This window comes from Rattus rattus, chromosome 1 (genome assembly GCF_011064425.1).
Source record: "Rattus rattus isolate New Zealand chromosome 1, Rrattus_CSIRO_v1, whole genome shotgun sequence".
In the NCBI taxonomy this organism is placed as follows: domain Eukaryota; kingdom Metazoa; phylum Chordata; class Mammalia; order Rodentia; family Muridae; genus Rattus; species Rattus rattus.
This window is the reverse complement of record NC_046154.1, coordinates 88733274-88805362: the sequence shown is the minus strand read 5'-3', so window position 1 is coordinate 88805362 and position 72089 is coordinate 88733274.

Here is a 72089-nt window from a genome sequence, read left to right as displayed (position 1 = left end):
AGCCCAATAGTGCTGGGAGTCTTCCATGAACAACAAGTGCTCTTAACCATTGGACTATTTCTTCAGCCCAGATGAAATACTTCTTGTTACAGAGCACCTAATGCATGATATGGGGCAGATTAATATTAGAAGATTAATAATGTAGGGGCAGAATTCCAGGTAGAGTTTAATATTCAATATATATTCATTCCTAGAAAAATAATCCAAATATGGTCAAACCTCTCCTCAGAAGTTTTGTTCTCCAACATCATGCATTTTATGGGAAGAATGCAGAGACACTGCGCACTGAATGAGAAAGAAGCCAATGGTAGAACTGTGAAGCTCCACTAGTCTCCATTCTACTGCCAGCCTTCCTATTATCTGCTGACCCTCAGCTCCTCTTATGAAACCTAGCCCTCTTCTTGGGTGTTCTAAGTCTTCTGGTTTATCTGTTTTTCTTGTTGGGCCCTCCACCTTGGCTTGCTACCAAGTGCATCCTGCAAATGTTTATTTTTATAAATGTTGCATATCCAGGGCAGGAGAGAGGGAATAGGATGAGCCAGCCTCATTTACCAAAGCACTTTGGCACTGTGCTCTCCAAGTCATTTCCGCAGGAGGCTGCCCTGGACCGAGTGCACTTACTCCCAGACCTCCCATTCCCACTTCCAAGCAGAAATCTTTGCAGTTACAGTCAGAAGCACTACAGAGTTCTGAGTCAAAGCCTCCTTTCCTGAAAAGCTGGTGGTGGCCTTCAACATCCTGCCATCACCTTAATAGCGACACTTATCTATTCTCCAAGGAAATAACCAAAACCCCGAGTGAATTGGAGAAGTACAAGACTTCATTAAAGAAAATGTAAACATTTAATAGGAATTAGTCTGTCCCAGCTACTGGGGGTCCCAATGTCCTGATGGAAGAATCAAGGAGGCACTATCTTTCTAAAGATTTCATCATAGAGTTCTTTAGCTTAAGCATATGACATCACAAAATCCCAAATGATCTAGAAATTGATACCACTTTAAAGAATGTAAGACGAAAGGCATAAATGAGAGATAGAGTGTGGGTAGGAGAAATGGAAAGAAAGATGCTTTCATAATTTCTGTCAAGCTGTTGCTGAAAAGCCTCAGGTCCATTTCATTCTAATTTCCCTTCTATCTAGCTTTTACCTCCACTTTTCCACAAAAACGATGGTTAACAAGGTGATCATTGTCAGTCACATGCCTGAACCTCAGAAATTCTTCGAAATCACCATACTTCATCCGTGAATTGTTGGGTTGTTCTTCAAAACTTCTCTTCATTTGACATCAAGACACCTTACCAGCTAGTGGTGAGTGTGAACCGTAGTGCTTCTGGTCCTGAAGTTGTGTTGCTGGGCTATTCCAAACCTCAACCTTGGGCATCTTCTCTACCTCAACTCACTCCCTCAGTGATCCCATTTTCTCTCTTTGCTTCAAAGGATACCTGTATAGCCCTTCCTCCTCAGCCCAGTATATTTTTCAACAGTCCAGGTTCCTCTCTTCTTGCATGGCTCTTGCTTTGCCATTTTCAAATTAAGCTTTTCATCTTTTCTTAAGCATTTAACCCCCTTTGTGGATCTTCTGATCTCAGCTATACCTATTTTCATATTTCTTGATATAAAATTCCCCTCTGTCTCATAACCCAGTCATGGCAGACAGGTCTGGGTTAATTCCAGAATATATTCTGCAATCAGCGTCACTTGTCCCCTCACTGTCATCAGCTTGTCATCAGTACTACACTTTCTTCAGCCTTCTTGGTCTCCTTGCCTTTAGGTTTGCCCAAATGCAACATGGCTGCAACTCACTGGCTTGATATTTCTAATAAACAGATCAGATCACGCTGCTGCTCAGTTCAGAATTCTCCTAAGGTCTCATTCAGAGAAAATTGAAAATCTTTAAAACAACTGATAAGGTCCTAATCAATCTGGCCAAGAGTCCCCTCCCTGATCTCTTTGATAATCACCTGTGCCACCTCTGTTCCTCTGCTCCAGTCGTCACACTAATTTGCCTGAAAATCTAACCTCTATGAATCTAATAGCTGATTTTCCCATTCTCTAGGTCACTGAACAAGGCCTGGTGGAACTTTCTACTTAAGAACGTCATTATACTTTGAACTATAACTCTAGCATTCATTTTCATTTTCTCTCCTTTTGTGCTCTTTATTCTTCTCAATAACACTCATTGACATCATTTACTGTATACATCTGATTTATTTTCCTTATTTTTTCTCTGTCTCTTCATACCAAAAACAAAATCATAGAGGGCAATGCTCTTTGTCATTTTTCCCACTATATCTCTCTACCAATCATCTATCTGTCTGTCTACATATCTACTACATATCTATTGCCTATTTATCTATCCTGGAGACTACATAATAATATTTAAGTTATAAATATTAATTGCTGGTTAATTATTACAATAATTATAGCATTTTCAAGAAGTATATACTATGTATTAGATTTAAAACAAATATTTATCAATTAAATGATTTTGCATTAAGTAAATAAATACAAACAGGAGAGAGAAAGGGCAGTTCCATAAAGATTTGGCAAAGCCAAGAAAGTCTTCACAAAAAATAAAATGAAAGTATTTACTGTGTTTTAGGTTCTATGCATGTCAAGTGTCCTCTAAACATCAGCTCATTAAACCTTAATGACACTGTGAAGTAAGTTTATAAAGTTACTGTATCTGATTGATAGCTTAGAAAACTGCTATGCCAAAGCCTTTAACTTACTTTCTCATAATCAATGCAATGACTTTTAAAATAGCCCCAAAGCCAGCTGTTTTCTGTCTTGTTCCTGATTATGGAATGACACTCCAGAAAATCTCTTCGTGGGAAGGACTATTCCACTACAAATTAGATGAAGCAGTAAATCAGATAAAGATACATCCAATAAGCATGATCACTTGTTTATAAATGTATTAGTTTAATTATTTATTAACTATTATAAGTTCATAATATTTCTATTATAAGATATACCATACCCATAAGAGAAAAATAGTAGTGAAACTTTCCGTACAGCTAATTTTGTTCTAAATCTTTAATATCTTTTTTTTCTTTAGGAGCACAGAGAAGGGAGGAAATTATTTTATTAGGGGCAGGCAATCTTAGACAAGGAAGTTCTAAGAGGTGTCTGATGTTCACAGTCCTACAGGATGGCTCAAGACCACACGGAGGAAGTCCATTCCAGGAAGAAGAAGCAGCAGGAGCTAAGGATAGAATTAGGGCATGGTAGGATCCATTCAATGGAAAGAGCTTTGCAGGTGTTATAATTAGATGAATGAAGGTTAAGTTAGAACTTTAAGGGCAGTAAGAAACCATGCTGTGGCCTGATTAGATCTGTTTTATTGAAATCATTTTAAGAGCCACCAGGGAGGATAGATGGTCAGAGATAGTAAAGGGGACAGGATGTTGGGTTAAGCATCTTGCAATACCTGGGGAAAGATTATGAAACTAGCTCTTGGGCAAAGGTAGTATGGATGATGTCTCAGGTAGACACTGAGAGGATTTATCAGTCCTTCTCAAATACATTAAATTCATTAAATTTCTGGGAAACTTCAAAACACTCTAATACACAGAATGTAGCTTGGACAAAATAAATTTGGAATTTCTGAAGAACAAAACAAGATAGTTCATAAAGTTCCATAGGTGATTGCAATGTATAGTCAGCTTTGAGAACTACTGGTTTGTGAGCCAATTAGAGAATTAAGTCATCTGAATGATTAAAGTTTTTATGAAATGAATAAATTGGACATAGAGCAAATTTTCAGTTGATGTGATTAAGAGACCTGGTATTATTTTAGTGTTTTATTCCCCAATCAGAATTGCTACAACAGGATTTCTTGAATTGCTTGAGACAAATGGTGTATTGCTCAGCTAGATACTGTGGTAATGATTGTCGAGGTCAAGCAAGATAATGCACGAACACAAGTGGTAAGAACCACAATGAATACACAAGTTGACCAATGAAGCATATTCAGTGTGATAATTATTTACTGTCTTTTAAGTAAGCCTACAACTTAAAGTTTCTGGAAATATCCAGGAACCTGGAGATAAACTCCTAGGTATCTAAGAGATAGCTCAGATAGCTGATGATGAAAATTTAGTCATGTTCTCTGCCATTGTGTTTGCTTAAATTATAACAAAGCAAATCATTAGGGAGAGTTTATAGGGTAAGATCTGGAAGAAAGACTAGGATGTTTTTGTTCATTGCCACAGTTTTCTTTGTTGTAAAGAAAACATAAGAGTAAGCCATAATTTAGAACATATGTGGCAGGGTTAAATGCCATGATTGTGCAAGAAGACACATGTAGTGTGACTATAGGAAGCATTCAGAGTGTAAGAAACTGGAAAGAAAGAAATAGAAAGAACTGGCAGAAACACAGTAAGGAACAGAGAGGTCAGAGCTAAAGAGTGCGTTAGTGCAGGTTGCACTGAATCTGTTAGGACCTCATTGTTCTCGGTTTAATAAGCTTTAGAGTTAAAGAATATTTACATAAGTGCTAATTAACTTCCATCATTCAAGTTTTACTTTTCCAGCACTGTCAATAAACAAAATATAGACAATCACAGCATTTTTCATAAAGAAACATCTCACTGCTGGTTTCAAGACTATAAATTTTTATTTTCTAGACCCTAACTGAAAGAACAGCAAGTCACATAATATGACAAGAGGTACTTTGCTTAGGAATCACAAACCACACTTTAAAATTACTTTTATGAGGCCAGTCCTCATAAAAATCCCTTTATACTACTTCATAAATGCATATTTACTAGAGACCAGATGACAATAATCTCTGATATTGCCATAATCATGGGAACAGCCATCATTGACATACATGTATATTTCAATCTCTACACAAAGTGCTTTATTTATGATTTTCCTGCATCCCAAGAATGAATGAAAGGTACATTTTATTACTCATACTTTCCATATTGAAAAATATGAATCTAAAACACTACTGACAGCTCAAGATCAGACTATCAATATGTAGTATGACCCACAATTTACATGACTCTAGTCACCTCCATGGTCCATTGTTTTTATTTAATGCTTTTGAGTTTATCCTACTATTTTATGAACATGGTGACCAGTGGGGCTGATTAATAAAATTATCAATTGACGTTATCAATAAGAAAAAGAAAATTGAATCTTAATGTCATTTTTTCATATCGTCAATTCTTTCAAGATAGAATTCAGTTGGGTTCTGTCCTGCCAGATATACTACCAGTTAATGACAATATATCACAAAGGCTCTTAGGTTTGTGGTCACTTATACAAAGTAGATACTTTCAGATTAGTAAAGGAAGAATCAGTCAGATCAGTTGAGTTATATCCACTACTCTCTAAACATTATAAACAAATTAATTATTGGCAAAAATTCTGCATGAAATTGGGCCAGTTAAGAATCCCAGCATGTGTTTTTGTTATATGTTGGAGCATCTTTCAGGTATTGGATATTATCGAAAAAGCTTGGATTAGCTAAGATATAATCCACAGACCAAATGAAGCTCAAGAAAAAGGACAACTAAAGGGCAGATGCTTCAGTCACTCTTAGAAGGGGGAACAAAAATATTCACAGGAGGAGATACAGAGACGAAGTTCAGAGCAGAGACTGAAGGAATAGCATTCAGATCCTGCCCTATAGATACAGCCACCAACCCCAGACAATATTGCTGATGCCAAGAAGTGCATGCTGACAGGAGTCTGATATAGCTGTCTCCTGAGAGGCTCTGCCAGAGGATGAAAAATACAGAGGCATATGTTCAAAGCCAACCATTGAACTGAGAACTGGATCCCTATTGGAGGAGTTAGAGAAAGGATTGAAGGAGGCAAAAGGGTTGGCAACCACATAAGAACAACAATACCAAGCAACCAGAGATCCCAGGGACTAAACCACCATCCAAAGAGTACACCTGGTTAGAATCATAGCTCCAACTGCATAGTTAGCAGAGGACGGCCTTGTTGGGCACCAGTGGGAGGAGAAGCCCTTGGTCCTGCCAAGGCTGGATCCTCAGTGTAGGGGAATGTCAGGGTAGAGAGGTGGGAAGGTGTGGGTGAATGGGTGGGGCAACACCCTTATAGAAGTAGGGGGAGAGTGGATGGGATAGGGAGGTTATGGGTAGGAAACTAGGAAAGGGGATAATATTTGAAATGTAAATATTTTACATTTAGTTTACATTTATCCATTATTTTATTGGATTTTAAAAATCCAATAAAAAATGTTAAAACAAAAAGAACCTAGCATGGTGGCAGGAAGGAGTTTAAAGACACCACACATAGCTGAGGTATATTGGCAAGTGACAGCTTCTTCTGAGGAGATACCATTGGCAGGTTGCCTATGTCCCAGTGGATGATGCCAAATACATCTGTATATCATATGCTGATTTATTTCAATTGATTATGTAAAGAAAAAGATGGTGATGATTTGAAGCTATGAAGAGATCCATTGGGAAGGGCAGCTAAGCGTAGGTTATTAGAAGGAGGCATGAACATGATTAAGATGTATTGTCCATGCCTATGAAGTTTTAAAAGATAATAATAAAAAATATGCTCATATCCCCCAAAACGGTGTTTATTTAAAAATTTTATAGTTATTAAAGATGAACCATTATACATTATTTTTCTAATTTATATTTAATATTTTTCTTAATAAATTTCTAAAATTTGGCTATAGGGTAGCGTCCCTGAAAATCACCGTCCTGGATTACTGTCTCCTCACGCTCACAGTTTATACTCCATCTTCCATTCAGTCAGGACGAAAATTCTGCCTACATTTCAGAGAGCAGAGCCATCATTATCAATCTCCATTTAGCTGACAGTAGCATTTCCCCATAGATAAGGACAATAAATTCATAAATCATGATAGTTACAGATATCCTTGTTAATGAATGCAGAGAATGACCATCTAAGAGGAAGCAATACACTCCAGCTGATTGTTTAGGCTTATGGGACCTGATTTTAAAATCAGTACCAGCCTCAACATCTAGCTCAAGTCCTTTGCTTATTATTCTGCTTTATCTTCTCTAAGAATAGACATTATTTGTGCTGTTTTATATAGAATTTTAAAGTACTTTTGTGGGAAATGTTCACATTTTCGTGTTTAGAGTCGTGTTTTTAGTTTCCTTTCCTGTTGCTTTGATAAATAATCTGGCAAGAGCAATTTAAGAGAAAAAGCTCCTTCTCTTGATTCATTGCCCCAGAGTGCGGCCCATCTTGGTGTAGAAGTCACGAGGTCAAGAACATCAGGCAGCAGGTCATATGACTCCTGCAATCAGTAAAGAGAGAGCTAGATTAATTTATGTTACTACTCAGTTCCCTTTCTCCATTTATAAAGGTTTCCAGTCAGAGAATGGTTCTAACCACAGTTGGCAAGGCTTTACACCTCAAAGAATTCAATCAAGATAATCCCTCACAGATATGCCTAGGAGGGTTTCCACTCCCACTCCGGTTCTAGATTCTTTCAAGCTGCCAAAGAACATGATCCCAGCTGAATATATCAAAACACTGTTTGTTTTTCCATACCTCGGTCATCCAGTTGGGGCAGGAAACTGGACACTCATACCTCAGTATTATCTTTCCTTCATTGAAGTTATCTTTGAGAACATGTACTCTGGTGGGACTTCTATGCTGAAATTCAGGCAGCAAAATTTCTTCTAGTAACAGAGATCTTGGGCTACATTCCTGGATGGTAGCTACACCTCTTTCAGTAATAAAGCCAGCATTTGAATTTCTTTCTACTTATCTTACTTGTACAACTTGATTTAAAAGCCTTCCAAACGATCACAGTATTTAAATAAAAACAACTAGGGATCAAATGATTGGCACTGTGCTTCTACTTCTGTCTAGAGGGATGTCTTCAGGTGTTTTTTCTTCTGATGCACATTTATGTGTATATTTACTTGTATCTAGAAGTAAAAATATGGCAAGGGTTTCCTTCCCAAGTTTTCTTGTTAAAAAAAATGAAGGGAAGACGGATGGAAAAAAGGTATCTGTGTGGGGGACTATGATGGACAGCATTTGATATAAATAAATAAATACATTTTAATAATCAAAAAGAAAAAAAGGTTCTTTCTCCGAAAGGAAGATTATTTATTTTCTAATTTTTTATTGTGTAATTTTTATTTACATTTCAAATGTTATCTTATGGGGTTGCAAACCCCTTCAGTGCCTAAGGAAGATTTTTAAGATTTACCTTCTTATCTCTATTAGACCAACATCACCCTGGTCCCTGGGCACCACTGCCTTCATGCCTCTACTCCTGGTTTCATTCTTTAGCATTGCCCTGGCCTAGGTATTTCCCTCCCATTTTACCGAATACTGTGATGATTTCTCATACCAATGAATCCTCCATCACCTTCAACACCAGCAACAGGTCTAACTCTTATTTTATCTCTTTAGTGGTCTCACTGAGCATGTCAAGTAGTTACAAGGTAAAACAAGTCTTTCACATACTTGGTTTGAGTAATCCTCATGTTTTTTCTCATTAATGCTGTTAATAATATAATTTTCTCATAATGCTGTTTAGTTTGTTTTCTACTCATGGTAATACTCTGCTGCCTCCAAGAAGAGACATCTCCTCAGTTTCATTAGATCTCCTCTCCATTGCTCCCAAATAACTCCTCTTTATGCTTCAATAGCTTAGACATTGTCACAGATGCCACGTCTTTAGCATGTCACTTTTAACCACTCTTTATCTAGGTTAGCTGCCCTTCCTATGTGTCCTCACTCTCTGCTGCTCAGACATTAGTCATATTGCATCTCTGAAGCCCATATTTTATTTCTTTGTGTGCTTCAGCAAATTTGCTCCCCCGTTGGAACAAAGACTCTGCCTTATTTATCATTGTGCTTTATCTATTACATTTGTCTAGATCTATTACATGTGTTGCATAAATAAAGTAATAAAAGAACGGATAAAAGACATTTTGGTTAGAAATCAGGGGAACTGGAATCTCATGCCTTTGTTTCCCTTGTTCAAAATAGACTCTTGGAAACTTGAAATTCAAAAGTGAATAATGAAGAGAGAGCTATGGCAGCATTAAAGTCACTAACAGTGCAAGTGACTTTCTTTGTGTCAGATTTTTGCAACCTGAAAGCAGAAGAGTTGCATGCTCAGCAGATGTGCACTACACATTTTGCACATCTGTCTGGAAGAACAACAGCTGGGGGAATTAATGCTTCATTAACCTTTCCACTGGAAGATACTGCATTTTAGATCACTGAAAAGAAGTTTGTTTGTCTTTGAATGCCTTTGATGTACACAGAGGCAAGAGAGTCTAGAAAAAGTGAGGGGGAAGGGGGAGTCTTCAAAGTTTCTTATACTAGGAAGATGAATGTTAAAACTTCACTTCGCTAAGGACACCATAAAGCTTTGTGTCCCCCTGAAAACCCTGCATAATTATTAATTGGATTGAATAAGGTCAGCTGAAGAGTGGCTCTCTTTTATTGCTATTGCTTTCTTGTGGAAGAATTTAAGTTGATCTAAGAGATTTCCACTATCATGAGATGGTGGAAATTTCTAGATATTGACTATCTGTGAGGAGGAGGGGGAGTGAGAAAAGAGAAAAAATTCAAATCAAATGTGCTTTAGCCCAAATCCTAATATTGCTATTCAATCCATAAGCAAGTTACTCAGAGAAGCCTTTATCCTTTAATCTATAAATAGGAGATACTGATTTCTATATTGAAGGTATTGTGAGTTTATTATAAAAAAAACCTATATTTACCTCAATTTTAATTTATTATCTAACCTTCCCATCCAAATTGCATCACCACGTTCAGCTTATTCACTTCCAAATAACCTTATGTTCACTGTAGAAAGCTCAGCACTGTCTGTCTTCCTTTTCCTTGCATATTTTATCTGTCATGGATGATTTTCTCTTCTTTGAATTGCCATTGTGGGATGATACCATAAAATGAAATTTTCAATACCAGTTTGATAATGGTTTTCACTTCCAAACTATTCAGATTTCCAAGAGAACTGCTCAGTTGCTCAAAAGATAAAAAATCCATGGTTGTTTTGAGATTCTTGGATCAAAAATTTTCAGGTTTAGTATTAACAAGGTATGAAGAAGAAGAAGGTGGAGGAGGAGGAGGAGGAGGAGGAGGAGGAGGAGAAGAGGAGGAGGAGAAGGAGAAGGAGGAGAAGGAGAAGAGGCAGAAGGAGGAGCAGGAGCAGGAGCAGGAGAAGGAGAAGGAGAAGGAGAAGGAGAAGGAGAAGGAGAAGGAGAAGGAGAAGGAGAAGGAGGAGAAGCAGCAGCCCAGGGTAGATTTGTAGACTTGCTTACTTCACTTTCTAGTTTATCCCAATTTAAAATAAAAATAGATTTTAAGAATGACATTGGGAGTCATCTGCTTCCTCAATTAGAATGTGTGATAAGATGACATCCAAGTAAAGCATGCATAGCCCTAAGATAGCTCACAGATAGCAGGTTAGTTGTAAAGTGAAGGGCTCTTTAATCCAAATGAAAACAGTGAACACTAACACCTATATAATCCAGTGGGGGAGCAGGAATTCATATGGATGTTAGGTATTTGCACTTTTATCAGTCAAAGATAAAAGAGTTGTGTTTCTAAGTCCTTCTATAGATCTGTTAAAAACCATGACTGAGGTTATACAGTCAAGACTTCACAGTTTTCCAAGTATCAGATTGATATTATACAATATACAGAGGCAATAAAGTTTAAGAATTAGTTCATATTTGAGACCCTACAAGAATTGCCTTTCCCAGGTAAGGAGATGTGTAATCTGTACAGATAATTCGCTTTCTAGGAGCTTTGGTGATCCAGTGTCTGAGAGATCAGAGGGATTCAGGTTAATTGAGACTGCTGGTCCTCCTACAGGGTTGCCCTCCTCCTTAGCTTCCTCCAGCTTTTCCCTAATTCAACCAGAGGGATCAGCAGCTTCTGTTCATTGGTTGGATGCAAATATCTGCATCTGACTCTTTCAGCTGCTTGTTCGGTCTTTTGGAGAGCAGTCATGGAAGGTCCTTTTTTGTGAATGCCCCAAAGCCTCAGTAATGGTGTCAGGTCTTGGGGTCTCCCCTTGAGCTGGATCCTACTTTGAGTGGGTCACTGAACCTTCTTTTCCTCAGGCTCTTCTCCATTTCCATCCCTGCATTTCTTTCAGGCAGGCAGAATTATGGGTCAGAGCTTTGCCTGCTTTTGAAACACTTTTTGTCCTATTGGGTTGCCTCACCCAGCCTTGATATAAGGTTGGGAGGTCTGATCTTTTCTGAGGGGAAACAGAGGAGTGGTGGATTCAGAGGAGAGGAGACATGGGAAGGTGGGCCTGGGAGGAGATGATGGAGAGGAAACTGCAGTGAGATGTAATATATGAAAGAAAAATAAATTAATTAAATTTTAAAAGTTCAATAGCAGCAAATCCTATTAACATAGTAAAAGGATAAACTAAAAATTAGGAGGAAACATTTACACACGATGCATCTGAAAAGGGATTAAAGCAGCACAAAAGCAAAATTTTATGTTTTGTAATTTATTGGATATTTTATGTATTTACATTTCAAATGTTAAGCCCTTTCCTGGTTTCCTTCTCTCTCATCCCCCTCCCCTGCTTCTATGAGGGGCTTCCCCTCCCACCCGCCCACTCCCATCTCACATTCCTAGCATTCCCCTACACTGGGGAAATCAAGCCTTCATAGGAACAAGGACTTTCTTCTACTGATGCCAGACAATGCCATCCTCTGCTACATACGCTGCTAGAGCCAAGGGTGCCTCCATATACTCTTTGGTTAGTGGTTTAGTCCCTTGGAGCTCTGGGCAGGGGGAGGGTTCTGGTTGGTTGATGTTGTTGTTGTTGTTCTTATGGGGTCTCAACCCCCTTAAGCTCCTTCAGTCCTTGTTCTTACTTCTCCATTGGGGTCCCATTGCTCAGTCCAATGGTTGGCTATGAGCGCCCCACTCTGTATTTGTCAGGCTCTAGCAGAGCCTCTCAGGAGACAGCTATATCAGGCTCAACAAATACTTCTTGCCATCCACAATAGTGTATAGGTTCGGTGTTTGTATATGGAATAGAACCCCAGGTGGAGTAATCTCTGGATGGTCTTTCCTTCAGTCTTGGCTCCAAACTTTGTTCCAGTATTTCCTTAGAAAGGAGCCCTTCTGGAAGGCAAAGTTTAGAACAGAGACTGAAGGAACACCCATTCAGAGCCTGCCCCACATGTGGCCCATACATATACAGCCACCAAACTAGATAAAATGGATGAATCAAAGACGTGCAGGCTGACAAGAACTGGATGTAGATCTCTCCTGAGAGACACAGCCAGAATATGTCAAATACACAGGCGAATGCCAGTAGCAAACCACTGAACTGAGAATGGGACCCCCATTGAAAGATTCAGAGAAAGGACTGAAAGAGCTTGAAGGGGCTTGAGACCCCATATGAACAACAATGCCAACAACCAGAGCTTCCAGGGACTAAGCCACTACCCAAAGACTATACATGCACTGACCCTGTGCTCCAACTCCATAGGTAGCAATGAATAGCCTAGTAAGGGCACCGGTGGAAGGGGAAGCCCTTAGTCCTGCCAAGACTGAACCCCCAGTGAATGGGATTGTTGGGGGGAGGGTGGTAATTGGGGGAGGATGGGGAGGGTAACACCCATATCGGAAGGGAGGGGAAGGGGTTAGGGGGATGTTGACCTGGAAACCAGGAAAGGGAAAAACAATTGAAATGTAAAAAAGAAATACCCAATTTAATAAAGATGGAGGAAAAAAATCAGAAATCCACAAAAAAAAAAAAAAAAAAGAATTTGGAAATGAGTGGGTGGTCCCATTCCCCAACCTGTTGCCTTGCCTAAGCTCTGAATATGATCTCTACAGGTTGGGTATTTCAGTAATCTCATCCTTGTTGGGTGTTGGGAGCCTATTGCTTTACCAGCATCTGTGACTTGCTGGTGGGTACCCCTAGTTCCCCATCCCCCATTGCTACTCTCCTCTGTTCAAATTCTTGACATTCTGTACATTATCTACTTCTCCTCCCATACCTGATCCTCCCCCTCCTTTTTCCTTCTCCCTCTCCTCTATTCCTCCCAAGTACCTCCCTCTACCTTCTACCTCCTGTGAATATTTTGATCCCCCTTCTTATTTTCCCCTTTTCTTTTTTTATTAGATATTTTTATTTACATTTCGAATGTTATCCCTTTCCAGGTTTTCTGTCTATAAGCACCCTATCCTATCCCCTCTCCCCCTGCTGATATGAAGATGTTTCCTCTCCCCAACCACCGCCCCTTTCTACCTCCCTGCACTGACTTTTCTCTACACTGGGGGAGTCTAGCCTTGGCAGAACCAAGGGTTTTGCCTCCCACTGGTGCCCAAAATGACCATCCTTTGCTACATATTCAGCTGCAGCCATGGGTCTGTCCATGTGTACTCTTTGGGTAGTGCTTTAAACACTGGGAGCTCTGGTTGGCTAGTATTGTTCTAATGTGGTTGCAAACCCTTTTAGCTCTTTCAATTCTTTCTCTAACTCCTCCATTGGGGACCCTGTTCTCAGGTTAATGGTTGGCTGCGAGCATACACCTCTGTATTTTTCAGACTCTGGCAGAGCCTCTCAGGAGACAGCTATGTCAGGCTCCTGTCAGCATGCACTGTTCCCCCTTCTAAGAAGGATGGAAACATCCACATTTTGATCTTTCTTCTTCTTGAGCTTCATATGATCTGTGAATTGTATCTTGGGAATTCTGAGCTTTGGGGCTAATATCCACTTATCAGTGAGTGCATACCATATGTGTTCTTTTGTGGCTGGGTTACCTCACTTAGGATGATATTTTGTAGTTCATTCCATTTGCTTATGAATTTTATGCAGTCATTTATTAATAGCTGAATAGTACTCCATTATACAAATATACCACATTTTCTGTACCCTTTCCTGTGCTGAAGGACATCTGGGTTCGTTCCAGCTTCAGGCTATTATAAATAAAGCTGCTATGACCATAGTGGAGTATGTGTCCTTGTTATGTGTTGGTACATCTTTTGGGTATATGCCCAGGAGTGGTATAGCTGGGTCCTCAGTTAGTACTATGTCCAATTTCCTGAGTAACTGTCAGACTGATTTCCAGAGTAGTTTTACAAGTTTGCAGTCCCACCAGCATTGGAGGAGTATTCCTCTTTCTCCACATCCTCCCCAGAATCTGCTGTTACCTGAGTTTTTGATCACAGACATTCTGACTGGTATAAGGTGGAATATACGGATTGTTTTGAATTGCATTTCCCTGATGACTGAGGATGTTGAACATGTCTTTAGGTGCTTCTTGTCCATTAGACATTCCTCAGTTGAGAACTCTTTGTTTGGACCTGTTGCCCATTTTTAATAGGGTTATTTGGTTCTCTGGAGTCTAACTTCTTGAGTTTTTTGTATATATTGAATATTAGTCTCTATAGGATTGGTAAAGATCTTTTCCTCATCTCTTGGTTGCCATTTTGTCCTATTGTCAGTGTCATAGCCTTACACAAGCTTTGCAATTTTATAAGGTCCCATTTGTTGATTCTTGATTTTAGAGCATAAACCATTGGTGTTCTGTTCAGGAAATTTCTCCCTGTTTCCATGTGTTTGAGGCTCTTTCCCACTTTTTCTTCTATTAGTTTCAATGTATCTGTTTTTATGTGGAGGTCCTTGATCCACTTGGACTTGAGCTTTGTATAAATGGATGTGCATTCTTCTACATGCTGACCTCCAGTTGAGCCAACACAATTTGTTTAAAATACTGTCTTTTTTCCACTGTATGGTCTCAGTTCCTTTGTGAAAGATCAAGTTACTGTAGGTATATGGGTTCATTTCTGGGTCTTCAATTCTATTCCACTGATCTATCTGCTTGTCCCTGTACTAATACCATACAGTTTTTATCACTACTGCTCTGTAATACTGCTTGAGGTCAGGGACGATGATTTCCCAAGACTTTCTTTTATTGTTGAGAATAGTTTTCACTATCCTAGGTTTTTTGTTATTCCAAATGAATTTACAATTTGCTCTTTCTAATTCTATGAAGAATTGAGTGGAAATTTTGATGGGGATTACATTGAATCTGTAGGTTGCTTCTGGCAAAAATACCATTTTTCCTATATTAATCCTACCAATCCATGAGCATGAGAGATTTTATCCATCTTCTGAAATCTCCAATTTCTTTCTTCAGGGACTTGAAGTTTTCAACATACACTTGAAGGGGATAACATTTAAAATGTAAATAAAATAACCAATAAAAAAGAAAAAAGTTTCATCACTAAAATAAAAAAGCATGATTTTAAAGTGAGTAAATGGTCTGCAGTTTCAGTTTCCAAAAAAAAAAGACTATAAATAATCATCAGACCATGTCACTAGCCACATATGTAGCAGAGGATGGCATTGTCTGGCAATAGGAGGAGAAGCTCTAGGTCCTGTGAAGGCTTGTTTCCCCAGTGCAGTGGAATGCCAGGGTGTTGAAGTGGGAGTGGGTGGGTGGGAGGGAGAGCATCCTCATAGAAGCACAGGAAGGGTTATGAGAGGGGAGAATTGGGAAAGGGAATAACATTTGAAATGTAAATACATAAATTATCCAATAAAAAAAATGAAAATTCTTACCACTAACCGTGAAGGAGCTGGAATCAGTATACTAAGAGATATCACTGTGTGCTTGCTAGAATTGATATTGTCAAATAATGAGAGAGCATGAATGTTGGTGAGGTTGTGCAACAAATGAAAGATTTGTACAGAGTTGGTGGGGATATAAGCAGACACGGCCATTGTGAAACAGCGATTTCCTCAAAAAAGTTAGCACTCCCATGTGAATACACATATTTCTTTTGGGGGTGTTTGCAAAGGAAATGACATCATTGTGTGAATGTTACACTCATACTTCCATATGCATTACAGCATTATCATAGCCAAGGTATGGCATTGACCAGTGTCCATCAATGAAAGCCAAGATAAAATATAAACATACAAGAAGATGTTGTCAATCCCCAAAATAAGATGTTCTATCATTTACATTTATGATGCTGTCTATAATCCTGCTTTCTTTGGATTCATCCTTTCTGGGGGGGGTAGGGATGGAAATATAATAATTATTAGAGTTAGTGTTTTGTTCAAAAGAATATATACCAGAAGGAATAAAGTGTATGGCTAGAAACTCTAATCGGTACAGTGAAAGCTAGCATTGATAGCCACTTGTACAAAAAGTTAATTTTTAAACATTTCAGCTAAATCAATTAGTATGTAATAGATAATGACAGTGGGTTTGGGAGTATGCAAATGACAATATTTTTTTAAACCACGGAAATTTGTATGTATTCTGTATATGCAATTTTGCGGCGGAAAAGTTTGTTGATTTTTTAATTACCAGAAGGAACAGATGTTCAAATGAATTTTTGAGGAAAATATGTCATCTTATGAAACTTAATTAAATAGCTAATATAAATAATTAACTCCTTCTAATGTAACATATGTTGCATATACAAATATGTACACATGTTCAAATACTTTTTATATTCCCCCAAGGTAGATTTTTAAGTCCCCAGAAGACAGTAACTCTATATACTGTTTAGTATAATACCTAACATACAAATTAAAGAAAATACTTGGAGATGAGGGGAGTGGTAGTAAATAAATGTGTTGTAAAGATAGACAAGAGATTGCAATAATAGAATAATAATTATCTTGAAAATTATAATGAGGGACTAGAAAGATGGTTCAATGATCAAGAGTGTTTTTTACTCTTTCAAAAGTCAAGCATTTGGTTCCCAACCCCCACTTCTAATGGTTCACAATGACTTATAGCTTTAGCAACAGGGGTTCTGACTGCACCCTCTTCACTCACAGCATGTATGCACACAACCATACAGACATACATACTTACAGACAAGAAGGAAATAAATGTTTAAAATAAAATGTGTAATGGATTATGCTTTCAGTGTGTTTTCTATGATTAACATCGTCTTTCCAAATATATCTTATACTTTTTTTAATTGTATCTAGTGTATATCCCCATATAAAAATATATTGTTTACCAGCATAAAAGGGCAGGGGGTGAACCAAATAAATCTAATCTCAGGGTTGTACTTTATACTTGAAGGCTCTTCATAAACCACTTGAGATCTCATTGTCATGTGCTCTGGTATACTGGAATATATTTTCTCACTGTTTTGTTGTAGAATATTTGAGGTAAAAAGGAGAGGAGTGCTTTTACAAATATTGAACCACAGGTATCTTGAGTACCCCAAACCATAACTCTCCCCCCAGTACCATCTAGTCAAAATTTTCTAAGAATTGGTAAATCCATCCATTGTTAATAAAATATTTTAATAATTTTTTCTATAGGGAAGAGGCAGATAAACAAAATGACAGGGAGGAGAAATGGGTAGAAAAGTGATCAGGATGGGGAAAAATCACTTCCAAATCTTTGACATTCCAGTGTATTCATATCAGTCATTCTCATACTTCCTTCCCAGACCATAAATTCTAGGATGTAGGGATAATCTTTTCATGTACTATGTAAAGGTTGGCTTTGTATTATTCAAATGCTGATTTTTATACTGGCAAAGAAATGAGATTGATACTGTGATTTTTATGAAAATCACCTGTCTCAGTGTTTTGTATACATTCTTCTCCATCTTCTTTGAGTGGTCAATAGCGAGCTGATCAGTCAACTAGCTGGGAAGAACTGAATAGGGTGGGGCTTCTGATCCCAGCCAGGGGTCCTTGAGAAAGCAGAAAGGGAGAGAACTAGGAGGAGGACTACCAGGAGGGAAGAGAAAAGGTAGCCATGGGGCAGAGAGTTCAGGAAGAGTCATGATGAACTGGTTACTAAGAGTTTTTCCAGAAGATCACATGGAGCATAGCAAGTCAGGCAAGACTTTACCAAGGTATTATTGTTCTGAGATAAAGAGCTTAGAGGGTTACGAGAGCTTCAAACCTGTCCAGTTCAGTTCTGCAACATGTTAATACAAATTCTAGGTCTCTGTGTCTATTATTTGGAAGCTATAATCGGCTAAAGATGGTATAGAAATGCCCAGAAATAATTTGCAAACAAATGGGGTGTAGCAACTCCTCTGAAAATTCTACTATGCTAGGTGACCAAATTAGAAACTTGGGGTATGGTGGCATATACTAATAGTCCCAGGGTAGGCTAATGAGATGATTACTTTAATGCTTGAGTTTGAGACAAGGCTGTATAATATAATAAGTACCATCCTACAAAATGTAAAATTAGTAAAGTAAAACAATATCTTGCCTGTATAATACTATTCCCTGATGTAAGACATGGAAAAAATTTAAAACCAAGTTTGTGTAAATATTTTGATGGGAAATATTATAATAGAGAAACAATTCATACTGATACTTATTAACAGATCCCAAATATACTAATACTCTAATGGCTGCAATTACATAGCTGAAATTAAGCATTTCTTACATATACTGACGTTTTGTGAGGTATAAAATTGTATCTGATATGATCATGTAGAAACATGTAGAGTTACCAAACTATAAATGTTTCCCTCATCATAAGATGAAACATTCTACATTCTAAAATAATTTAACCTAACCACTAACTAATAAGTATGGTGTCAGCACCACATAGCACTGGCCATTGAGTTGTGTATATGCAGGGGCTCAAGAGAAATTTCTATTGGCATATTTTAATGAAGAAATCCTCACAGGAAATTATGTTCTAGAAGTATATATGCTCAATGACATCAGGCAAAAATGCTGATGAACCCTCGCAGACTATCAGAGCTAGCCACAGCTGTAGTGTTTTCTATTTCCAAACATTTGAGACTCATCCGTTAAAGAGTGGTGAACAGTGCAAACTGACAATGCAGGATTTTTTGTGTCTATTTTCTATGAGAAGAAGGTAGCTGGCACAGTTTCTTCACTAGTCTATCCCAACTAATTCAATCTATGCCTGGTCCATGGATCAAATCTAAAATTATTTGCAAAACTGAATACTTAACTGACATATAATCATAAAAGAAGCCTGAAAGCATGTTTTGAAAGTCAAATTTGTAAGAGCAGAACAAAGAGCATGCACGTGCCTTTGGAAGCTGTTAAGGTGCTTTGAAAATCTCTTCCTAGTTTTAAACAAGGAAATATGAAGGATTCCCTAAGATTTAACTGCCCAAAATGGGCACATGGTCATAATGCTGCCCAGATTAGACCTTAACTTGAGATTTACATGTTTCCCTTCCTGAGTTAAGAGGTGAGGTAGCAGGTGTGAACGATTATGCTTATCTGTGTATCATAAAGTGTAGCATGTCCATTTTTGTGATATTTATTTCACACTCACTATAAAAAGACATACATTCATTTTCTCCATTGAAGTCCATTATTACAGGACTTTAGTAGATGAGAACACAGAACAAGTAAGAAATTCCTGACTCTCAGTCTTTGCTTATGAGCACAGTCTATGTACATTCAGATCACTTATTTCAGAGGCTTTTGAGCTACAAACAAGAAGCCCTTGACCCCAATGAAATTACAACAATTCATATGTTTATATCACTTGAAAATATTTGTGATGAGAAATCTGTCTCTTTGTTTTAGAAATAAATAAATACCCACTGATAGATTTCATAAGGTGTACTATATCAGATTTTTCCTTCCCATGAAAAAGACATTACATTTATTTAGAAAGCAGCTGGTTACCCACTAAGCAGTTTTGCCCACCGTTGCCCCAGGAACCATATCTTACCTAGCAGCTTGGCATTGTGGCAGGCAGGGCCCACATCTTAGAAATACTTCCCTATCTCAGCCGCCAGTGTAACAGCACCTTTTGTCCCCATGAAAGCTAGATTTCAGCAGGGGGCTTTCAACTCAGTTACAACTTAATTTCTCTCTTTTTAAAGTGTATGGTGTTTTAGCCAGGCAGTGGTTCTGCTCACCTATAAGCCAAGATCTCTGCAGGAAGACACAGGTTGATCTCTGTGAGTTTAAAGCCCAGCCTAACCTATAGAGTGAGTTCCAGGAAAGTCACGGCTACATAGAGAAAACCTGTCTTGAACCCCCACCGCCGAAAATAGTGTTTAGTTTCCTTATACATAAGACATTTCCATTAGTTCTGGTGGAAAACAGAAAGCAATGGCAACTGCCTGCATTGTTTGGGCTGTCTAGGATTGTCCTCATCAAGAACTCAAACAGGTTATCCTTTACCCTAACACTAGGATTTTTGTTTAAAAGATTTGGCGTCTAGGGCTGGAGAGGTGGCCGAGAGATTTGGCTTCTAGTAACATCATTATCAACTGTTCAAACTCATGTTTTAATGCTGAATTTTAATTTTACTTACACATTTTACTAGATTTTATATAGCACCAATTTTCTGCATGATTTTCTCATGCATCTTTTATTTAGGTTGATCCTGTGACCAAACTCTACATTTCCTCATCTCTCCATTCCAACCTCTATTTAAACCTTTTGGTGTCTAACATCACCACCCCCATTTCATATCATTTGAATTTTGCCTTCCCCATAAATAGATTTCTCTGTATCTCATGCATCCTTTCTTTGTCACGGCCTTAACTGAGGAGGTGACAAATCCTAAGGTTTTGATCAACAAGTCTGTGTCCAAACTACCTCTTGAATAGTTATTTCTATACCAAAGAGACTTGTGGTTCTATCATCATGAGTAAGTCAAAGCTTCTTTTTTTTTTCAGAGGGTAATGGTTAATGCAACCACATGTAACTAGTCTGGCTTCAGAAAATAAAGTTATTGAGTACTTAGCTGTAAATGAACACCACAGAAGAGGAGACAGAGAGATTGTCTGTCAGAAGATGGAGGGGAGGGCTACCATCTGCAAACTTCTACATATGACTTGACTGTCACAATCATAAACACACAGCAGCTACAGCTACCTGCACAAAAGAAGAGACATTGGAGGAAGAAGGGACTTGTTGAAAAAAAGGAGATAGCAGGAGTTGGGGAGAGATAGAAGAGGGTAGTGGGTATGACTCAACACATTATATACTTGTGTGAACTTATCAAAATAATAAAGTTAGAAATTGAATAAATATTAAAGTAAACACGATTCTTAGTAGGATGATGAAATGTTGTATTATCTGTATCTATTCTGCCTAAAATGCAAACCATTCATTTACTCAGTGTTTATTTAAACTCTATACTCCCTACCTACTAATGGTTGCATATCTCTGTCTCTGTCTCTGTCTCTGTCTCTGTCTCTGTCTCTCTCTCCTTCCCTCCCTTCACTTTATTGCTTATGCTTGCTCCTTCCGTGTGTGTGTGTGTGTGTGTGTGTGTGTGTGTGTGTGTGTGTGTGTGTGTGTCCTCTGAGCTGTTCTATCCACTGAAGCAGTCTCCTGGTGCCTCTGTCCAAACGACACTTACTCCTCTTAAGAACCCCAAAGGGCAGGAGTTTAGATGCTGATATATTGGAGTATAGTGCTGAATATGTCAAAGAGAAACTCCCAAAGGATAAAATTTCCAGGCTTAAGAGTGGAGTTCTTGAAGTTCTAGCCAGAGCAATCAGACAACAAAAGGAGATCAAGGGGATACAGATCGGAAAAGAAGAAGTCAAAATATCACTATTTGCAGATGATATGATAGTATATTTAAGTGATGCCAAAAGTTCCACCAGAGAACTACTAAAGCTGATAAACAACTTCAGCAAAGTGGCTGGGTATAAAATTAACTCAAATAAATCAGTAGCCTTCCTCTACACAAAAGAGAAACAAGCCGAGAAAGAAATTAGGGAAACGGCAGGATTAATATAGTAAAAATGGCCATTCTGCCAAAAGCGATCTACAGATTCAATGCAATCCCCATCAAAATACCAATCCAATTCTTCAAAGAGTTAGACAGAACAATTTGCAAATTCATCTGGAATAACAAAAAACCCAGGATAGCTAAAACTATCCTCAACAATAAAAGGACTTCAGGGGGAATCACTATCCCAGAACTCAAGCAGTATTACAGAGCAATAGTGATAAAAACTTCATGGTATTGGTACAGAGACAGACAGACAGACCAATGGAATAGAATTGAAGACCCAGAAATGAACCCACACACCTATGGTCACTTGATTTTTTACAAAGGAGCCAAATCCATCCAATGGAAAAAAAGATAGCATTTTCAGCAAATGGTGCTGGTTCAACTGGAGGTCAACATGTAGAAAGAATGCAGATCGATCCATGCTTATCACCCTGACAAAAGCTTAAGTCCAAGTGGATCAAGGACCTCCACATCAAACCAGACACACTCAAACTAATAGAAGAAAAACCAGGGAAGCATCTGAACACATGGGCACTGGAAAAAATTTCCTGAACAAAACACCAATGGCTTATGCTCTAAGATCAAGAATCGACAAATGGGATCTCATAAAACTACAAAGCTTTAAGGCAAAGGACACTGTGGTCAGGACAAACGGCAACCAACAGATTGGGAAAAGATCTTACCAATCCTACAACAGATAGAGGCCTTATATCCAAACTATACAAAGAACTCAAAAGTTAGACCGCGAGACAAATAACCCTATTAAAAAATGGGGGGCAGAGCTAAACAAAGAATTCACAGCTGAGGAATGCCGAATGGCTGAGAAACATCTAACGAAATGTTCAACATCTTTAGTCATCAGGGAAATGCAAATCAAAACAACCCTGAGATTTCACCTCACACCAGTGAGAATGGCTAAGATCAAAACTCAGGTGACAGCAAATGCTGGCGAGGATCACGGAGAAAGAGGAACACTCCTCCATTGTTGGTGGGGTTGCAGACTGGTACAACCATTCTGGAAAATCAGTCTGGAGGTTTCTCAAAAATTGGACATTGAACTGCCTGAGGATCCAGCTATACCTCTTGGGCATATACCCAAAAGATGCCCCAACATATAAAAAGACACGTTAACCACTATGTTCATCGCAGCCTTATTTATAATAGCCAGAAGCTGGAAAGAACCCAGATGCCCTTCAACAGAGGAATGGATACAGAAAATGTGGTACATCTACACAATGGAATATTACTCAGCTATCAAAAAAACAACGACTTTATGAAATTCAGAGGCAAATGGTTGGAACTGGAAAATATCATTCTGAGTGAGCTAACCCAATCACAGAAAGACATACATGGTATGCACTCATTGATAAGTGGCTATTAGCCCAAATGCTTGAATTACCCTAGATGCACAGAACAAATGAAACTCAAGACGGATGATCAAAATGTGAAGGCTTCCTCCTTCTTTAAAAAGGAACAAGAATACCCTTGGCAGGGAAGAGAGAGGCAAAGATTAAACAGAGACTGAAGGAACACCCATTCAGAGCCTGCCCCACATGTGGCCCATACATATAGAGCCACCCAATTAGACAAGATGGATGAAGCAAAGAAGTGCAGACCGACAGGAGCATGTAGATCGAACCTGAGAGACACAGCCAGAATACAGCAAATACAGAGGCGAATACCAGCAGCAAACCACTGAACTGAGAACGGGACCCCCGTTGAAGGAATCAGAGAATGAACTGGAAGAGCTTGAAGGGGCTTGAGACTCCATATGTACAACAATGCCAAGCAACCAGAGCTTCCAGGGACTAAGCCACTACCTAAAGACTATACATGGACTGACCCTGGATTCTGACCTCATAGGTAGCAATGAATATCCTAGTAAGAGCACCAGTGGAAGGAGAAGCCCTGGGTCCTGCAAGACTGAACCCCCAGTGAACTAGACTGTCGGGGGGCTGCATGGGGGAGGGTCGGAGGGGAACACCCCATAAGGAAGGTGGGGGAGGGAAGGGATGTTTTGCCAAATGTACATAAGAAATACTCAAAAAAAAAAAAAAAAAAAAAAAAAATTAGGGAAACGACACCCTTCATAATAGACCCAAATAATATAAAATACCTCAATGACTTTAACCAAGCAGTAAAAAGATCTGTACAATAAGAACTTCAAGACACTGAAGAAAGAAATTGAAGAAGACCTCAGAAGGTGGAAAAGATCTTCCATGCTCATGGATTGGCAGGATTAATATAGTAAAAATGGCCATTTTACCAAAAGCGATCTACAGATTCAATGCAATCCCCATCAAAATACCAATCCAATTCTTCAAAGAGTTAGACAGAACAATTTGCAAATTCATCTGGAATAACAAAAACCCAGGATAGCTAAAACTATCCTCAACAATAAAAGGACTTCAGGGCGAATCACTATCCCTGAACTCAAGCACTATTACAGAGCAATAGTGATAAAAACTGCATGGTATTGGTACAGAGACAGACAGATAGACCAATGGAACAGAATTGAAGACCCAGAAATTAACCCACACACCTATGGGCACTTGATTTTTGACAAAGGAGCCAAATCCATCCAATGGAAAAAAGATAGCATTTTCAGCAAATGGTGCTGGTTCAACTGGAAGTCAACATGTCGAAGAATGCAGATCGATCCATGCTTATCACCCTGTACAAAGCTTAAGTCCAAGTGGATCAAGGACCTCCACATCAAACCAGACACACTCAAACTAATAGAAGAAAAACCAGGGAAGCATCTGGAACACATGGGCACTGGAAAAAATTTCCTGAACAAAACACCAATGGCTTATGCTCTAAGATCAAGAATCGACAAATGGGATCTCATAAAACTGCAAAGCTTCTGTAAGGCAAAGGACACTGTGGTTAGGACAAAACGGCAACCAACAGATTGGGAAAAGATCTTTACCAATCCTACAACAGATAGAGGGCTTATATCCAAAATATACAAAGAACTGAAGAAGTTAGACAGCAAGGAGACAAATAACCCTATTAAAAAATGGGGTTCAGAGCTAAACAGAGAATTCACAGCTGAGGAATGCCGAATGGCTGAGAAACACCTAAAGAAATGTTCAACATCGTTAGTCATAAGGGAAATGCAAATCAAAACAACCCTGAGATTTCACCTCACACCAGTGAGAATGGCTAAGATCAAAAACTCAGGTGACAGCAAATGCTGGCGGAGACGGGAGAAAGAGGAACACTCTCCATTGTTGGTGGGATTGCAGACTGGTACAACCATTCTGAAATCAGTCTGGAGGTTCCTCAGAAAATTGGACATTGAACTGCCTGAGGATCCAGCTATACCTCTCCTGGGCATATACCCAAAAGATGCCCCAACATATAAAAAAGACACGTGCTCCACTATGTTTCATCGCAGCCTTATTTATAATAGCCAGAAGCTGGAAAGAACCCAGATGCCCTTCAACAGAGGAATGGATACAGAAAATGTGGTACATCTACACAATGGAATATTACTCAGCTATCAAAAAAACAATGACTTTATGAAATTAAGTAGGCAAATGGTTGGAACTGGAAAATATCATCCTGAGTGAGCTAACCCAATCACAGAAAGACATACATGGTATGCACTCATTGATAAGTGGCTATTAGCCCAAATGCTTGAATTACCCTAGATGCCTAGAACAAATGAAACTCAAGACGGATGATCAAAATGTGAATGCTTCACTCCTTCTTTAAAAGGGGAACAAGAATACCCTTGGCAGGGAAGAGAGAGGCAAAGATTAAAACAGAGACTGAAGGAACACCCATTCAGAGCCTGCCCCACATGTGGCCCATACATATAGAGCCACCCAATTAGACAAGATGGATGAAGCAAAGAAGTGCAGACCGACAGGAGCCGGATGTAGATCGCTCCTGAGAGACACAGCCAGAATACAGCAAATACAGAGGCGAATGCCAGCAGCAAACCACTGAACTGAGAATAGGACCCCTGTTGAAGGAATCAGAGAAAGAACTGGAAGAGCTTGAAGGGGCTCGAGACCCCATATGTACAACAATGCCAAGCAACCAGAGCTTCCAGGGACTAAGCCACTACCTGAAGACTATACATGGACTGACCCTGGACTCTGACCTCATAGGTAGCAATGAATATCCTAGTAAGAGCACCAGTGGAAGGGAAGCCCTGGGTCCTGCTAAGACTGAACCCCAGTGAACTAGACTGTTGGGGGAGGGCGGCAATGGGGGAGGGGGGGAGGGGAACACCCATAAAGAAGGGGATGGGGAGGGATTAGGGGGATGTTTGCCAGGAAACCGGGAAAGAGAATAACACTCGAAATGTATATAAGAAATATTCAAGTTAATAAAAAATAAAAAAAAAAGAGTGGAAAAGCATGCTAAGGTGGCTAAGGTAACAACAGATCTCCAACATCTGAAATCCTGAGGCAGGAAAAGAGCACTCAGCTTAAGCTGTTTAAGGTGTGCACATGAGGAATAGGGATGTCTGACTGAGATACAAAGTAAACTACCTTCCTCTCTTCTTTCATTTCATTGGGTCCAGTTCTGTCTGGGGGCTCCACACATTATTTCTTGACCCTCCAGGGATATTCAGTCCTTTTAAATATACTCTTTTTCTGATTTCTTCCTACAAACCATCCAGGTGAGCTGCATCTCCATCCATCCACCATTTCTTCCCACTGCAGTAACTGATAGTTAATGTTCCTCTCCAACTAAGCATTTGTTCTTCACAGTTCCAGGGAACCTCTCCAGACCTTTTTTTTTTTTTTTTTCAGATTTATATTCAGTCTACTGTTCTCACTATACCATCTCCCAGATTAATTGCAAATAAAACTCAATCCATGCCCTCTTCCATTAACTTTTAACTTGCTTCTGCCCTTTCCAGCCCAGTTATGATAAAAATTTTCTAGACTCCCTCTTTCCAACTTTTCATCTCCATTATTCAAAGAAACCCTTTGCTATCCATCTTTCTTCCATTTATCTTTCCTCATCTCAATGGCACATGTGATTTGCCTTTCATAAACTATGTTGAATGAGTTAAGCTTGCTTTGTTTCCTGTCTCCACTCTCTTCAGCCAGGTTTACCCAAGACCTTTCTGTAACTGAGTGAAACAGTTCTCTCATTCCTCACCTAGGGCACTTACTCATAATGCATGCAACTGTGGTTACCACATCTTTTGGTTTTCTGAATTTTATGTCTTTTCTGCAAAACGGTATTAAGATACAGATCACATGCCAAGAAAGTCACCTTTTAAAATTTGGTGGTTTGGATGTAGTCACAAACTTGTGTAAGGCTAACCACTGTGGAAGTCCTGAATATTTACATCACATCAAAGAAACCCAAGTCTTATTGCAGACACTCCCAATTTTTCCCCTTCTGCCCAGTCCCTGGCAACCACTAATCTACTTTCAGTCTCTATGGATTTGGCTATCTTTAACATTTTATGTAAGTGAAGTCATCCAAAATGTGATCTTCAGTAACTGGCTTCATTCACTTAGCAAATTGTTTCAAGGTTTATTCATGATCTTGCAAATGTTAATGTATGATACCTCTTTAGAGCTGAATACTATTCCATTTCTTGGCATATCTTATTTTCTTTATGTACAATCTTTTCATAAATGGTTGAATTAGCTCAATTCTGGGTAATTTCCTTTCTCTCTCTCCCCTTCCCTCCTTTCCCCTCCCTTCCCGCACTCCTTCTCTTTCTCTCTCTTTCTTTGAATATAAATCTGAAAAAGAAAGTTCTCTCTTACATACATACACACACGGGGGGTGGGCAGGGAGGGAGACAGAGACAGAGAGAGACAGAGAGGGATTCATGTGTGCCTGTAGAGGTAAGAGGAAGAGCACACTGGATTACTTGGAGTTAGAAGTACACATTGTTGACTGTGAGCTGCCTATACTGGGTAATAGCAACCAAATTCAGCTCCTCTGGAAGAGTACAAGTCACTGTAATCAATGAGTCATTTTCCTGGCTTCAGTGTGATTTTGATTTGCATTTTTCTCAAGGTTGAGAGCATTGCACTTATTTTCATGGGTGTAAGCATTTGCATGTGCATGCGTATGAGGAAGGCCAAGGGCAGAATGGGCTGTTGTTCTTTAGGAGGTATCCTCCTTGTTTTCTGATACAGGATCTATCACTGGTAAGTGTCTTGCCAATAAGCTAGACCAGGCTGACCAGTAAGACCCTGGGATCTCCCTGTTTCACCACCCCTGTGACAGGATGACAAGCATGTGTCACCATGCTCAGCTTTTAAAATGGGAGCCAAAATCAACCTCATGTCCTCACACTAGCAAGTGAGCACTTTTACTTGTAGTCCTACAGTTTTGACCAGCCTTATATTTAGTCTCTGGGACTAAGACCTCCAGCAGCTTCAGGTGAAATATTTATTGGAGAGCTAGACCTCTTGACATCCTTTGGAAATCCAGCTACTCAGGAATGTGAGGCAAGAGAATCATAGTTCAAAGCCTGCCTGCGGCATAGCATTGGTTCAAGTCCACCATAACTACTTAGTTTCTCTCTCTCTCTCTCTCTCTCTCTCTCTCTCTCTCTCTCTCTCTCTCTCTCTCTCTCTCTCTCTAGAAACCTGAACATGCTGTGGAAATATAGGTTAGTCCTACTACTCCCATGGGTTATATATGAGACTCTACTCAGTCTCCAGGACCTTAAATTAAATAATGGTCACTAACAGTCTGAATAAGGCAAATATTTGAATACATGATCCCAAGTTGGCTATGTTATTTGGGGAGTTAATGGAACTGTTAGGACTTAGGACTTTGCTGGAGAAAACACAGAGGTAGAGCTGTGAGGGTTTATAACCCTGTTACATTTTTAGCCTTCTCTCTCTGCTTCCAGTGTGTACAGGTGGAAATGTGACTGACCAGCTCCCTGATGTCATGCCTCCCTCTTCACTACAGAATCCTCTTTTGAAACTGTAAGCCAGAATAAACTCTCTCCCATAGGTTGCTTTGGTCATGGTATTCTGTTACATTTACAAAAAGTAACAGATTCACAAAGATTATGAAACCTCTACTTCACGTGTGACAATTACCTACAATAGGTTTCATGTGTGCTGGAGGGAGATGTGGTTCCATGTTCAAATTCTTCCACATTTTCTCACCTCTTACCAGCATGTTTAATATTCTGGCACATCAGTATGGCTTCATTAACATCTTAATGCCTACAATTTCTTATTTTACCCCAGGATTCCTTCTGGATATCTCTTAAAGTCCCTGTGAACATACTTTCTCTAATCTAATGAACCAAGGATACTGTTATAGACATAACCATAGACCAATATCCACCTCTTTTTTTATATATTGTATAGCAGCCTGTGTATTTTTTTCTCATAATTCTGACATTATTCCTTATTTTGATGGCTTTCAGTTGGATTTAGCTTAGAATCAAACTTCTGTAAAGACAGCAGCTAAGGGCTTTGGTGTTTGGATTTTGCCATCATCCCCTTGAGTGTCTTCTTACCCTACTCTCTACCAAGCTCCAGTATTCTTTTTCACATGTACATTATTTTACATGCTTTTTCAAGGAAAATCGTGATGTGCTTCTATCAGTTTCTACATATTCTCACTTCCCATTCTACCTTAAGTTTGATTCAGTTACTTGCAACCATAGAATCCCAATCAAAATAATAACCTTGTAAGGGAAATGAAGTCTGATTGATTTACTCTGCCCACCTTCCTACTTTCATTAATACATACACTATTAACTAAGCTGACCAGACTGGTATGACATATTTTATTGTTCATACTGTTCCACTTGGTCTTCTTGGCCTTTTTTTAAAAAGAGATCTTATCATAATAGCTATAACACGCTATAATAGATATATCATATCATGCTATAACCAGAGACTGGACCTGCCTATTCGTTTATCTCTCAAAGAGCTGTTTCCTCCTTTTCTTCATCTTAAAATAAATCCCCTTTCTATTCATTGAAGGGAGAAAACTTTCCAGGGCTAAATAGTTTAAATCAGTTTACACAAACTTGTCCTAGAAGCAAGCCTTCTTTTTAAATTTATCTGTTCAGTATACAAGACTCGAACATTATATATCACTTGAATATTGCAAGGACAGTATACAACAGTTATTATTGATTCTAAAAACACAGGGTTATATTATAAATTTATTGTTTTTCATCATTGTTTATTATCCATAGGGGCAGCTCAAGGTACAAATCTGATGAAATGTGTGCTTCAAACATGTTTCTTATTTGTGTCAGTTTTGGTTTGTTTACATACATGACACTGTTACTGTACTGCTTGATGTCAGATGTTTTTCAATTTATAAAATGTGGCAAACACTGCCCATATATCAGGATTGTGTGGAGAATTGGTATGAATGGTTATAAAAATCCAAACTCTGGAACTTATCAATGGTACCATGCAGTGGTGGGTAGCTTAGCTTCTTGCTAGCCAGTCATAGCAGTGGTTAAGCAGCCTCGCTCTCATTAACAAATTTTAGTTTGTAATCTTTTGTTTCTTCTTCCTAATCCTTCATTTCCTCTGACTGTTTCATTGCGGTTCCCAGCAAGCAGGCTACTTATGTCTGGTTTATCAGGCAAGTTGAGGCATGCATAGACATGTCTAAAAGTTCCTCAGAAGGCTGACTCTGACACAGCCTAGCACCAGGCCCCCTTCCCTTCACACTGAGTCCTGTATCCAAGTCGTTGGACAGAAGTCCATGCTTTCGAAACTTAAGCATCTATAAAGCCTCTGATTTACTTAGTGTCCAGCTGCTGAGATTTATCTTGAAACTTCTAAGTGCAAGGCTGCAATCAAAGTCTGAGGGCAGAAAACTGAACGAATAAAGATGTTTGGGGACTGCCTTTTTTTTTCTCTCATGTGATTTGCACATTTTCCTTGGCTTTCGTAATCTGAGATGGCTGGGACCATAGGCCCCTTCATTTCTTGGCTCAGTAGTACATAGTACATGGCCGTGGTACAAATACAGGAGCTGGATATTCAAAAGGAGGCTTCACCCCTGCTAGGAAGGCATCCACCTCTGTGCCTCCCAGACAGTGTTGACGCATTCCGACAAGCTGGACAAAGAACGCACAGTCTACATTCCCTGGCCTTTGAAGGAAAGATGTTGCAATGTACAGGCAATTGGAGCGTTTGCCTAATTCATCAAGACATTCACATTTGCTAGTAATACAATGCGGCTATGATGAGAAGGACTCAGGGGGAGTTCTGTGGATTAAGGTTAAAACGGATCATGCCTACTAATTTCTAACCATCTTTGAGGCAGCTTTGTCCTCATTCATGAAAGTGTGACAAGGCCGTGTAAAACAAACAAACAAAAAAGCAAAACAAAAAACAACAACCACTAACTCATGGGTTTGGTTACCAGATGAATCTCAGGCTAACTGCAGATCTTCATAATAATATACTGTCTAAAGTTTAATCTTCCCATTTTTACAGAAAAAGCAGTAAAGTTGAACTTTTTAGAGGTTTTATAGGGATTCATTAAGATAATGTGTAGTAGTTAGCAAGTCAACAGAGTCAATAAGTACTATAAACAGATTCTCTAGTCATCTGCTTTTCAACTGAAGACCATGTAGCAGGTTTTCACATGGTCATTTTGTTTCTCCTTCTACCTTGCAGTTGGCTGAGGGTTAAACTGGAATTTCGGGAACAAGGAGATACTGTGTGTGTTATGTGAACTATGTGTGCAGTGCCCACAGTGCAAGAAGAAGGCATCAGATACACTGGGAATCAATTTACAAATAGCTATGAGCTACCACTTGGTTGTTGGGAATCAAACCCTGATCCTTTTGAAGAGCAATAAATGCTCGTAACCCCTGAGCTATCACTCCAGTGCCAAGAAATGTATTTTGAACGAGGAAATAAAACTTTAATTTAGTCTCCCTATTACCTCGGACTAAACCACACGGCTTAGGGTAAGAATTGTTTCTTCATATTTTTTTTGTTTGTTTTGTTTTGTTTTGTTTTTTAACCAGTTGGAAAGCAAATTATTTCTATTCCAAAAAGAAAATTGAAATATTCAATATTAATTATAGTAGGCTTCTTTAATATAGTCTTTTAGTTTCCAAATACTTTCAAAGTAGTTTGCATTGTACAAAATCTTTTAATCGTCACAATAACCCTGGGAAATTCTTACATAGATTTGACTAATAAAGAAAAGAAAGAACAGAGGAACTAAATCACTTGTCCAGCTAAGAGCCAGAGACCAAGTAGTTCTTCCAAAGCTTCTGTCACTCACCATGTTTTTATCTGTTGGACTATAAAATGTGTGTAAATATGGAGCTGTAGAACCACCCTGGAAACTTGTACCTAATTCTGCTTAATGAGCCAGTATTTAGCTCATCATTGTATGTTCTGATATGATTCATTTAATGGGAATGGAAACAATTTCCCTACAATATTTTTAAATATTTTATTATAAAACTTTTCAAGCAATGTAAAAATATTTTGTCCACTTAATGCTATAATTAACACGGTGACTCATCAGATGCATAGCTACCGATCCATCCATCTGTTTTGGGATACGTTTAACAGTAAGTTGTAGATATCAGTGTGCTCTGCCTAGACCTTCCAGGATGCATATGATTAATTAACATTTAACATAGTATGTTATTTTTCTTTTCAAAATTGCTTTTCAGAGACCTCACATAAATAAAATTCTGGTAAATTCAGAACATAATTAAACATGGAGTCCCGGTTAGTCTCCCTGAAATATTAGTATTTCATTTTTATCATTGTTATTGCTGCTGTTGTTGACATTTTTATACCTGGCTTCTTAATCCTTTAAGTCAATCTTCTACTCAACTGCTTTCTTCCTTGCTCAGTCCTTCCATCCATCCCAGACTTAATGACTCCTGCTCAGTTTTCCCACTGCCACCCTCATCCTCTTGAGCCCAAATTCAACCACATTTGAATACTGCCAGACCTCTATATATTCAGTGACATTCCAGTGCTGACACAGAATTCCACATGGTATCCAAATATCTGTCTGTCCCAGCCAATTATTACAGTCACACCTTATACTGAATTAGTGCTGGTTCATTATTTCATTCCATAAGTATTTTTCAAAACCCCATTGAAGCAGGTGAACAGCAGACAGCTAGGGCAAAGAGAAGGCCAGGAGTATGGAACAATGAAAGCATTAAATCAGTCAGCACAAATCTATTGCTTAACTTCTGTGCACACGGCGTTGTCATCAATGACTTTATAGTGCAATTGAGAGAAGAATGAAGCAAATGCTCAAGAAATAATTGGAGAACAGTTGCAGAGGGAGAATCAAGAGGGAACACTGTATGGTCACACTGAATGGTGATACGCACATCCACCAAGGCTATGTAAATGAAGGCTGCTGGTTGGATTCAAGTCAAAGATCTGTAAATTAAGGAGGCTATACATAAGCATTGCATAGACCAAGGACTATGGAATAATAGAGAAAATAAATAGGGCTGATGTTGAAGGCAATATTGAATTGCCACGAGCAGTTCCACAAACACTGTAGGATATGCAGAGGAATTCCATGGAGTCAAGGAGTCTAGAACTCTACAGTATCACGCTCAGCCTGAATTCAGGAGAACCAGAAAAATGGCTATTTTATTGATGGATTGTGGTACTCTCTTGAATTAATGAAGGAATGGTAAGGAAGGAGTACAATGGAAAGCACCTCCCCATGAAACCACCAAAGGGAAACCCACCTGGAAATATTCAAACCATTTGTTTTCACTTGTCTGTTTGTCTATCTGTCTGAAGCAACTTCTCCCTATGTAGTCATGGTCCATCTGAACCTTGCTCTGTAGGCCATGTTGTCCCATAACAAACAGAAGGACAAAGTGCCAGGATTAAAGGTATGCACCACATGATCTACCATGAAAGCTAAATTAAGGTAGAGAGTGGGATAAACATAAACTAGTATTTAATTCTGTAGTTTATTAGGTAAACAGACAACAAAATAATCTGAAACCTTCATTTTTGAACTTACGTTTTCTACATTCTAAAATTAATATAAAGTTGACTCTCAAGAGTTTTTGCAAAGATTAAAAAATTGTCAAGGGAATAGAGAGATAGCCCAGGGGTTGGGGGATTTAGCTCAGTGGTAGAGCGCTTGCCTAGGAAGCGCAAGGCCCTGGGTTCGGTCCCCAGCTCCGAAAAAAAAGAATCAAAAAAAAAAAAAAAAAAAAAAAAAGAAACATGACCTTTTAAAAAAAAAAAGAGAGAGAGATAGCCCAGAGATTAAGGGCACTTGTTGCACCATCATAAGGACCAAAGTTCAGATACTTGCACCCATATAACAAACCAGGATTCAGACAAATGTCCGTAACTCTAGTTCCAAGGAACATAATGCCCTCTTCTGGTTTCAAATCGAAGAGGTGTACCCACCCCCACACAAACACATAAGCAAACAAATAATTAAAACAAATATTTTAAAAGAGGAAAACTCTTAACTGGTGATCCAACATGATATGTTCAGCTCTTAAATCATATGCACAAAAGTACCATTAAACTGACTAAAGGGTTGTACATATATATTTAGGTGTGTGTGTGTGTGTGTGTGTGTGTGTGTGCACGTGTGTGTGTGTGTGTGTCTAAATGCAAATATGAATTAAAGAAAAAGAGGCTATGAATTCCAGAGAGATCATGTGCAAAGTAGTACATGGGAGGGGTTGGAGGGAAAAACATAAGGGAGAAATTATGTAATTATATTTTAATTTTTAAAAAGATATAAACTAGGCATTGAATATGCCAAGTAAAATACATATAATATACAGCTGACTTAGAGAAAGTCGTTAGAGTTTTGTTTCCTGCCCTTGGGTTTTTCCAGGCAAAAGAGCATAGGATTATGGAAAATTAGAAGACTTTGTTATGGACTGAATTATTAATCACTATAATTTATCAACTTTAAAATAGAATATTATAAGATCATGTGTGGAATCTATCTAATGTCTGCATTTACGTACTTCAAAAATGTATGTTTTATAAATTTTTTTTGTTTACTATCAATGTACATGTAGCCTCTTCCATAAGTAAACATTTCATTTAGGTGGCCAAACTTTAGGTTTCCGGGCCATGGTTATACATGTTTTGTTAAGTATAAGAACTGTGTCTTGCCCAAACACATGAGTTTATGTTTATAGGCTTCAGCATCCCTATCTTCTTCCCTTTTTGCCCATTTATTTCTATGTGGCATTATATGATGATTAATCCACTTGGAAGGGACTTTTACCACATCTAATAAAATTATTTGTTCAGAATATTACCAAAACTGGCACTTTCAAATATTCTGCATTCTCAGACATCCTAAAAATATCAAAATTTGAATGTGCTGTGTGCCAGAGGAAACCAGAACATACTGGCATCCATATGTGCTGTGTTTCATCTCCTGAATGCTAAGAATGCTCTCTTGGAACATTTGTGCCCTTCAGAGACTCTTGCATAAATGCCCTTGCCTGCTCTGTTTCTGGACCTACTTGCCTTCCTATATGTGTCTGATTGTTCTTAGCATTCTCCTCTCCTTTTCCTTCAGCCTTCACTATCTTCACTCCAATGAAGACAAGACTGCACATACACCTGGACTGTTCTCCAAGCATGTATGAGTCTCAGTGGTAGTCACAGTTTGAGATCATACTACCACATGGTAAACCAATCATGAGTTTTTCTGAGAACCTCATGCAAACTGTCTATCTCAGGATTTCTATTGCTGTGAAGAGACACTATAACCACAGCAACTCTTATAATGGGAAATATTTAACTGAGGGTGGCATACAGTTCAGGGGTTTAGTCCATTGTCATGCTGAAAAGCATGGTAGCTTGCAGCAGACATAGTGTTAGAAAGGTAACTGAGCATTCTCCATCTGGATAAGCAGGCAGAAGGAAGACAGTAAGATGCTGGAAAGACTTAATCAACTGAGACCTCAAAGCCCAGTGACATCTTTTCTCCAACAAGGCCACACTTCCTCATAGTCCCACTTCCTCTGAACCTAAGAGGGCAATTTTTACCTAGGCCACCACACCATCTAAATGAATTGAGTTTCTGAAATAGATTTATTCAGAAGATTAGCAGATGGACCTTGTGATATAGAAGTTCAGGCCAGTCAGATTAGGAAGTTCTATTTTTGCAGGATAACTTTATTCTTTTTCTTGTTTCTTTCTTTTTTCCTGTCTCTCTTTTAGTTGTCTCTTTTCTTTTCTTTGAGACAGAGTTTCTCAATATAGCTCTGTCTGTCCTACAACTCACTCTGTAGATCAGGCTAGACTTGAATTCAGAGATCCACTTACCTCTTCCTCCAGAGTGCTTGGACTAAAGGCAAACAACACCACTGCCTGGCTAACTTTTTTTCTGTATGTATATGTATGTCATTAAATTTTTTTTGCCAACTCGAACAAACAGAAAAGAGTTGGAGGAGAATAAAAATAGAAATAGGCAGGGAGAAAAGATAAAAGGAGGAAGAAAAGATACAGGAAAAAGAGGAAGAAGGAAGTAGAATGTAAATCACCATAACTTTTGACAGAACTGAGGCTGTTCTTCAGGAGGCCCCAGTCAGTGAAGGACTATGACCTACCAAGCGCAATTAAAACTGTCCAACAAATTATTTCATTGCATTTACTCTAGTTATATCATATAAAAATAGATTTCGCGTGGCTGTGAAAATGCATAAAATGACTATGCATCATACTTTTCAGATTATGATCCAACAAATGCATCTTTTCAATTATAGTAATTCTCAAATCTCACTGAAAATTAGAAATAAATATATGATCCACCAAATTACCAAAAAAGTGATGACAAGAACATCAGGCATGATGTTGGTCGTGTAAGTATCAGATGATAAGATTTTCACCTTTAGTGACTTGGGGTGGTTCCTGTTGACATCCCTTTCCCCCACTAAAACACAATCTTGAGCTCTTCTAAAGTAAAAGTCAAGACTATTTCATGCTCCCTACATATTTTTTTTTGCAAATGTGCCTTTCTAGTGGAGTATGGTGGACTCCTAGCAGCTACATTCTTAAAAGTGACTCTCCCTTTCCCAGGGGATAACAACTGTCATTGACTCCTCATCTAGGAGTAGGGCTTCATGGTCATCTCCTTAATCTATGCTGGGATTTAGTGGGCATGCACAGGTCTTATCATGCTGTCAAAACTGCTTTGATTTGTCAGAGGGGAAGGACACTGGGTTTGAAGAAATGCACAGAATGTAGATATGTGCATATGATACATGATTATTATGATTAGTGACACTTGGGCAAGGGAGGCTGAAGTGGAGAGGTTTAACCAATTTTTAACAACTGAAGTGATCTACATGGAAGCAGAAATACTGTAAGGAATTAGTCACCTCTCCTGGAGCTGAAAAGTTGATTCATTCAGCCACAACAGAGCATTATCTAGATTTGGTGCTCAGCATCACCAGAAACTAAGCATCTAATACAGAGGAATGCTAAAGTCTCATACCCAGACAGGGGTAGATTTGGTTCATACTCCATTATGGTTCAAGTCCATAGCTCATGCCTTGCTTTGCACTGCAACTTTTCATCTCCTGGATACTGTATCTCGTCCTATCACGCTACATAAATGAAAGAAATCTTTGTTTGAGAACAGTTATCTGTAACCTCCTGCATCTTGATTCCTCTTTACACCAACATTTATGTTGAACAACATGGCTTCAAATGGCTGAATCACGTTTGAAACATGTGCTTTGCTTTTTGAATAGCTGAGTCTGGCCCAGCAGAAGGAAGGGTGTCTTGGGAGTCTACTTTGAGCTTGCCAACTGAGGATTTCAGTTTGGATGGATCACATGCAACACTTCACATTGTTTTTGTTTCAGCATCCAAACATTTGGGGTTTTATCTATACACATTTCAAATTTTATAAAGTTGCTGAAAGTTTATTGGTAAAAATTCATACATACTTGAATAGAACAGAACTTAAATGCATTTCTTCTTATTGAGTAGGACTGGAGCATGCCTTCTAGAGAGAAAAGTATTGGTAGAAGGATGATTAATATTTCTTCACTGGAAACAGATTTCTTTGAGCCTAGAAAGAACATAAGCAATTATCTAGTCTGGAGATGAACAATAGGTTTTAGTAGGAACTGATCTCAAAGACTCACTCTTGCAATACAAGAGTTCAAGTAGATTGATGGTGTCTGCTGTAAGCATGGAAATTGTGACTGACCTCCTGTCTGACATAATAGAATTCTTTTGAAATGACAGATGGTGGCAGTGGCTAGACAGACTCTCCTTATAGGTGCAGAACCTGGGTTTCCTTGCTTCAGTTTTATGACTGCCACAATTCCAGCACAACCTCAAACCCAGCATGTTCTGAAGACCCACTGCAATATCAGATGTCATCTCCAAGATTATACAACTGGCAGAATAAAGTTTCTTCCTCTTCAAAAAGGACGACCATGTGAGGCGCCTAGATACCTATGTGCTCTGGGAATGACATTTTAACTTAGTGAGTGTTCTCTGGAACCGCCTGTGGGTGGGTTTTGAGCATTGTTCAGTTAGAAAGCAAAGCCAAAACTTTTCTGCTTTCCCTACTATATGCTTGTTCTCAATGAGTAAACACAGGCCCAGACTTTTATCCCTGTGAGGATGAGTAGCTATTCTTATTGTCACAGTTAAATTGCTTTTTGTCCTGACAGAGATTGCTTTACATAGCCCTGACTTGCTATATAGGCAAGTTTGATCTCAACTGTGTAGCAATCTGTGTGCTTTGGTTTCCTATGTACTCAGATAACAGGTATATGCAACCATGTCCCTCATTATTTTCCAGAGCCTGTCAAGTTCCATGTTATACAAAGGAGGACTTTTTAGCCATGATTGCTTCCTAATTCAGAGAGAAACTAAGTCAGGCCAAATGTGCTTACACCATATAGGAGGAGGCCATCACAGTCTATGTGGCTTTTCACATATGAGCAGAGGTCAGAAAGGGAAGGAACACAGACTCCTATTCTGTCTGTCATCTGCTTTGCTCAGCCTATCAAAGCAAATGATTATGAGCTAGCACGTCAGATATCCAGCTGGACATAAGGCTTGCCATTCCTTCTATTTCTCGCTGCCTATCTTTTCTTCTGATGTTTTAGAACCCAGCCAAACAACTCTGAAGTTTTTAGGTACTAAAAGTTTAGAGCAAATTTTTGGTTTCTATTTTACAGGATCAAATGCAAAAATAAATATCTAATGAAAAAAGATCAGAAAAGTCTGAGAATTTCTTTTAATTTCTAGGACTTTGCATGTTTTCCAGTGATCTAAAGAAGGTTAGAGGGCAACAGTTCCAACATGCTATATGTTTAGGTTCAAATGCTAGAAAGTGACCAGCCAATATTGTACCACATGAAATGGACATGATCCAGAAGACCTTAATGCTAGCCCCCAATTTCACACACTGAAAATCTGAAAGGTATCAGATGAACTCTTGCCTTTTCTGAATTTGAGTCCTTTCTCTATACCTTCCAAATGCCAGTCAGCATCCTATCAAGTAGTGGTTACATAAGGAGACATATGCTATTATGTCCATTGTTCTTGCAATAATGGGCTATGAGGATGTGCAAAGTCTGCTATGTGAGATAGAGAGATTCTGGGCTTTAAAAGAGAGTTACATTGGCTATCTGACCCCATCCTTCAAGCCTCTGACCATGATCAAATTATTTATAATCAGTTGGTATTAAGGGAAAAAAACATATTGGTAAGATTGCCACTCACCAAAGGTAAGGACACATGAAATTTCCCAAGTATCTACACATTTAAGATTCACTGGATCCTGAAATTTACTTAACAGCATGAAAATGTTTATGTATAATAGGCATTTCATAAATTCCAGTTAGAAGCAAGCAGAGAATGAAAAGAGATGGAAAGAAAGGAAACAAAAATAGGCAGGAGAGATAGGAAGGAATGAGGATAGAAAAGAAGCAAGAGAATTAACCTGCATATCATAGGCTACTTGTGACTTAGGAAAGCTGAGACTGTGGTCTGATACAAAATAGTAGTTATTTAGAACATTGTTGGGTGTTGGTTTGAGGTGTGTGTGTGTGTGTGTGTGTGTGTGTGTGTGTGTGTGTGTGTGTGTGTGAGAGAGAGAGAGAGAGAGAGAGAGAGAGAGAGAGAGAGAGAGAGAAAGAGAGAGACTTGAGTATACTCTTCTTGACTGTGAGCCCTATAGATGACAGAGAGGCTCAGAGAATCCAAAAGGTTGGACACATTTGGTAAGACAAAGGAAACAGAAGAGACAATGAAGAGGAAAAAGGAGCAAGAATATGGAGAGAAAGAAAAGCTGCTGTCCACCATGACCACCTTATTATCTCATTATGTTCTAAGGTGAAATCTGACATATTCATGTTTTTGTTATTTTTAAAGCTAGTATTAGCATATGACATAGATTGCTGTCTTAACTAATCACTGAATATTAATCTTTAAAGTAAGGTTATTGACATTCCCTCTACTGTTTCACTCTACATGGATTCTATGAAGAGCTGACAAAGGGTGGGATGTAAAAATGCTTTATATACATGGTAATGGTCTTGATGGCAGACACAAGAATGCTATGTTAGTCACACTGCTTGTATCAAGTCCTCAATTGTGGGAGATGAGGAATATATTTGTTAAAAGGAACAAAATCAACTTTACTATAGAAATAATAAAGTATAGAACTCTATGTACAAGAGATAATCAAAGGCAATGGCTGGAAACTAAATTTTCATGAAAGAGTACAACACGGGTTGAAGATTAATTATTTTAAAAGGAGATACACACAACAAAAGAATATGGGGGCCAAGGACTGAGTAGAGTGGAAAGAATTGTTAAACTAATATAAGTATCACCTGGGGCCTCATGAACAGACCTCTTCTATAGGATTTCCCCAAAAGAAGGAAGGGTTATCTTTTTTCTTGTTAGGTAATGAAAAATTGCCATGTGGGACTGGGGATTTCAGTATAGAGGTGAATGGATGAAGATATATTTTTAGTTCAATGGGAATATCCAGAGAAGATTTGTCTGTGTTGACAATTCTATTACAAGTTTATACCTAGAATCATGATTTGATACTTATACCACAGTCTTGGATAGATACCAGACGTTTATGGTAGGTAACCTTGACTGATTAAGAGGCATATGAAACAGCTTTTAAAAAAGTCAAAAATTGAAGTTTTTTGGTACAATAGGTGAAAGCACTTTTCTTGCAGAGGGGATTCGAATTCAGCTTTCCACACCAATTTCAGCCCGCACACGACCGTTTCAGTCCAGAGGATCCAATGCCCTCTTCTGGCTTTTAGGGGGAACCTGCACTCATGTGTACATACACATTCACAGACATATGCACGTATAAATAAATAAAAGGTAAAATAAGTACTTTTCAATGCTAAAAAAATACCTTCAAAGAAAAAAATGACTGAGTAAAAAAGTAGAATAGATTTGGCAGTCTTTTAAGAATGTTTTGTATTAGAACACAGTTTTAAAGTAAAAATACCTTTCTTCTTTTATGATCTAAAAATGGGGGACTATGTTATAGAAATTAATGTATAAGAGAAGAATTGATGAGTTGTCTAATATAATCTCAACAGAGCAGTCTGTGTACCTCTTTTATGGTTTCAGATCTCAGCCAGGCCAGGTGGTTTTCCAAGGAATGAATTAAAAACTGGGGATAGATAGGTCCATAACTTAAAATGTATAAAATATATTCTTCAGCTGAAAGAAGATTCCCTTCTGAGAAGGGTAATATATTCTTTGCCAAACATGGACTCCATAGTGTTTTTAAATTCAGAGATGGTATTTACGTAGATCAAAAAAATGCATGAACCACAAATTTAATTGTTCCCCACTCATGCTTCAGAATGTGGATTTTTTCCAGAAAGAAAATAAGAACATATTTCTTCTTTACCTCCTATTTTTCAAGAACCAAGGTATAGAAGCAGTGGCTGTTTTCTATGTATGACATGCAGCTTGTGAAATCCAGCAAGCTGTAAGTAGGTGGGCATTTGCTGCTCACCAATATTCAGGCTCTTGGACATTTATTTAGGGTCCACTAACAGACATCAGTGGCACCTCCGGAATGCTGCACATTGTTTTAGGTGACAGACACTGTTCTCTAACATCAAGATTTCATCAAGAATACATGAAATAACAATATAAAAATAATTGTACTGTTTTGACTGTTAGTTTTGGTGGTTTTGTGGGATTCCTAACTCTGGGAGCAGGTATGACTTTGATTCTTCCGCTTGCTCTTAGGACTCCTTTCATCCTATTGGGTTGCCTTATCCAACCTTAGCATGAGGGCTTTTACCTTGTCTTATTGTATTTTGTTTTGTCATATTTGGTTGTTGTCTCTTGGAGGCCCATTCTATTATGAAAGATAAATAAGGGAGTGGATCTGAGGTAGAAGGGAGGAAGGAGGGAGTTTGGGAGGCGTTGTGGGGAGAACTGTGGTTGGATTATATTGTGAGAGAGAAGAATATATTTTCAACAATAAAAATAATGATTGGACCAATAAGCAAGAATATGAAATTATTAACAAATTTTGATTAATAAGACTCGCAATTGTGGTTGTTATCATTAAAACTTGAGATGAGGATAGAAGCTGAAAGTAATGGAAGGCACTTTTCCTGGGAACAGGGCTGCCATTCAGCTCATGGTATCCTGAACTCTTCTAATATCGATAAGGCATAATGAAATATCACAATGATTGGGAATATTCTTGTTCTTCAACTATAGCTGTTCAAAATTCATAAGGTGAATAAATATCATGCTAATACAAAAGTAGTTCATCTAATGAGCAGATCTGGGCAGACTTCACAAAACAGGGAGTTCTTGATACTGGTTGAAATGAAAAGGGGGTATTTTAGTCTTAAAAGGCAAATGTGCAAGGATACATAGGTTTGTTTATATCTGACAAAAGGATTGAAAAGTAAAGCTGAAAATGTAGGTGATTAAGAAAGAAGAGGTCTTGGATGAGCCTTAGCACTGTTGTCACTGGGGCACAGGTTTCACCATTCTTGAGTCTCTTGAGAGCAGCACGTTGAAAACGTCTCAAGGTAAGAATGACTAGAGAATTCATCAAATAGTCGGTTGAGTGAATGATAGCATATGGATGAATAGACGATGCACGTAGGTACAGTGGTAAGGTGAAGGATGTATGGGTCCAAGGATGCAGGGGCAAACAAGGATTAACGGCTGTTTCTCCCACCTATATTATATTATTCTGTTTCGTTCCTCATTTGTAATATATTGTAAATATTAAATATACTGATAATTGGGAAAGTTTTTTTACATGTTATTTATACCTTAACTTTAAAAACAGTCCCCTTTGTTTTGTTCTAATAAGATTCTGGAAGGTTGTGACACACTGAGTAAAGACTGATTTTCTTTATCTGTACCTTAGTTACTGTAAGTCAGTAAGATTACTTTTTTCATCATTTTTGCTGAATCATTTACTTTATTTTGAAAAGAGGGAAGACAGTACTTTAAAATTTAGACCCCAAAAGCCAATTTTTATGTTTCCCCAAGCACTATGATTGAGGCTATTCTGCCTGGCTATTAATACTCTAATGGAACAGAGGGGAAATCAAACATTGTGCTGAGCTGATTAGAAGTGATGGCATGAAGCGCTTTCCTGAGAACGGAAGTCCTGTAACCTCAAATACCAAGGACTATAAATCTCAGCAATATATAATGGTAATTGGTTTGAAAGGCCTAATCGACACAGAGAACGGAAGCCAACTGCAGAATGCTGAGGACTGGGAGCTCCTGGGCTCTGCCTCCTTCCAGAAGGAGATGTGTCATTTTCTTCCTCAGTTCTGGGAATAGCCATAAAGTATATCAAAGTTAGGCCTTAATAAATATCCACACTGGAATATCTTACTAATAGCCACCGAAGTCTCCTTGCATTACCTTAAACTAGAAAGCTAGTAAAACTGTCGCTTCCTTGTTATACTGTATTGAATAAAATATGTAACCAGAAATGGTGAACTAGTACCATTAACAAGTTTTTATACATGATTGTTAATAATAATAATAATAATAATAATAATGTTTGAAATCACTATTAGCATTATAAGTCCTCATCTAACTTATGAAGTCTTTCTTAATCCTCTGTTACTTTCTTAAAGTGATACAACCTTTACCTTGGATTTAGGCAGTCTATGTCAGAACATCAATTCTACCATCCACCTAATGAGTTGAATATAGAAAATTTCTGAGTTTTTCTTTATGTACTCTTGTCACTTGTAAGTTGATTAAGACAGTTTCTACTAGAATAAGCTCCTGTAAAATCACAGAAGCATATTAGGATACAATGACATGTTTGAGTGCCAGAAAAGGTACTCACAGATGTGAAACATTCATTAGCTTAGAATATGAGAAGATTGGCTCCTTATTCACCATGTCAGTCAAGCAGAAATACTGTTAGAAGAACAGTATTATGATTAACATGCACAAAGTCACACAGACAAGGTCTTGATTCTCAATTCTTTTACTTCTTTAGCTATAGAGGCTAAAGTAAACTATTTAGAGTCTATGAAACTCCAATGTGTAATCAGAAAATGAGCACAAACCACCTACTTTTCACAATTACTCAGATCAAATATGTTTACTAATGCAATTGGCAAAGGAGCATGCTAATAAATAAAGCCAGTGATGTTGCCACAAGCCAGCTTACAATAGGACTACTATAGCCTTTCAAAACTTTTAGCTGTACTTCCACAATTATTTATTAAACAATCTATATTTTCTTCAAGAGATCTAAACTCCTATTTAAGATGAGGTTCTGACTTCTGGACTATTGCATCTAAACAATTATATAAATCTCCAACACTCACCCCATCAATGGCAAAATCTATGGAGAAACTAATTGCTAACAGTAAGAATTTTACATTTTTATGATTTTGAAAACCTTCTTCCGGCTCTATGATAATTATAAAAATAGTTCTTAAGTTGCTATAAGTGAAGGTCAATATGTAACAAATACAGAAGTCTAGCATACTGATTAGTAAAGTATTATTATTCACTGATATCCTAACCATGTGTTGCTGATTATGTTTAGAGTTTCTCAAAGCATATTTCAGTGAACTGTTGTTCTTTATTTAATATTCCAAAAGAGGCACTTTGGGGAGGGAGGGAGGTGAGACCATTGGGATTGAACTCCAGAGACTCTAGCATCTCCACAAAGAATAGACACACATTACCTTCTCAACATTTAATTGAGGCAAACTACTCATTTTGAACCACTGAAATGCATTGATTTCTGAGGAGAAAACATCATTTATCAACAAAGTTTCCTTACTGAAATAGAGAAAAGTTTTTGTCACTTTCCTTGATATTCTTGTAAGACTACTAGGATGCCTAAAAACATACACATCAAACAAGGAGTATCAAGCCAGGAACATGGAACATATTCAGGATCTGTTGACTATAGAAAGTAGTTTAAAAGGTAGGTTAATTTCTCTTCCTGAGAGCGACACTTAAAAAATTGTATTACAATCTTTTTATATTTTCATAATGTTCTTCCTTTTTCATAACTACTTCTAAGTCCTCCTCATCTCCCTACTTACCCAACTTCAGGATCTTTCTCTCTCAAAAAAAGTAGAGAAAAAATGTAAATGAAAGCAACATGCAGAGAGAGACAGAGAGAGGAGGAGGAGGAGGGAGAGGAGGAGGAGGACATGGAGGAAGAGAAGGAGGGAGAGGGGGAAAGCGGAGGGGAGGGGAGGAGGGGGGGAGGGGGGAGGGAGGGAGGGAGGGAGGAGGGAGGGAAACCATTTGTGCTAGCCAACTGTTCCAGTCCATGATGCCTGTATTGTAGTGTAATTGATATTTTAAGTGATACTCCACTAAAGAACATTGATTTTCCATTTTGGGCAGGTATCAGTTATTAATAATTTCTTTATTGGGTGCAGGGCATATATTTCACAATGCTGAGATGTTTTTATGCATTAAAACTGTGCAAGTGTGCTGTCCCAAGTTTATACTGTGTTAGTCCTGTGGTGTCATGAAGATGCTGTTTCGTTTGAGTCACCTAGCATCTGTAGCTCTTTTTATTATTGTTAGAGTGAACAATCTCTGTACTGAAAACATTTAAGATATCAATGAAAGAAAACTATAAAAACTGATGTAGGAACACAAAATGGCTATACCCTTCAAAGCAATCTTTAGATTTAGTGTAACTCCTATCAAAATTTTAATGCCCTCCCTGCAGAAATAATAACAAGAAAAAAGCATCCTAGAGTTTTATTTTTTCCTCTAATCAAAATAGATATTTTAAAATATTTAATATGTCCTGATAATTGTTTTCCCCCTCTAATCCTTCTATTTATTCCCCAACTCTGGTCCCACCCAGATCCACCACTTTCTGTGTATCATAAAAAATAAAGAGAATAACTTGGCCCCTACACTCCATTTTCAGTTCACAACTCTGCCTGATTCTTGGGAAGAATCTCTTGCATCAAGTACCCCAGGCAGCACTGGTACTAGAGACCCCAGAGTTAAGGTTACCACTCAAAATCCCATAAGCCACAGAGGCCACAAAACTCCAGGAGAGTGATGCTTCTGGACCTGAATACATGTTAGTCAACTGAACCCCAGAACACACAGGCCAGAAGATAGAGAAGAAATAACAACAAGGGGGAAAATATCCAAAATAAAACAGCCATGCAGCAAAGACAAAATCAGAAATTATCATCTAAATCTATAATAGCTAGAAAACCCAGATGGCTACAGGCTAGCAAAAGAACACAATTAAGAGAACCAGGAAAATATGGTACAAACAGAGTCCAGCTATTTTACTAGAGCAAGCCCTGGGTATATTAACATAGAACAATAAAATGACCTTTAATCCAATCAATAGGGGCCTTTAAGAGAAAACGAATAAATACCTTAAAGATGCACAGGAAAATATAATCAAACAGGTACAGGGCATGAATAAAACTTTAAGACCTGAAAACGGAAATATAAGCAATAAAGCCTACACAAACTGAGGGAATCCTGGAGATGAAATAGCTAGGTAAGAAAACAGAAACCAAAGAAGCAAGTATCACCAACAGAAACAAGATATAGAAAAGAGAATCGCAGGAGAAAAAGAAAATAATAAGGAAAAAAAATGGACACATTGGTCAAAGAAAATGTCAAATCTAAAATGTTTCTGACACAAAGCAGCCAGGATATTTGAGACACTAGGAAAAGACCACTTAAGAATAATAAGAATAGAAGGAAGAGAAGATTCCCAGTTCAAAGGCCCAGAAAATATTTTCAAACAATCACAGAAGATAATTTCTGTAACCTAAAGAAATAGATACTTATAAATGTGCTTGATGCAGCTTACAGAATACCAAATAGAAGGGACCAAGAAATAAAATCTTCCCCGCCACAAAATATTCAAAACACTAAATGTACTGAACAGAGAAATAATGCTAAAAGCTGCAAGGGGAAAGGGCCAAGTAGCATACAAGGGCAAAACTATTAGAATTACATTCAACTTCTCAACAACAACAAAAAAATCTAAACTCCAGAAGGCCTTGGGCAAATGTGTTATACTGTTTAAAAGACCACAGATACCTGCCTATACTAAAATGCCCAGCAAAATGTACAATCAATATAGATCAAGAAAACAAGATATTCCATGACAAAATCAAATTTAAAGAATATGTATCCACAGATCCAGTCCTACAGAAAAGATGAGAAGGAGAACTGCAATGTAAGGAGGGTAACTTCACACCAAAAAGCACAGAAAATAATTTCACACCAGCAAAACCTAAAGAAGGAAAGTGTGCATGTACATATACACCACCACCACCATGACCACCACGACCACCACGACCAGCACGACCACCACCACCACCACCACCACCACCACCACCACCACCACCACCTCGACCACCACCACCCCACCACCACCACCACCACCACCACCACCACCACCACCACCACCACCACCACCACCATCAGAAAAGCAAGAATTGGCAATCCTTTTTCTTCATAGCTTTCAGCATCAATGGACTAAATTCTTCAATAAATAGACGTAGATTATTAGAATGGATAAATATAATTCCATCCTTCTATTCCATACAAGAAACTTACCTGAACATAAAAGCCTCTGGTAAAGGGCTGGCAAAGAAGTTTCCCAAGCAAATGGACTCAAGAAACAAGCTGAAGTAGCCATTCTAATATCTAATAAAATATACTTTAAAAAAATTAAATCAATACACATGGGGAGCAGCACTTTATACTCATCAAAGGAGAACTCTGCTAAGAGGAAGTCTCAATTCTGAACATGTATGCCCTAAATGGAAGGGCATCCACATTTGTAAGAGAAACATTACAAAATCTTGAATAACACATTGAAACCTATACATTAGTACTATGAGACATCAACACCCTACTCTCACCAATTCACACGTCATCCAGACATAAACTAAACAGAGAAATAATGGAATGAACAGACATTGTGGATCAATGGCCTGTCAGGTAGCTACAGAACAGTTCACTCAAACAACAACAGCAATGTATATTTCTCGGCATAGAACCTTCTGCAAAATTGGTCATATACTTGGTCAAAAACCAAATCTCAGTAGGCAGAAGAAAATTGAAATGACCTCTAGTATCTTATTGGATCACCAAGATTAAAGGCAGACTTTAACAAAAACAGATACCAAACAGTCTACGAACTCAGAGAAACTGAATGATCCTCTATCCAATGACCATTGAGTCAGAAAAGAAATAAAGAAATGAAAGAAATGAATGTACAACATACTCAAAGCTTGTGGGACACAATGTAAATAGTGTTAAGAGGAAAGTTTATAGCACTAAGTGCCTTCATAAAAAGGATTACTGAGAACTCATACTAGTGACTTAACAGTGTACTAGAAACTAAACTGCTAATTGGAGAGCAGGTATGGTATGGACCTAGGCCCTCTGCATAAATGTAACAGTTTAGTGGCTGGGTCTTCATGTAGGGATCCTAAAGCAGGAGCAGAGGCTGTCTCTACCTACATTGCCTGTCTTTATTTCTTTTTCCTCTGACTGGGTTGCCTTGTTTAGTCTCAATAGAAGAAGATACACCTAGTCCCAGTGCCAAGGCTGGTTGATATGCACAGAAGGCCTCCCCTTTTCTGAAGAGAAGGAAGACTTATCTGGGGAGAGGGGAGGTGAAAGGGAGCAATTTGGAAGAGAGAAAGGAGGGTAAGCTGTGATGGGGATGTAAAGTAAATAGATAATTAATGAAAAACAGGCTTTTAGGGAATATGATATGATATGATAAAGCAAAAACAACACACTGGAAAAAGACAAATAGTCAGAAGGAAATGATACCCCATGACATACAAGAAATGCATATAGATTCAGAGAGACATTTGTGTGCACACTTGGGAATCCCATTTAAAAAAAATCAAAACAAACTTGGAATTACCAATTTATATATGAAGAACTTGTAAGGTTACATAAAGTAATGAAAAAAGTAAATAAGTAAATGAAATGAAATGAAATGAAGAAATAAAGACTTTGTGAAATAACAAAGCAAAAAAAAGAATTGAAAGACCTGAGATGGCATGGTGCAAGGAACGTCCAAGGATGTGTGTGAGTTTGCTTCCTATTGACTCTCTACTCTAGGCATTCAGCCTAACCTTAAGAGTAGTTCCGTATCCCAGTGTAACTAACTTAGAGAAAGCAACACTTTCAATTACAAGTAGTGATAAATTGTACATAACTTCTGGATTAGGGATGAAGGTATGCATCTATTTTCCCTTTCAGCTCTAGGACCCCATCTGGTAGAAACTCATGGCGACCCAGTACCTGCTACATCAGTATGCTTACATGTACATCAACTCTATATTGTTTCCTTGGTGAGCTGGGGCCACTCGAGATTGTGCTCTTTCTGTAGCTCTTCTTCTGTGGGCTTTCTTGAGCTCAGAGAAGAGGGATTTGATGAACACATTTTTGTAGGGCTGAAAGGAATCTTAACCTCCACATATTGATTGGTAGTGAGTCTCTTTCTTTGTTCCCATCTGCTACAGGAATACATTTCTGCATTAATAACTGAGCAAGGCAGTGATCTATGATGATAGTAGCACGTCATTAGGGGTCCTTTTATTGCTGTATTCTTTTAGGGGAATGGTAGTGTTTTGTTTTAACATAGGTCTCAGGGTTATCTACTTTCAAGGTTTTGGTCCCCTAAGCCGTAGTCAGGTATGATTTCATCTCTTGGAGAGAGCCTTAAGTCAAATCATATGTTGATTGGTTATCTCCACAAGTTTTCTGCTGCCACTGTCCTTTCATATATCTTGCAGGCAGATCACTGTTAATCTAAAGTTTTAGCTGGGTTGTTGTTGACACTTCTCCTTGGGTAAGTTGGATATAGAATACCTATCTGAATCAAAGACACTAATCCCTAGAGATAAAGGCTCTATGTAAGCACTAGCTCTATTTCTCCATGTTCAGTGAATTGTGTAGGTAAAAATATCATGCTATTGTTATTACTGTAGCTCTGTAGAACAATTTGATGCTGGGGATAGTGATATTTCCAGCTGTTATTTTTACTGTACAGGATTGTTTTAGCTATAGTTTCTCTCTCTCTCTCTCTCCTTCCCTCCCTGTGTGTGTGTGTGTGTGTGTGTGCATCTGTGCATGCATGCATGTGTGTATGTGTGTTCATGTGAAGCTGAAAACTGTAATTTTAAGATCTATCGAGAATTGTGTTGGACATTTGATGAAGATTGCACTGAATCTGTAGATTACTTAGTTTTGGTAGGATCACTATTTTTACTGTGTTAATTCTATGGGTCCGTGAACATGGAAGATCTTTCCATCTTCTAGTATCTTTTTCAATTTCTTTCTTCAATGTCATAAAGTTTGTATCATATAAATCTTTCACTTGCTTGGTTAGAGTTACACTTTGGTTTTATATTATTTAAGATTATTTTGAAAGGTGTTGTTTCCTTGATTTCTTTCTCAGTCCATGTGTTACTTGTATATCGGAAGGCTATCAGTTTCATGAGATCAACATGTTTATCAGGTGTAGAAGTTTCCCAGCTGAATGTTAGAGTCACTTCATATTATCTGCAGGTAAAGATACCTTGCTCCTTTCTACTTTGTTTATCCTTGATATCTCTTAGTTGCCTTATTGCTCTAGTTAAGACTTCAAGTAGGATAATGAGTAATTGCAGATTGTGGACAATATTCTTGATTTTAGTGGGTTTTCTTTCAATTTAAGTTGATGTTGTCTATGGGTTTGTGGTAAGGTACATTTACTATATCAGGGTGTATTCCTTATGATTCTAGTCTCTCCAGGTCTCTGGAATATTTATTGTGAAGTGCTGTTACAGTTTGTCTATGGTACCTTCTACACCTAATTAGATAATCATGTGGATTTCTTTCTTTTAGTTTAGGTGGTGGATTATTTAATTGATTTATGCATGTTGGCCGCTGCCAGATTTAGACATTGCATTGGCAAATGTGATAAACTATTATGAGTGGTTTTAGTCTGAATCATTTCACCTCATTTATTGAGTTCCTATTACATGAGGAGGAGCCTTTAAATTCCCAGACATTGTAGAGAATGTGGAGACAATAGGTATGAAAATACGACTTATTACATAGTTGTTTGTTTGGAGTAGTATTGTGATGTTAAGTAAAGCGCAAGTGCAATGAACAGAGACATGCATATCTAGAAGTCTGATGTATGTTATGATTTCATTAAGTTGGTTTTTTTGGATACAGAACATTGAATAGAAATTGTCCAAGGCAAAACCAGGAAAGTGATTTTAGGCAGAAAGAATGGATGAGAGCTTCTTCCCACTAACTTAAGCTTAAGCATCCTTCAGCTTGGATGACAGAATGACTGGAATGTTCCAAAGAATCACTGACTTCACAATAAAAATAAATAAGACCTCCTGGTAAATAACTCGACAGGGAGCACTTGAAATTTACAAGGACACTTGACACCCAAACACGTCAGAAACCCCCAAGAAACTGACAAATGCTACATTTTTATCCATTGTCAATATCCTTATTTTTTGTGTGTGAAATTTCAAATAAGTTTTTTATTTGTTTGTTTGTTTTGTCCATAACTTCCTTAAGCCTACTGCAAGCTGATGAAATTGTTTGAAGTAAAAACATATTTCTGTGACTTGCATGGCCCTTGGATGAACATCCAATTCTTAGTGGTTTCCTATCAGATATCAAAAGGCAAAGTTGGTGTTTGCTTGTAATTTCTAAGCAGGCACACGTTGCCACACACATGCATCTCTTCAGGATTGGGAAGTGGCTGACAAAACTAAAGAGGCACAAGAAATCCAGGCCCTGGCTCTGCCCCTATTACCATTCAGATCAGTATCTGACAGCTTAGTTCTACTGTTCTCCCTCTGTGTGTCTTCCTTTACCAGCAGAATGAGTGTCTCTAAATGCCACACAATTCTGCTGTGCATTCAATGTATTTATATACAATATGTTGGCATGTACTTCCCAAGAATAGCCCGGGACCCTCATTCTCTATCACACACAAAATCATCCCTAGATTTCCATATACTCACTTTTAAAATTAATCTCAACCTTCAGCAAAGTCATCCTTTTTCCTTTTTTATCCATACATGCTGCAGCAGACAGCAGCAGATACCCACCCCATTTTGCATTTCTTCCCTATATCACTAATTTAACTGCTAATTTTTCATGTACCTTAGTCTTAGTAAATTATATAAATACTATGGCACTGATGCATCGTGCATCCCAAGGACCTAGCATAGGGCCTTGCAAATAAAGAGCATTTAATACCTAATTGTTAAACAAAAGCCTTTTAAAGTCATTTGTCCAGTTTGAGCCTCAGTTGTTCCATTTATTGAAATAATAAGATTACCATGGTAAGTTCATCTACGCTCCTTCTACATAAAGAAATATTTTTAGACTTTTGGCAAATAGTAACATTGGCAAATAGTAAATAAATAATAGTATGAGACAACAATAGTTGAATGTTGACCATATCCTAGATCATGAATGTACAGATATTTGGCCGCTGATCAAATCTCTACAAGCTGAGGCATGTATTTAATAATCATCATGATGTTCTCACTATTAAGACAAATGGACTCATGTATCTCTATCTGTCTAATTATAATAATGATAATAAGAATGACCCTGTTCATGTTTGAAGAATAAGGTAAGGGATACAGAATGTGCTATTACAAGAACTCCAAGCAAGACAATAGTTCTTTACACTTAACTAGTTATGAATTCAAAGGCCTGTGACTTTAATACGTTTTATATCATTGCAAATGTTTGTTCTACTTCCAAGGAAGATTAAAAATAAAAAATTCCTGTGTTTGGCTCAGGAGCTTCTTTCTCTGCTGGCAGTATGTATCAGACTAAATGTCACAAGAATATTTCAGCATATGTGGGTAAATATTTACACTCATTTTAAGCAGAGATTCCAAATTCCTTGTTGTTTTTCAGAAGAGGCCCAAACCTAGTGGTAAAAGTCATGAATAGAACTTTTTCATTCTCCTAAAAAGAAGGGGATTTTCAAGGATTCTTGCCTCCAGGGTGCCCTATTTTTCTCCTTCTATTCTCTTTGGGTTGAAATGTTAGAAGAAAAAGATGGCAGGCTGCCACAGAATTCTCTACCCAGCCTCGTCAAATTATTGCTCCTTGGTCCCTGAGAGCAAGTAGACTATTCAAGTGTGAACTCAGAAAACAAAAGTACTAAACCAAAGAAAAAGAAGAACTCTAGAATATATAAGATGATTTAGAGGACAGAGTGATGCCTAATGCCTATGGTCTTGGACTGCAAAAATTAGACAAGGACTACGAGTCACTTTCTGATTTTAAGAGGAGTGAGAAACCACTGGTCTTTGCTTTCCCATCTAAACTGGGAAGTAAGGCTCTATTACTGGAGAAACTATACATTTTGTATTCACGACATGGATATATTAAGGTAAAACTCAGAATGAAGCTTCCTCCCCAGTGGTTAGTATTCATAAGGGTGAAACGTGCTGTTCAAGATGTTGGGGAGAAGAATCATTGGTGATCTCTGAAGTCAGTGGATTCTGTATGTGCTATTATACTGACCTTCCAGGCAGATATAGCTACTGGCACAGTGTTAAGAATGTGCTTCCCAATTGGATCTGAAACCCATCCCAGGGGAGGAAATACATGTCTAGTACTGCAAACCTGAGAACATCATATATATGGCTGAGAACATCACCAGCTTCATGAGAATCTATTACTGATAGTTTAATAAAGGGATATAGAGTTAAATGGCCTTCTAATTATTGTTTGAGCTCTCAAGTATTTTTGCAATAGGCAATAGTCAAAGCCAAGACTAATGGCTAGCCAGTGTGCTGACAATAGATAGCTGTGTGTTCATGCATGAATGAGATAGTTCTGTCATTCATTTCAAGTTTGAGGAACATCATAGAAGAGAAGTGGGTAGACTGTAAGATGCATAGAATGGCGGGGGTGGAGGTGCTGTGAATTCAGCCTTCTGTACACAACATATCTGGTGCTGTTAGAGATACACTGCATCTGTAATCACACACACAGAGACCAGATGGCAAAGAAAGCAAGTGAGAGAGAAACAGACAGATAGGCAGACAGACAGACAGATAGACAGACAAACAGAAGGACAGAGGGACAGAGAGACAGAGGGGTAGAGAAAGAGAGAGAGAGAGAAAGAGAGAGAGAGAACAGATAAAGAGACAGAGGGACAGAGAGATAGAGGGACAGAGAGACAGAGAGAGAGAAATAAGAAGGAAAAAGAGAATAATTTCATTATAAATTGGAAGGAGATTAGAGAAGGGAATTTGAGTGACTATGCTCACAATATCTCCTGAACAAGTATGAGATTGTCAAAAGTAAATAGAAAACATTCAAATCTCTGACCCATACAGGATGGGGAGAATATGAGTGCACATTTACAGAGCATTCAGAATAGGGGAATGGTTTAAGTAAAAGTAATGAGAACAACTTTTCCCCATGTGGATAGTTGTATTTTAGTTAAAAAATTAATAACTCAATGGTTTTTGAAATATGTAAAAGAGTCCAATGAATCCATATTATCTGTTCGGCTGCTACTTACTCTTTAAAACTTATTTTTAGAACAGATGTCCCCCTGCCTTCTCTCCTTCAGGTCGCCTTCTCTATGCTTTCAAGTACGCTGAACATGTCCTTCATTTTTACATTTTTATTATGTCTGAAAGGTTGATGACTTCATTTTACTATGCCATGAATCAAAATAAATAATATAGTACTAAGCCACTTAGGTCATAGTATTTCTTATAGCAACTAATTTTATTTTCTCTAAAGCATCTATACAAAAAACTTAGGAGTCCAATGATTTCTTGTCTTGTGTTTAGTTTCTACCACTTAGAAAATCCCTGACTCACAGGAGATAGAAAGGAACTAATCACATGGTCACACAAATTATTTTATCACAGACATGAGATAAGGTTCAAGAATAGACCTTTATTTATCCATAAAGAATGGAATTATGTTTGCAGAAAATAAATGAAATTGAATAACATTTTAATACAAACAAATTGTTCCATACAGACAAAACATTAGATGTTTTCTCTCCTATTTGGAATTTAGAGTGAAAAGTGTGTCATAAAAGTAATGAGGAGACTACCTGGTATAAAGAAAGAAGGATGAATGGGAGATAGAAGAGGGCAATACAGTGGGTGAGGATCATTAATGTACATTGTACATATGCAAATATCATCATGATACCTATTACTGTAACAGGCTAATTGAAAACAAAAAAGAAAGGTTAAAGGAAAAGGCAAGAATGTTACTGTAAAATAATGGGGTGGCCCTTCTTTCAAATTTTTCTTTGGAATACAGATTTTTTAAAAATATTTTTCCCGGGATTGGGGATTTAGCTCAGTGTTAGAGTGCTGGACTAGCAAGTTCAAGGCCCTGGGTTCAGTCCTCAGCTCCAAAAAAAAAAAAAAAAAAAAAAAAAAAAAAAAAAATTTTTCCCTGTTTCAATGACAAAGTCAAAGTAAAGAGAATTCCATGTATTTTTCACCAGACCACATAGAAACCAGAGACTGATGCAGGATAGTACAGTAGACACCAACTCAGGCACACAAGAGTATGCTGAAAGAGTAGAAGAGTATAGAAGGGTAGGTGCAACTGTGAAAGTCTATGCTACCATGCTGGCCACTGTCATATGCTCACACACGAAAAGACACAATTGAATCACAAGATGTGGTTCAACTTGATCAAAAGATCCACTCCCAAACAATACAAAGAATAAATACCTCGGTATCATTCTTGTAAGAGGAAGAAAAGGAGATTTATTTCTTTGCCTCTGATTTCCAAAGTAGTGGCCAATAATTATGCTTTCTCCTTTCTGTGGCGGTTCAGAACAGCCAATGTGCTACTGTTTATGATTTTTGCTCAGTGTTTTCTTATTTACTAAAATGTATAAAACAAACCCTGACTCTCTTTCTATGCATCTTTCTCTGCCTGTTGTCTTTCTCTATCTGTCTTTGTTTCTCTTTATCTGTCTCTGTCTCTCTTTCTGTATGTCTTCCTCTATATGTCTCTGTCACTGTCTCTCTGTCTCTCTCTGTCTCTGTTTCTGTCTCCCTCTCTCTCTGTGTATGTGTGTGTGTGTGTGTGTGTGTGTGTGTGTCTGTCTGTCTGTGTACAACATTTATTCTAGGATTTGGTTCTACATGAATATAGAGATAAACAATCCCACATACTATTCTCTATAAATAAAAGAATCAAGAAGCCTGGTAGTATAATTCAACCTAAGGATAAATGAATCCAAAAATCTGAGAGCCAGGGAGCCAATGGATCCCCAGTTTATGAGCCAATGAGTGTGATAAGGTACCCTTACTGGTGTAATACCTAGTGTCCAAAGGCCAAGGAGCCTTAGCTTTCTTCTACTTTTTTCTTCTAGCGGGCTGCTAAGCTTGAATGTGAGATGCCCACGATAGGCTCCCGTGTTTAAACACCAGGTCTCTAGCCGACAGTACTGTAGAAACTTAAAGAGGTGAAGCCTCATGAACAAATGGGATAATATGGATGGAGCTTGAAGCTTTATAATCTCGCCTTCTGTCATCTTTGCTCCTGACAGTAGAAGTAATATGATGAGTTCACACTCCTGCCCTATTCCTTCCCTGACACGGTGGGCTGCCTCCTTTCTTAAACCAAAATCAGCACAAATGCTCCCCTAACTGAACTGTCAGGTGTTTTGGAGCATCAGTGAAAACAATAAATAGTGCACACAGACTCACGATCTTGGTGATCTTTACTCAGAGTGGAATGAGTGATCTGCTTTACCCATTCATCTTGCTCAAGTGTAGCAAATTCACAAACAGTACTTTACTAGCTGAGAACCCTTCTGTCAATTTGAGTAGACATTTTAAGTTAATCATCATCTCCTTAGAGGTTGGGTTGTGAACCACAGGACAAGGAGTCAGATAAATGGTGTGGTATAAGTATCATAGCATCAAGACTGGATAACAGCAGGAAAACTTGTTATGACGCAGAAGATATTCCAATGCAGATGGCTAAAGGTTAAGACGGGTGGATTTTACATATACACAAACACACATACATTATAAATTAGAGACTGCTTTCTGTTATGCTCTGCAACATAACAGAGTATGTTAAAGTTAGTTGGTCAGAGAAGCTTATTTACACAGAATGTGCTCATTGATACAGAGACCAGGGATTATTTCCAAGCACCAAGAATAACTGATTTCTCTATACCCAGTTTTAAGTGGGCATCAATATTACCTTTTCCAGAGCTTAGGAACCATCAAGGAAGAAAAAACAGAAAGAGTACAAGAGGCTGGATATAAAGAAGTGTGCCATGAAATCCTCTTCTGGGTAAGGAGTGGCTACTACACTTAAAGCCCAAGGCAGCTGTGATTACTTTACAAGGCCCAGGTAGAGTCAGGTTTATCAATGCTTATCCCATCAATGATGGAGGAGGAGCCCATGAGACCCCCACACCTGCCCAGGAGCTACAGGAACTTCAGTTTCCAGATTGAAGACAAGTGATTTCACATTAGGTTAAGTTGCCCAAACTCCAGTGAATTGCATCCTATCCGTGCCCATACAAACAACAAAAATTGAACTCAGTGTGTCATTCATACAAAAATTAACGAAGGCTGGAAGGGGAATAGAAAGCAGAAGTGGTTGAGTAGAAGAGGGCATAGGGCAAGATACCAATGTAGAGTGAGTTTGATCAAACTGTACATTAAATACATATGTGCAGGAATAGATGAAATTGTCAAAAACTGTGTTATAAACCTGTATGAAGTTATCAAAAACAAATAGGAGTCAGAGATGTCTCAGAGATTAGAAGCATTTCATGCTCTTAAAGGTTACCAGAGTTAAATTTAGCTTAGTTTAGTTTAGTTTAGTTTAGTTTAGTTTAGTTTAGTTTAGTTTAGTTTAGTTTAGCTAAGTTAAGTTTAGTTTAGTTATCAATACCCATAAGAGGACTCTCATGGACCTGAAACCTTAGTCCCTGGGGAATCTGATGCCTCTGGTCTCTGTGGGTACCTACACAAATGCCAATACTGGCACACAAACACATAAACAAAGATACATAATTTAAAATAATAAATATTTTAAATTGTCAGAAATACATAAATACAATACTATTTCTATCCTGGAGAATAGAGAATAGTGCTATCAGCAAACCTTGAAAGAGATGATAATACGTTAATATTTATATATTTTATCATTATGAATTATTTTAAGAATTTGTATTTAATTGGAATGAATGCTTTGTTTGCATGTATACCTGTACACCATGTACATGCCTTATATCCATGAGGCCCAGAAAAGGGCTGGACTTAAGTTATAGACAGCTGTGAGCTGCCATGTGCAAGCAGGGAATTGAAGCTGAGTTCTCTGGAAGAACTATCTGTGCCCTTAACCTCTGAGCCCTCTCTGCAGCCCCAGTCACTAATTCTTATTAGAATTATTCAATGCACACTACTGAATGCACTACATTGTATACAGAAAAGACTAAATAACATGTACTAGGTTTTATTTGAAGTGTTTTTAGCAAGAATGAAAAAATGAACAATGAAAGTTGATCATAAGCAAGTATAGAATGTTAGAACACTAAGGTAAGAAGATCTTAGACACTTTTATAGAAGACAACATTTAGAGCCCGTGGAGGCAAATAAAATTTCTAAGTTGTCATACCAATATTATCCAAGCTATTCCACAAAATTGAAACAGATGGAGCACTACCGAATTCCTTCTATGAAGCCACAATTACTCTTATACCTAAACCACACAAAGACCCAACAAAGAAAGAGAACTTCAGACCAATTTCCCTTATGAATATCGATGCAAAAACACTCAATAAAATTCTGGCAAACCAAATCCAAGAGCACATCAAAACAATCATCCACCATGATCAAGTAGGCTTCATCCCAGGCATGCAGGGATGGTTTAATATACGGAAAAAACCATCAACGGATCCATTATATAAACAAACTGAAAGAACAAAACCATGATCCTTTCATTAGATGCTGAGAAAGCATTTGACAAAATTCAACACCCCTTCCTGATAAAAGTCCTGGAAAGAATAGGAATTCAAGGCCCATACCTAAACATAGTAAAAGCCATATACAGCAAACCAGTTGCTAACATTAAACTAAATGGAGAGAAACTTGAAGCAATCCCACTAAAATCAGGGACTAGACAAGGCTGCCCACTCTCTCCCTACTTATTCAATATAGTTCTTGAAGTTCTAGCCAGAGCAATCAGACAACAAAAGGAGGTCAAGGGATACAGATCGGAAAAGAAGAAGTCAAAATATCACTATTTGCAGATGATATGATAGTATATTTAAGTGATCCCAAAAGTTCCACTAGAGAACTACTAAAGCTGATAAACAACTTCAGCAAAGTGGCTGGGTATAAAATTAACTCAAATAAATCAGTAGCCTTCCTCTACACAAAAGAAAACAAGCCGAGAAAGAAATTAGGGAAACGACACCCTTCATAATAGATCCAAATAATATAAAAAGTACCTCGTGTGACTTTAACCAAGCAAGTAAAAGATCTGTACAATAAGAACTTCAAGACTCTGAAGAAAGAAATTGAAGAAGATCTCAGAAGATGGAAAGATCTCCATGCTCATGGATTGGCAGGATTAATATAGTAAAAAATGGCCATTCTACCAAAAAGCGATCTACAGATTCAATGCAATCCCCATCAAAATACCAATCCAATTCTTCAAAGAGTTAGACAGAACAATTTGCAAATTCATCTGAATAACAAAAACCCAGGATAGCTAAAACTATCCTCAACAATAAAAGGACTTCAGGGGAATCACTATCCCAGAACTCAAGCAGTATTACAGAGCAATAGTGATAAAAACTGCATGGTATTGGTACAGAGACAGACAGATAGACCAATGGAACAGAATTGAAGACCCAGAAATGAACCCACACACCTATGGGCACTTGATTTTTGACAAAGGAGCCAAATGCTTCCAATGGAAAAAAGATAGCATTTTCAGCAAATGGTGCTGGTTCAACTGGAGGTCAACATGTAGAAGAATGCAAATCGATCCATGCTTATCACCCAGTACAAAGCTTAAGTCCAAGTGGATAAAGGACCTCCACATCAAACCAGATACACTCAAACTAATAGAAGAAAAACTAGGGAAGCATTTGGAACACATGGGCACTGGAAAAAATTTCCTGAACAAAACACCAATGGCTTATGCTCTAAGATCAATAATCGACAAATGGGATCTCATAAAACTGCAAAGCTTCTGTAAGGCAAAGGACACTGTGGTTAGGACAAAACGGCAACCAACAGATTGGGAAAAGATCTTTACCAATCCTACAACAGATAGAGGCCTTATATCCAAAATATACAAAGAACTCATGAAGTTAGACCATCAGGGAGACAAATAACCCTATTAAAAAATGGGGTTCAGAGCTAAACAAAGAATTCACAGCTAAGAATGCCAAATGGCGAGAAACACCTAAAGAAATGTTCAACATCTTTAGTCATAAGGGAAATGCAAATCAAAACAACCCTGAAATTTCACCTCACACCAGTGAAAATGGCTAAGATCAAAAACTCCGGTGACAGCAAATGCTGGTGAGGATGTGGAGAAAGAGGAACACTCCTCCATTGTTGGTGGGATTGCAGACTGGTACAACCATTCTGGAAATCAGTCTGGAGGTTCCTCAGAAAATTGGACATTGAACTGCCTGAGGATCCAGCTATACCTCTCCTGGGCATATACCCAAAAGATGCCCCAACATATAAAAAAGACACGTGCTCCACTATGTTCATCGCAGCCTTATTTATAATAGCCAGAAGCTGGAAAGAACCCAGATGCCCTTCTACAGAGGAATGGATACAGAAAAATGTGGTACATCTACACAATGGAATATTACTCAGCTATCAAAAACAATGACTTTATGAAATTCAGAGGCAAATGGTTGAACTGGAAAATATCATCCTGAGTGAGCTAACCCAATCACAGAAAGACATACATGGTATGCACTCATTGATAAGTGGCTATTAGCCCAAATGCTTGAATTACCCTAGATGCCTAGAACAAATGAAAACTCAAGGCGGATGATCAAAATGTGAATGCAGATCGCTTCTGAGAGACACATCCAGAATACAGCAAATACAGAGGCGTATGCCAGCAGGAAACCACTGAACTGAGAACAGGACCCCCGTTGAAGGAATCAGAGAAAGAACTGGAAGAGCTTGAAGGAGCTCGAGACCCCATATGTACAACAATGCCAACCAACCAGAGCTTCCAGGGACTAAGCCACTACCCAAAGACTATACATGGACCGACCCTGGGCTCTGACCTCATGGGTAGCAATGAATATCCTAGTAAGAGCACCAGTGGAAGGGAAGCCCTGGGTCCCGCTGAGACTGAACCCCAGAACTAGACTGTTGGGGAGAGGCAGCAATGGGGGAGGGTTGGGGGAACACCCATAAGGAAGGGGGAGGGGGAGGGGATGTTTGCCCGGAAACCAGGAAAGGGAATAACACTTGAAATGTATATAAGAAATACTCAAGTTAATAATAAAAAAAAAAGTGAAAAAAAATTTCTAAGTTCCAACAATGAGTTAAAAACACAAATTGATTACTAATTTCTTAGTGCTTTTGTCCAATTCCCTATTGATAATGCTCTGATACTTATTTGTGGTTTTTAGGAATTCATTTTATCTTTTACTATGTGTGTTGTATGTTTCTATGTGAGATCCCTTGCAGCTGGAGTCACAGGTGTCTCTGTGTCCCCTGATGTAGTTTCTAGGAATCAAGCTAGGGTTTTCTGGAAGAGCAGTAAGTACTCCTAACAGCTGAGCCACCCTTCTACTCCCCCCCCTAATAATTATAATAATAAGGGTTGTATTTTCTCTAACACTGAAAATGTGTCAATTACTTGACACCTGAATGAGAAACTTACTATTCTCACTTCACACTTAGAGAAACGATGTGTGATGATTAATCTTCACTGTCAACTTGATGAAATCCAGAGTCTCCCGGGAGAGAGGCTCCAAGGCATATATAGGCAATTACCTTTATCGTGCTAATTGAGGTGAGAAGCCCCCTTCTCTGTAGGTAGTACCATTTTCTAGGCTGAGCTTCTAGATCACAGAAAAAGGAGAAAGTGGCCTGAGAACATGATTTCCTAGATCTCGACTGCTTAAGGTACAGATGCTTCAGTTTCTTGCTAGTGTGACTCAAAAGAAACCTGTTCTCTCTTCAACTGGTTTCTCAGAGCGTTTCTTATCACCGTGACAATAAAAGAATTCAGATGTTGTCTCACCAAAATCTTGCTTGGGCAGGAAAAGATAGAAGCAGAAATCAAGGGTGATTCTTGCTACATTTGACAATGTTCAACTGCTAGCACTGTGGCCCACCATGTCTGGTACTTGGTGATGGAATATATCATCCTATCACCTTTGCAAAATTCGTATGAAGACTGGAAGCTGTATAAAATATAAAGAGCCAGAGCCACATAAGAAAACTATGACGAGTGAGTATGCGCCTATGGACCAGCAGAAAATTAAAAGGCAAAATTGTCTTCTCCATCTGCTGAATTTGTCTCCCCCTACCCCCAAGAAAAGGTCCCTTCCCGGAAAGACTCAGTCAGCTCCAGACACTTTTCCAAGACATTCTTGGAGCTGAGGCTAGCATATCCAGTTTGGCAGTGTGAAGTGTGATTTTAATTAGGCCACTTCCCTCAGCAGGCTGGGGGCTCAGCTAGAGTCTGTGTGTGGGCAGTATGCAAGAAGCACAGAGGTGAGGAGCAGTCAGGACAAGCCTCCCAGAGAGACCTGGCTGTCATTTTGTGAAATTTCCTCTATTCCTCCGTCTTCTTAGAGTAATTGGAAATTGCTGTACCCAGGGAGCACTCCCTTGGATAGGAAAGGGTTTTGCAGCTCTTGGGTCAGAGCCAGCTTATAACCAGGACATTTGTTTCCAGCCACAAGACCCCTGTGTGGATCAGGCACTCAGTTCAGACAAGTGTCTTCTCCCATGCATGTTTCATGGAATCCTCTGAAGTCCCTCTGGGATGAGAGAGACTGTTGCTGCTACCCAAGTGAATAGTCTGTATTCTTTCTGTCTATGGAACTGTAGGGTCCAGCCTTTGCTTTTCTTATGTGTCTCGTGATTTAAAGCTTTTTACTTTCACACTAGAAAAATATAGACTGATATATTGCTGGCTGCTGACAGTGTCTCCTCCAAGTTGGGGAAAGCCATTCATGCAGCTGGGTTTGTGGGTGGGCCCAGTCACTTGAAGGAGCCTGCAGAAAAAGCATTCTTGAAAAGAGAAATCAAGTAGCCCTCAAAGAGCCTGACATTCAAGAGAGGGTCTAGGGAGTATTCTCTTGAAAATTGTCACTCACTCATCATTTCCCTTTGCAAACAGGACGTACACCCATCATTTTCAGGAAAGACAAGTCTTCTAAAATGCAAATTTAGATACACTGTGCTTCTGCTTTAAAACATTCTGATGTATAATCAAGATTAAAGACCTTGCTATTTTACCAGCCTGTCTTCATGCACTGCCCCATATATAGCTCTCTATCTTTGTGTCCAGTTCATCTGCTTCAATCTCCTCTGACTCCAAAGCTAAGCATGCTTTTCCCAATTTCTCCCAAGCTTCTTTTTCTACCTGTAACATCTCCAATGCTTCTAATCTCTGTCAGTGGGCTATACTGACTGGTTATAACTTACAATTGCTTGACTAAGTTATGTATATTATTCATAAGTCAGATTATATGTTACCTACTCTAATAAATCTTCCCTAAGTTTCATGCCTTTTGATGACGAAATTGAAAGACCAACCATGAATAACTCATTCACCATCCATTTATTTTTATCAAATTAAACTGTATTATATCTGCTTAATTTGATCTCTTTTATTAACATGTAAGCTATGTGAAACAATATTAGACTTGTGTCTCATTTATCAGTATACTTCCAGTTCAGTGCAGTTATATTATACAATAAATATTTGTGGAATTAACAAATGAGACCCAGGAGGGGATCTTGTTTAACTTTTAATGGTCTTTGTCATTTTCTGGGGATTAAATGTGCATTTTAAAACATGCAAAATAAGGACAAATGAAACTTTTTGTTAATAACCTTCAAGTAAATGGTAGGCAAGTTTCTAGTAAGTACTGAGTATAAGTAATATTTTGAAATAGCAAATGAAGAATAAATAGCAAGAGAAAATGTAAACATGTTATAGTAAGTATGAAGTCTCTTCTATGTGCTTTTTCAAAGAATACACAGAAGCATTTTATTTGGTTGGAATCATTTATATTCACGATCCAGAGCTAAATGGTGTAGAACAAATAAAAAAATCCTATCCATTAGGCAGTTATAGGAAATCAAATGACTTAGCGAAAGAGAGGGTCTTTGCCTTGCTATGCTTTTCCACGGAGGAAGGTGCTAAATTGAGCCTGACAAATCATTCAGCAAATTAGAACCAGAGAAATGGCAAAAGAAGAATCTGTCCAGAAAGGAGCACAATAGTGGTTGATATGAAGTAAAAAGAAGTGTTGGGAGGTAGGTTTTCTTAACAAATAAATATCACACATGTTGTCTTTCTACTGTGTGCAGTATCCTAAGTTTATAGAACACAGACAGCTATGACTACGCTAGCTCAGAGCTTATTAATGCATGGTCATCATTCACCAAGAATATTCAATCATCTTATAAAGTAAATAAAGAACTTAAGATCAAGTTTATGTATTTGTAACCATCAAACAAAGTACACACATTTTATTTCTGTTAATGACAAAGTTCTTCAGAGAAAACTTGTATGATATAGATAAATAGATGATAATAGGTAGATCCATAGAAAGATAGATATAGTTTACAGATTAGAAGTTATTAGAGAATAATGGATGACAATAAAAATTGATAAATATAAAATAGACAATAGAGAGATGATAGATACATAGATGATGAAGAAAGATTGATGGTTAATGAGAAAATAAATGATCGAGACATAAAATATATTAATAGATAGGTATAAGACATGTAGGAAGAAAGATAGCTACATTATCAATGGTAGATAAAAGTCATCTAATTGAAGAATTGACTACCTATACAAGGAGGCTTAGAAGTTTCATACATGCTCAGCTATAGGCTATGTGACCAAGGACCATCCTTCAACAATCAGCATCAATGCAAAATCCTTAAACTAAGAAATCCGAGAATGTAGCTCTTAGTATAAATTTCAAAGATCAAGTACTTAGCATACCACTAGGAATAGTGATAGATCTAAACTTCTAATATGCAAAGATACAAGAAAGGATTACTAATTCATGAAGAGACAGCAGAAGTTAGTCTTTACTGTGCCTTTGGTTCCATTCTTTTTTATTGGGTATTTATTTACATTTCAAATGTTATTCCCTTTCCTGGTTTCCTGTCCATAAGCTCACTATCCCCTCTCCTCCCCTTCTTCTATAAAGGTGTTCCGTTCTTATTGATCATCTTGGGTAATGCCTGTTTAATACAGGGGATGATACAGCCCCTTACAACCCATTGATATGAATGACATTGCCCCCCCCCAGAAAGTTTCTTACAGACATAACATGAGCTTCCCAACCACTCTAACCTAATGGAAAACTCTTGGATTTTTTGTTCAGAATACAAATAATCTACTTATTGCTTACTGGAAGACTGGAAATAGCTAATTCAGTATTAGTTATCAGAATGTCCATTAATTCAGTAAAGGTGATGTTCAAAATTAGCTGTTATAACTTCAAAGCTCAGTTTTCCCCTGTGTTCTCCACCTTCTTAGTCTTCTTCTCCTTCTCCTTCTCCTTCTCCTTCTCCTTCTCCTTCTCCTTCTCCTTCTCCTCCTCCTCCTCCTTTGGCTCCTCCTCTTCTTCTTCAACCCTTTTACATTGTTTTTATTCGTGTACTTATTTACACTTCTACATATATCTTATGTGTGTAGAGTTGGGTATATAAGTAAGTGAAAAGAGGATAGCTTTCTCCTTGTTTTCATTGCATTCTATTGATAAAAATTAGATAAATATGATCACTGATTCCTTTGCTTTTTCTTATTATAAGATTCATGCACTGGGGACTTGGGACTGAGAGATGGCTTAACTGTTAAGAGACTATGCCATTGGTGTTGAGTATCTGAGTTTGGTTCCCAGCATCCATATTGGGTAGCTTATGCCTCCAGTTCTAAGGTGATCTGCTTTCTTCTTCCCAACTCCATGGAAACCTGAACTAAGATGTGGATGGATACAAACACACACACACACACACACACACACACACACACACACACACAATCAGTAGTAAAATATATCTCTGTAACACACAAATATGACTAATGGCTTTCAGAAATTTTACCATGCACATTCAAAGAATAAGAGATGGGGCAATAAACCCAAAAAGAATCTGTTATTAAATTGTATATAAAAGGTAGTGATCGGTCCTGAAGAAATGGCTCAGCAGTTAACAGGATTGGATGCTCTTCCAGAAGACCCAGATTCAATTTCCAACACCCATATGGAGGTTCACAACTATCTGTAAGTCCAGTTCTATGGGATAAGTTACCTTCTTCTAGCTTCTATAGGCATGAGACACACAGTATATACAAATATACATACTAGCAAAACAACCATACACATAAAATAAAAGGTGTAAAAGATGATGCCAAAGGCTACATCTATGCTCCTTCTTCCACAAATCCCCAAACACATCAGCCAGCAAGTAAGTAACAGCAAGGGATCACTGAAACTGACCAGAATGCCTATAACTCCAGTTAATTGGAATGTTATCTAAAACTAAATATTTTCCCCCTTTTGGGGGAAAAGGAACAGATCTTATAATAGCGTTCAGATTTGTGTCAAAACTGGGTTTGGAGGGATATTTTATAGCTATTTCCTAAAAGCTCTGTAATGATTTGGAAGTTAGCATTGTAGACATATTAATTCACTCTAAACATCTGTTTCTACATGATAATAATGATAATACTCGATGAGATTTTCTGAGGAATGATGAGTAAATGTTTAGTGTGCAACCCACAGATCAAGTTTGGTCTAGCTTCTCACAAGGAGAGCTCCCATTGTCTGTTTTCAGCAAAGAGACTCACCCTTTGGTGGAATTCTCATCTTACTCCTCTGACTAGAATGTTTAGTCCTTTGCTATAAATCATCCCACAAAGTTGGGATGACGTAAACCTCTGTGTTTATATCTTACATCAATAACTATGCCAGCTCACCTTCATGTCTACCAATACTTGGTCAGAATAGATTTTAAGTATATTTTTAATGAATAAAATAATTATCAATTGGAACTTTCCTTGTATCTGAGGATGCAATTAGCCCAATGTTCGTTTTGAGTTCAAACAAAACCATGTATAACGTTGATCCCAGAATTGAAGAAAAGTTTGTCTGACACCCAAATAGCCCATATATGGAAGGGAATGTCTCTCAGACATAAGACTCCTACAAGCAAGAATCACAAGCTATCACATTTTGGTGAGTCACAGATAGTTTCAACATCAGCCAGTTTGAGAAGAAAATAACTTTAACCCATGAAAAATTTCATTCTATTAGAGAACAGACAGTTAAGAGCAGAGTACAGCATCTTGGATTGCACAGAGTCTATAAATATATCAAATAATACAAAACTGTACCCATCCAAAGCTACCTCTATTTGTATAAGCCATTATCCAGTAAGCTTTCTATTTAGTTATGAAACTGAATATCTGTAACTAACACACACAATTTTGAATTGTAAATGCTTGTCTTCTACAAATCAAGTGTATTTCCTTCTCTGTAGTGATCTCATAGCTCACGTTAGCAAGACAGAGAGTTGGGAAGTGTCTTCTGACCTCCCTCTGGGTTCTCAGCATCATGGTAATTGATGGATGGGTGGACAGATGATGACTAGAGATGGGGAGAGGGAGTGTCTCCTGTCAGTGTAGTCACTGTCATTCCAAAGCTGAAACTACAGTAGTTTTCCATTCTTATAGTCTAAAGATTCTTTAATTGTAAGCAGAGATTTTGTAAACTGCTAACTTCTAATAACCAACCACATCCTTTTTAACTAGAAGAGAACTCAAGCTACAAATTTTACTCTTTGTAACAATGAAACACCTAGGATAGGACAAGGAAATAAGCACCGTGAGCACAATCTCTTGATTTGCGGATGTATTGTATTCTTTAATCAGTTTTTAATTTTCAAAATACCATATTCTATATTTTTAAAGTTCAAAGTATCTTAGAAATAAGCAGAATCCTTCTTGGTTACTCTGAATTTTTATTCTTTTTTTACAGTATAATGGCACCCACTTTCAAATTTAACAGGTCCAAAAGTATGGTTTGCTTTTGGATTGTAACACTTTCTTTTCAGTTCTTAATAATAGAGAAGAACCTGGTTTTGTTCTACTTACATGATCAGTTAGTGGAATATGGACCACACAATTGATGGAGTCCAATGTGATTTATTCTACTGAGTAAGAAACTAATATCAGCCAAACACATGCTTGAAGAAATATCCAGATAATATTTGGCCAAATGTCTGGGCACCATGTGGTTCAGTAAATGGTCACAAAATATTAACTAGTATATGCTTCTTTTAATTTTTACTCTCTTGTGCTTTAAGTATTTTTCTTTCATGTAATTCTAGGACTTATTTAATATTTTATTAGAATTTCATTAACATGATAACACAGTATCTTATTTCCATGAGAATATCATTTTATTTACCTCTTTTCAATTATCCTTTCCTTGAGGTACCTATCTAATTTCTGTATAGGTGTTTCTGCTGAGCTCTCATTTTTACTTTTTGTTAGTATTTTTTTTTATTTATATTAGAGGATTCACTCAAACATTTGCTCTCCACTGGAGATAGTCTTCTATCATATTCATTCACATGTGATTTTGACAACGAAGAACTATGGCAATCTCAGGCTGCATGAGTGAGATTTATTAATTGATGATTTAAAGATGAAGCCCAGGCCATAATGTTCAGGGTATCTCTCCTGCACCATCTGAAGATCTGAATATTTCATCTCCCTAAATCTCTTAACATATAGTCTTCTATTCTCATGAAGTTGGACATGGAAACCAAATTTTCACTGTGGGCAAAGGCATAATTATATTTAAAAAGAAGCTTGAGATTGTTGCTATTCATGCTATGCCTTTTTCCTAAATTTCCCCATTTCTTATTACCACCTTCACTGTATTCCATATAATCTTTGGCTTCACTTCTCCAGATTCCAATATGTTTGTTTGATTTGAGGTAGAGCACTGCATGGAATCATGAACAGTGATAGAAGAGTTTAAAGACTGAGCAAATCACATTCCTCTTAACCTCTTATTCTTTTCTATCTGTGATATACCTGCTGAATTTCTTAAGACTTTTAAAGTTATGAGAAATGAGTCATCTATGTCTTTCCTGTTTTGTACTTCTGTGGGCATTCAGGATACTTTATGTATCCTGAATGATAATGTGGTTTCCATTCATCTGCAACTCTTCTTCAAAGTCTATGTTGCATGTCTTTTCTGCTTATTTCCACATTCTTTTGTGGGTATTTTTGAGTTTATGCGATGTTTATTAGGCCATGATATTATTTCAAAAGTCCCAAAGTAGTATGTATGCTCTTAATATTCCATGTGTAAATAATTGTTCTACTAACTAAATCTACAGCACTTTAAATGCCCTGGAGCAAGAAAGAGTCATATGGTCTGTACATTTATTATCTAAAGATAGAAAACCAGTAATCAAAAAAAATGGATAAGGTGATTTAGATAGTGCTAAGAGTTACAGGAAAATTAATATCAACAACAGCAAAATACAAGGGTAGTTATGGAGGTTTAACCTTTCACCTAAAGAGGGTAGAGAATGAACACGCTACATCCAAAATTAAGAAGTAAATAAGAAATATCATAATAGAAAGAAATCAGAGCATAGAAAAGCAGTAGAAAGTTGTTTATGTTTAAAAATTAAAATTAAGATACTCTTAGCTAGACTAAGAGGAAAAATACATAAATAAAATCAACAGTAAAAGAAGAGATGTCCCAGAAAAGAAACATAGTCACGAGGGGCAATTATGAACAATTTTATACCAAAAAATAAAGGCCTAGAGGAAACAAACAACTTTCTTGAAAAAATATAATCTGTCATATTTGAATCAGAAGGAATCAGAAAAATAAGTAAAATGACTGAGAAACTGATCTAAGACCTCCCGGCAAAGGCAAACTCATGATCACATGTCTTCACAGAGAAATTCTAGAAAGTGTTCTAGGGAGAGTTGATTCCAATTCTGGTAAATTCTTCCAAAATACAAAAGTAAAAGGAATAATTCCAAAAGTACTGCATAAGGCCAACATCACCTTGATGCCTAAGCCAGAAAAATACATGAAGAAAATAAAACTATGGCCAAACACTCTGATATTAATTGATGTAGAAAGACTCAATAAAATATCAGCCAACTGAATTCGACAACAATCAGCAAAATTGTACATCATAATCAAGTGGAATTTCTCCTTAGCATGCCAATGTATTCCACCATATGAAGATCAATCAGCAAGATTCATCACAAGAACAGAATAAAAGATTAAGGCCACATGAGCATCTCAATTGACACAAAGAACAAAAATCATTAAACAAGTTCAGCATTCTCCCTTGATTAAAAAGAAATTCAGCAATGTAGATATAGAGTTTCTTAAACATACTAAAAGCAGTACATGAAAATTTCACAGCTAACATTAGAATCAATTAGGAGAAACCAAAAGTATATCTACTAAGATCTCATATAGGATAAGGGTGCCTATCTTCAAAGACACCATACTTTTTCAACTTAGTTCTGGAAGTGCTAGCAAGAGTAATCAGACAAGAAAAAGAAATAAAATGCAATTATATTACAAAGAAGGAAATTATGTTTTTATTCAGGTGAAATGATTAAATACATATAATAACTGCAATGGTGCTACCAATAAAGCTATATATTTAGTAAAAAAAATCACAATCAGCATATAATAATGTGTAGACTTCTTTAAAACTGTGGTTCTGCTCCTTAAGCCCAGAGTTGCAGAGATACTGAATGTTAATTCTACTCATGAGTGTGCCCCAACCTGAATCACTAGCATTTTTGCAAACAAACAACAATCTACCTCAAAGTATATCAAGAAACATTCCCATTTATATTTGTTTCGAAATAAACAATGTACTTTTACCCAAGAGAGAAAAAAGTCTTTATGTTGATAAGCCAAGAATTGTTGAAAGGCATTTAAAAAAAGAGACAGATAACTTTCATCCATGGCAAATTATCATTTGCCCTGAATGAAAAGAAATACTTTTTTATTTTAATTTTTAATACTTTAAATTTTCAATTTTTAATGTTTTAATTGAAATAGAATTACATAATTTTGCTCTCTCTCTTTTCTTGCTCCAATCTCTTCCAGTTACCTTGAACTTTTAAACTCTGTCTTAGTCTATGTTCTATGTTCTGAAAAGACACTATGACCATGGCAACTCATAATGGAAAACATTCAATTGGGGTTGGCTTACAGTTTCATGCATTTAGTTCATTACCAGCATAACGGAGGATTATGGCAGCACACCGGCATATATGCTTCTGGAGAAGGAGCTGAGAGATCTACATCTAGCTCTGCAGGCTAAAGGAAGAGACACTAAGTCTGTTTTGGGCTTTTGAAACCTCAAATCTATCACCTTAACACACTTTCTCCAAAAAGGCCACATCTACTAATTGCTCTCAAGTAGTGACACTCACTGATGTCTAAGCGTTTAAGCCAATGAATCTATGGGGTCCATTCTTATTCAAACCACCACAATCCCTTCCATGTTCACCACTATCAACTTGATAGATTTTTTTGTTTTTTTGTTTTTTTTTTTTGGTTATTGTACAAACACATACTGTGGTGTTTGAATATGGATGGCTCCT